We start from the raw sequence: 68,484 nt of genomic DNA on the forward strand, positions 1-68,484 counted from the left end.
AGCTTTTGAAAAGCAATGAGCGACGAGATGAAAATAGAAGTGCAAAAATCACACTGATTTTTTTTTTCTTCTTTCTAAAAGGGGGACAATTAGTGGTAAGTTACAGTTATATACCCCTTCTGGGTCTAGAGAGACTGGGGAAAATTTCATCATGCCCCTGACCACATTCAAACAAACTCACCAGCTCCGAGCATCGAACTGAAGACCTTCCACATTTATTTTATTTTATTGAAGAGCCCAGTCCGCTCCCCTACTCTGGCAGTTACAACTATTTATTTTGCAATTTTTCTGAGCGAATTGACCACAATTTTGTATGTCATTTTTCTTTTAACAATTGAAAAGCGTTTAGAATGCAATCACATGAAATTAATAGCCGAAAGGAAACTGTACAAAAGAGTCAAGACAATGAGTGATGCCTGCCACTGCCGAGTGTAGTAGCAAGAGGTTTTCTCAAACTAAAGTTCGAAAGTTTAGTGTGCTCTCAAAAGCACAGGTACCGACCTGAATTTATGTATTTGGCTAACAAAGAATATGGTCGGGCAGTTGGCCCTGCATGCTTTGAGTACTAAATTAAGTTAATTAATCATTCTAAATACACATGCTGCTCCGTCAGATAAACACATATAATCTCCTTTTCCTATCATATACCACACATATAAGACCAACTTGACTTATGCTTGGTTATAAATTGATGCTTTGACAAAAACGAAATTATAAATTGATGCACCTTTAGGTTAATATATAGTATAAGAGATTTTGCTAGACTGTTATATGTTTTTACACATTTTATAATCAAAAGATAAATAAAAAATGGATACAAATTATGTAGAAAAACAAAACATGCGAGTGCACATAGTAGTATTTTTTTTCTGTAACCAAATTTCTTATTTACAAAAAGAAAAAAACAAGTCTAATTCTAGCTCGTAATATTTTTCAATTGAAAATAATAATCCTCACTTTAATATGCATAATATTTAGAAGATATTAATCTTCTTCATATTAATAATTTAATATGCTACAAGGCGTGTATATGTATATGTGTATATATATGTATGACTATATGTATGTATATTAGTTCTTCATTAATATGGTATGGTATGGTATGGTACGCCATGTCATGCGCAGTAGGGGCCAGGTAAGCCTTATGCAGGCAGTTCATTCACTCATCACTGCCCATTTCTCGTGAAAGCCTACGTGACAAAGAATTTCATCCCTCTCTCTCCCTTCCTTCCCTATTCCTCTACTCCCTTCAGTTCAGAGTCTCAGACACACAAACCCTTCTCTCTCTCTCTCTCTCTCTCTCTCTCTACTCTACTCTTTACTCTTTCTCCCATTTTCTTGTTTGGTTGTGCAATCATGGCTTCTCTTTCTGCAAGTAAAATGATATGATATGGGCATTTTCCATGTAGAAAATCACAACCCATGTTCCATATATAATTCAATCATCTTCTTACCTCTTTTGTTTGCTTCCTCTGTTTTTCTCTCTGCACTCTACTGTAGCAGTAGCTCTTCCTTTCATTTGGGTATTCAATCAGTTCCAACCCTGAAAAAAAAACCCCCTTGATTGGTGTGCTTTTCTTTTTACTTGTTCCTCTTGAACTTGAGGGATACCCCTACAAATTAAGGGATTGGGTTTGCTCTCTGATGCAATGCTGAAATGGGTTTTCTCAAAAAAGTTGACAGCTGATTTGGGGTCATGGTTTTTCATGCGAGTACCTTCAATGGTGGGTTTGATTCTCTGAGCAAGAAGAAAAACTGACATTTGGTTGCAAGTTCAGAAGCTGAATACTAAATCATTGAAGAAAAAAAAAGTTGGGTTTTGGAGAAGAAAGTTGAGTTCTTTTCCACAGGGAAGTGTTCCAGACAACCCAAATATGGTGGTTTTGTGCTTGTTCTGTGTTCTTCTTGTTGGGTTTCTATCCGAGTCCCACCTTGTGGCTGCTCAGCTTTATGATCAAGCTACATTGCTCGCCATTACCGAAGAGCTCGGAGTACTCGGATGGGGTGGCAACAGCTCAGATTACTGCTCTTGGCCCGGCGTTGGATGCGGGTTGAACCACTCTATGGTCGAAAAGCTTGATCTTTCGCACCACAGCCTCCGAGGTAATGTGACTCTTGTTTCTGAGCTCAAAGCTCTGAAGAGGCTTGACCTCTCTTACAATGATTTCCATGGATCAATTCCTTCAGCTTTTGGAAATTTGTCACAGCTTGAATTTCTTGATTTGTCTTTGAATAAGTTCGGAGGTTCAATTCCGCCGGAGCTGGGTAAACTCAGAAACCTTAGATCATTGAACCTCTCCAATAACTTTCTTGTAGGAAAAATACCTGATGAAATTCAGGGCCTAGAAAAGTTGGAGAATTTTCAAATTTCAAGTAATAAGTTGAGTGGTGTTATCCCTATGTGGGTGGGGAATTTCACCAACTTGAGAGTTTTTACTGCCTATGAGAATGCATTGGAGGGTAAAATCCCAGATAATCTAGGGTTGCTGTCTGGGCTCGAATCATTGAATCTGCATTCTAACCAGCTAGAAGGCCCAATTCCCAAAAGCATTTTTGCTTTAGGGAAGCTGGAGTTTTTGGTTCTGACCCAAAACAGACTAGGTGGAGATATTCCTGAAGAAATTGGAAACTGCAGTAGCCTTTCGAGTATTCGAATTGGTAACAATGATCTTGTAGGTAGCATTCCTCATGCAATTGGGAATGTTAGTAGCCTTACATACTTTGAGGCTGACAATAACAATCTTTCTGGTGAGATTGCTCCAGAGTTTTCTAAGTGTTCTAATCTCACCCTCTTAAATTTAGCCTCAAATGGATTTACCGGGAGAATTCCTCCGGAGCTTGGCCAGCTCATGAATCTGCAGGAATTAATTCTCTCCGACAACAGTCTGTTTGGAGATATTCCAAAATCAATTCTCGATTGCAAGAATCTTAACAAGCTTGATCTGACCAATAATAGAATCAATGGTACCATACCAAGTGATATCTGCAACATGTCGAGATTGCAATACTTGCTGTTGGGTCAGAATTCGATACGGGGTGAAATACCTCATGAGATTGGAAACTGTGTTAAACTGCTTGAGTTGCAGATGGGAAGAAACTATTTCACTGGCAGTATCCCTCCGGAAATTGGTCATATCAAAAACTTGCAGATTACCTTAAACTTAAGCTTCAATCATCTCCATGGACCTATTCCTGCAGATTTAGGGAAACTTGATAAGCTGGTTTCTCTTGATGTCTCCAACAATCAGCTGTCTGATGTCATTCCAACTGCACTCAAGGGCATGTTAAGCTTGATAGAGGTTAATTTCTCAAACAATCTGTTCACTGGCCCGATACCAACATTCGTGCCATTCCAGAAGAGTCCGAATGCTAGTTTTCTTGGGAATAAAGGGCTTTGTGGAGAACCACTGAGCTCCTTATGTGCAAATTCTAATGGTAGTGACCGTGCAAGTTACCATCACAGGGTTTCTTACAGGATTGTACTGGCAGTTATCGGTTCTGGTTTGGCAGTTTTTATATCGGTAACCATTGTTGTCCTGCTGTTTATGATCAGAGAGAGACAGGAGAAGGCAGAAAAAGCTGCAGGGACTGAAGACGAGGCAGCCAACAACCTACCGGTGATAGCAGCTGGCAATGTCTTTGTTGAGAATCTCAAACAAGCAATAGATCTTGATTGTGCTGTTAAAGCAACCATGAAGGATTCAAACAAGATCAGTACCGGGACTTTTAGCACAGTTTACAAGGCTGTTATGCCGTCGGGGCTGATTATATCAGTGAAGAGACTGAAATCTATGGACAGGACAATCATTCATCACCAGAACAAGATGATTCGAGAGCTCGAAAGGTTGAGCAAACTCTGTCATGACAACCTAGTGCGTCCTATCGGATTTGTTATTTACGAGGATGTTGCTCTTTTGCTGCATCATTACTTGCCCTATGGGACATTATCTCAGCTTCTTCATGAATCCACCAAGCTGCCCGAATATGAACCTGACTGGCCCAAAAGACTCTCTATTGCCATTGGAGTAGCAGAAGGATTGGCTTTCCTTCATCATGTGGCGATTATCCACCTCGATATTTCTACTGGTAATGTTCTTTTGGATGCTAACTTCAAGCCTTTGGTTGGAGAGATTGAGATCTCGAAGCTCTTGGATCCAACCAGAGGCACAGCCAGTATCAGTGCAGTTGCAGGCTCCTTTGGCTACATTCCTCCGGGTATATTTTTTGATACAGTTCATTCTTCATCCCTTTCACTTGGTAGTTTTATTAGTGTTCTAATCTAGTTTAGTGTTTTTCCTCTCTTCTGTCATCAGAATATGCATATACAATGCAAGTTACAGCGCCCGGGAACGTCTATAGCTACGGTGTTGTTTTGCTTGAGATCCTTACAACCAAATTACCAGTAGATGAAGCCTTTGATGAGGGGGTAGATTTGGTGAAGTGGGTGCATAATGCTCCGGCAAGAGGCGAAACCCCAGAGCAGATTCTCGATGCAAGGCTGAGCACAGTGTCCTTCGGTTGGAGGAAAGAAATGCTTGCAGCACTGAAGATTGCATTGCTCTGCACTGACAGCATACCCGCCAAACGTCCGAAAATGAAGAAGGTTGTGGAAATGCTGCAAGAAATAAAGAAACACTGATGGATAGTGAGTCATTGAGTCTTCTATGCCCTGAACCCATCAAACAGATCATCCATATTCTTGCTCGGGTGTCCGAGAAATGAATCGAAAAGGTGGTAGTAATCGATTTGAGTTGAAACAGGAAGAGGGGGTGGATGAATGCAGGGAAAGTCCTCCCATTGGAAAGGATTGGTCTAAGTTTCTGTTACATATTAGATCCAAATCATAACGCTGTAGTTATTGGTTTTTGAGATTTAAATGTGAAGGTGCATGTCTATGGCTTCCTTAATCAAGTTCACACCTTTTTGCAAGGAAAATTGAGGGTGTAGTCAATTTGAATTTCAGAGGATTTTAAAAGGTTTTTTTTTTTAAGCAGTAGATTTCAAATGATTTTAATAGATTTTACAATTCACCAAAAAGCATGACATATTGAGGTTTTTTTTCACATCACAGCAACCCCAAATTAGCATGACATATTGAGGTTTTTCAGATGTTTTCCGATGACCATCCAACAAAAAGGAACCCTGGGTTCGAACTTTGAACCTTCAATTGAAATAAGGAAACGTTTTCCAAAAACTCATTTTCACTTTTTGCACACCCGTATTACTTCATGTTCTTTAATTTGGTCAATCTAAAGGCTATAAATGAGGAGAGATGCACAGGTGAAGAAAAGGGGGTGTGCAAATCATTTCCTTTCAAATATATAACTCGATACATAATCGACGGACATGTTACTAACGTTTAGGGTTCCGGTATCTCAATGCCGCTAAGGGCTGCGTTTATTACACACCTTGCCCGATTGGGCTATTTCGAGTTAGGACAGTACAAGTTGTATAAAGCATGGCGCTATTTAACAAGCGCCATCTATCATTCACGTCATCTGCAGCCATGCTGAGAGCCCCGCCTGGGTTCTTCAGCGCGCCTCGTACTGAACAACTGCAGAAACAACCATTAGTCATTATCAATCTTTGAACGTCGTCATAGAGAGAGATAGATGATTTACCTAACCAGCAAAGACAAAAATACACGCACACAAGACCAGCAGAAGGAACTTTGGACTGACAAGTCATACACCATCGTAAGGCTAGCAAGAACACATTCAACAATGCTACATGCTTCCAATTCCAATCCAAAAAGTTTTGGAAATACATACTTACATGTATGTAATAAAGTTATGCACGTTTCAGAATTATAGGATTCAGAATATTAAATACGTTCCAATTCCTATCGAATTTTTTCATATTTTTATGGATTTCGGTTTCGGAATTGAAAAAAGTCAAATAACTGGTTGCAACTGTTTACCAAAATTTGGTCTGGCATTCTCACTGATTAAGTTCAGTGATTGAGTCAAAAAGTAGTATTGGTGCATCTTGGTGTAGGCTAATCACAATCTGTTAAGTGCACATAAAACTAAATCCTTAGAGCCATAACCCAAAAAACTAATCGAAAGCTTATTTCACTCCGGTCAACATCACCATTTGGCATCAATATAACTATTTCCTACAGTGCCGGTGCCGCCTATCCCTCTACTTACAAGTAATTTCTGTTGCTATGTTGTAATAAGTCTTTTGGTTAGTACTACAAAGATAACAGCTACTAATTAGTAAAGATGAAGAACGCATTTCTACATCCTATACTAAAAGCTTGGCAACCGAACGAACAAAGAGTGGACCCCAATTTTAAGTTCTAATAAGAACCTAGTGAAATCCTATGAACTGAGAAAATAACAAAAGGATAGGACATACAGACCCCAGTGACACCTGATCAAACCTAAATTGGGACTATTGGATCAGAGTAGTAGTCAAGAAAATAATTGGGTGGAAATGCAATGATTAACCCTTCTTAAGGATGGTAAGGATTCAGTTCAGCTATAAAACTTGACTTATGGATTTGCTCAACTGCCAAACATTCCGTCACATAATCTTAATCGATACAAACTAAATAATGACAGTGCAAAAACTCAAATTCCCTACCCAAAACCAAGTCCTTCTTTTGCAGCAAACTAGTCACACTCTGAAATTCGAAAAGTGACACAAACCCTAGAAAAAAAAATCAGTAAGCTAAAAAATTCGACTCCTTCTACCGTATCCACAATTGTCAATCCAAAATCGATTACTGAGAATTGTTTATCCAGTCCCCAAATAAATTCAGAGAATCACCTTTTGGAGAAATCAATCAATATTGCAACAATTAAAGCATATACGGATATAGGGACTTACTGCGGCGAGTACGCTTCTTGTATAAGATACGGTAACCGCACTCGCGGCACTGAATCACGTCATTGGACTTCAACTGAACCTCCATCCCACAATCTACAACAACATAAAAACCCTAATTTAATCTTAAAAATTGAAATTCTTCTGTATGTAATTCCTCAAGAAGAAGAAGAACGAAGAAATAGTAAACCAATACCTCCACAGATGTAGTAGACGGCCTCTGGCGGCGGCGGATCCATGGGAGCAGCTCGAATAGGGCTGTTAATTTCGAGGGTTTTGCTGTTTCAATTTCAGGGAAATAATCGCGGGGATTCGTCCTTTTAAATATATATCCTTTTATTTGGAAGTGTAAACGGTGGGCTGAAATGGATTCGGGTTTTAAGCCCAAGGTCCATGGGTTCCCCATAGGTTTCAACAATAACCCCCATTTTCTATTCAAACCCTAGTAATACCTCCATCTGAATGGAAAATAAGATATTAAATAAATTATTAACATAACATCATTTCAGAGAACTTAGATTTGATATGCATCGTAATATGTGTCTTTTGAACTTGAGCCTTCTCTATTGAGTACTCATTGGATTTACTAAATGAAGCAGTGAATTTTAATATCTTGAACTAATCATTCTTAGTAGTAATTTGAGCAATAAGTATCACACATATCACATCTTGACACACTTCAAATTCATACGGTTGTGTTCATTTAGGTCATGAACAGATCTTGATTTCATGAGACCTTTGGAGAAGTGTAGCCACAACAATTCTCAAAAATACGACCCCACATCATTCTCATATAGATAATGGTAATTAAGAATATCCTGTTATATTTATCTTAACTAGAAGATATTAACATCAATAAGAATAATTATTCACCCTCAAATTGTTTTTCTCCAACTTGTTTGCCTATTGAACCTAGACCATAGGATCTTCAATTAGCTATGTTAGGTTTCCCTCAGGTGTTAACTCATTGAATTGGCTTCAAACCCATTCCCTTTGATGTAAATGTTACTTGATCCTCTGGTAGGCATTTAGTCCAATGATTGGCAATGTTCTCTTTTGATTTAATATAGTAAATTAATGGAAATTGTTTCATTTCTTATTAACTGTCTAATAGTTCTGTGTCATCGCCTTATATGTCTCAACTTGCTATTGTATTCAACATTTTTGGGTCGACCTTGTGCAGCCATGCTGTCACAATGTATACATACTGCAATTACAGGCTTAGGCCATATTTCATCTTCCAAAAAATGTTTAAGTCATTATGCTTCGTTTGCAATTGTATCTAAGGTTATAAAGTCAAATTGCATTGTTGAAGATGTTATACATGTTTGCTTAGATGATTTCCATGACACAGCTCCTCCACCAAGTGTAAATACATATCCACATGTGGACTTACTATCTGTGCTCACTAAATTCCAATTTGCAACACTATATCCTTCTAATCTAGTAAGATATCTTAATACTCTTATTAAAGCATTCCAATGAACTCTTACCGAATTACTTGAATACTTGTGAAAGTTCTAGGATGGTATCAATCCAACCTGGAAAAGAGAGAACAGAGAAGAGGGGGGTTGAATAAGCTCTAACTTAAAAATCCAACTCAAATTCAATTTAATCTTCACAACCACATCTCATACCAAATGTGCACAAAGGATGTAGGATTTGATGAGGCAAAACCCACCATCCTCCCAAGTCAGGACAAACATTAAGGGCTCGTTTGGTGGACTGGATGAGATTAGGCCTTAGGGATAGGATTAGTTTGGAAATGATTGGTTAGGCTTTGAGTCCGAGTCCATTGTTTGGTGAAACATTGAGCTGAATTGGAATTAAATCCAGTCTATTGCTTGGTACAAGACTGGTTTGGACTTAAAATATTTATTAGTATTTTTAAATTTCCATTTATGCAACACTGCATTTTCCAGCTTTCTCACCCTCTCTCCCATTTTTCTTCCCTTTCTTCAGTTTCTCCCCTTGATTGCCGTTTTGAGAGTCGGAGGTCTGGGTTTTCTCCTTTTATTTTTTGCTTTCTTTCGTCACCTTTTTCCCTGTTTTGCAGCCCCTCTCCCTCAAACCCAGCCCTTCCATATTTCCATCACCACCCCACACATCAGTCCTTGTCAACCATGCTCGTCCCCACCATCTTCCCTATCCCTTAACCAAAAATTAGATCTTAAAGTTTCAGAACCGATCTGGAATTTCAATTGCTGCACTTTAAGATTTGATTTTTGCTTTGGGTTTGCTTGCCATATTTGGTTTGATTTGGCTATGGGTTGCTTCTTTTTAATGGGGATTAAGGTTTTATCGGCTGTTTTTATTTTTGGACTATCTGCTTTTGATGTCTTTTTGTATCCGTTCGCTGTTGGTGCTCCTCTCAGTCCTTCCTACAGTTGTGGATTTCATGTCTGCAGTGGTGGGTCGGATAGTTTGAGAGTCATGTGTGACTCATCCTCTGATCGCTTGAAGATGACGCCTGTTGCTAGCTCCGGGTGGGTGCTACAATACCATCTTCTACAGATCACATGTCGAGGCTTCGGTCTTAAAATTCTTAAAAATCCAACTAGAGATTATAACAGTCCTAAAAATGCAACTTCAACAATTATTTACATGATGGGAAGAATGTGTAGAAAAATACAAACTTACTCTTTTATAGATACTGAACCATATATCCTCAACCTTCCATGAGTGCGAAGCAACTCACACAATATACCGAAGGTTCTTCTATACATTCAAAGCTCGTTCACACACGTCATATCACTATGATTTATAAATCAATCTATCGCTCTCAGACGAGGATCTGTCTAGAAAGAGTACGATTTTTAAGATAACTTTTCACAGTACTAGGTCGTGATAGCATATATGACAGCTAACAATATCATTGACGCACAGAAATGTCGTTTCTTTCTAACTCTATTGCAGTTAGAGTTATCACAATCTTCCACTTTCTCTTCCGATCCATGTCTAAAAGGAATATAAACAAGAACAATCAATATGTATCATGACGAACACAAGTGAAAACCGGTAGAGGGCCAGTCCATCAATATGATTATGCGAGTTTGTACATATATAGTCGTCTCTGCTATTTGTAGTTTTAAGTCTGTTTATAGTTGATGGTTTAAACAAGCATGTTACCTTTTTAACTTTCCATCCCCAACCTCACAACTCCCCCAACCGTCGAGGATGCAGCATGGTGTAGGGTGCTTCACATCTTGAGTTTACGTCTGATACCAAACTCCAGTGTTCATAGTGGAGCTACTAATAATATTCTGCAGTTTTTCAGTGACCCTATAAGGTTTCAGCTGAATACCACCGAATACATTTGTTTGGTGAGGGCCAACAAAATTGAATTCGGAAAATGATTTTCACAAGCCCATTTTCATCTTTTGTACACTGCGGTCGATTCTACTTTGAATTATTCAACCTAAAGATTAGAAAAGAAGAATGTGTAGGGGGAGAAAATGGGGGCGTAAAAAAATGAATTAGAAACCAAAATTGAGAATCTTTGAAAGAAATTGAATATTTATCAAACCATATCTCAGTTAAATGCTCCAAAGAGACGTCTCGATGTTCAAATCGTTGTCAAACGTTATATTTACCCATCAATATGTGCGCTTGTTATGCCACTAAGGCTGCGTTTGTTAAATCAGATTACACTGCCGGAGTAAAGTCTCGTTATTGAAAGAAGGGGGCCTAATTAAGCGACATCTTCGTTTCACGTCATCTGCTGCCATGCTGAGAGCTCCGCGTGCATTTCTTCAGCGCGCCTCAAGCTGAATAACTACAGAAACAACCATGATTCGTTATCAATCTCTGAATATTGCCATATAGAGAACAATAGATGATTGGGCGACCACAACCACCAATTTTGTGTTTCCATTTAATACAAACAACAGCTTATCTTTATATGCCAAGATTCAAAGGTTTCTCAACATGTCATTTGGCTTGTTCTTCCTGGTAGGGTTCGAGGAGAATGAAAAGAGAGAAGAAGGATAAGAGGGAGAAGGAGAAGAGGGAGAAGGAGAAGTCATCATAGAAAATTGAGGCAAAAAAGTTTAGCACAATAAAGGCATAATTCTTATCATTTTGTTTAGCTTAAAATATTAAAAATAAATTAAATTATTTTGCAACCACTGGATTCAAATAGAAGGTTACGATCCAAAGATTAGGTAAGATTAAGAGAGAAGGCAAGCGGCATACACACAAGCACACACAACACCAACAGTAGGAACGTTGGACTCACAAGTTACATGCTATCAAAAGGCTAGCGAGAACAGCAGATAGTTCAACAAAATTCAAATAATGTGCAACGCTTTACCGGACTTTGATTTGGTATTCTCGCTGATTAAGTTCGGTGATCAGATAGTAATATTGGTTCATCTTGGTGTGGGCTAACCACCATCGGTTAAGTGCACATAAACCCATATTAAGCCAGAACTCGAAAAACTAACTGAAAGCTTATTTCACCATGGTCAATATCACCATCTGGCATCAGTATAACTATTTCCTACAGTGCCGCCTATCGCTTAACTTACAAGTAATTTCCGTTCCTGTGGTGTAATAGGCCTTGTGATTATTACTGCAAAGATAATAGCTACTAATTACAAAAGATAAAGGACGTATGAAACGTAAAGCATTTCACCATCCTATAACGAAAGGATAGTAGCAGACGAACACAGAGTGAATTGGACCAAGTTTTTAAGTTTTAATAAAAACCTAGTGAAAATTGAGAAAATAACGATAAGACAACGACACCTGATTGAACCTAAATTGGGCGTATTGGATCAAAGTAGTCAAGCACATAACTGGAAGGATTCACCAATAAAGCTACTCGAGTTTGAGTATTTATCAATAGTGACTAAAATTGAACACCCAATTTCATAAATGTCACATTTTATAAAAACTTTCAAATATAGCAAAAAATTCATGTGAATAGACCTAAACACCCATGAAATCCAAAACACTTGAATAGAGCTACTCTAGACCGTTGTAAAAAGTGCGAGGTGGTGAGGGAAGTTGGTAAATATCGTGGAGCAGTTGCGGGTGTTGTTCAACAGTCAACTAATTGAGTACATACTTGAAAATTTGCCACTCATGGCTGAAATTCAATCGCTAACGTTGATACAATATCGTCTCAGTGGAATATGCTTTGTACAATCATCTTAGCAAACATGATATTAGTTGAGGTTTCTAACTCATTGAAATCAAATTTCAATTTAATTATGCTTACGAATTTCTCTTAAATTTGCTGGAGAAAAGAGATTTAAAACAATAACAGTTTTCACAAGAGGATCGTTCCAATTTAATTCTTGCTTCGATTACCCGCAAATCTAATTAATCTATAATTCCGATTAGCAAGTTCTGAATTATTCCAAACCTCACAAACCAATCAAAACTAAACAATAGGGTGAGCGTGCGAAAATGCTGCTCTCAACAATGGGAGTGATGGTTTTGGCACCTATATTTATTTGGTTTTCATTTTGAGGATATTTACGTCTATTTAAGTGAGTTTTTTGATATATTTGAAAGATTTTATAAAAAAATGACATTTATGAAATTAGGTGTTAAATTTTAACAATTATTGATAAATACTCCTAAGTTCTTCGTAACCACTTAACTTATAAATTCGCTCAGCTGCTAATATTAAAGCTAACGTTCGATCACAGAGTAAGTTTGACTAAATGCTGACAGTGAACAAACACGGATTCCGGACGCAAAACCATGTCCACTTTTTGCAACAAACTAGAACTAATGTCATACTACGAAGACGCAAACCCTAATAAAAATAAGTTACTGGGAAATCAAATATTATAACAATTAGTGGATGGGATTTGGTAAAATATGTAGTGAACAAGTATAGGGACTTACTACGACGAGCACGCTTCTTGTATAAGATATGGTAACCGCAGTCGCGGCACTGCATCGAGTCGTTGGGCTTCAACTGAACCTCCAACCCACATTCTGCAACAACATAGTCAATAACTCAACATCGGAAATTCTTTTGTATTTCCTCATGAAGAAGAAGAAGAAGAAGAAGAAGAAGAAGAAGAAGAAAGAAAAAGGAAAATCAATACTTCCACAAATGTAGTAGACTGGCTTTGGCTGAGGATCCATGAGAGCAATCCAATAGGCTTCTACCTCCTAGGGTTTTGCTGTTTCTGTTTAAGCGGAATAAGTCTCGGGGATACTTCATTTTTAAATATATACTAGCCTATTGCCATGCAATTTGCTCTTTGATTTTGGTTTTTTTTTTTTTTAAATTTAAAATATGTGATTAAAAAAAATTCAGAAGAAAAGGTCAGCAAAACTACTTCCATACGTGGAGAAAAAAAACGTGGGATGGGGCGTTTTTACTATTTTCTCTTCTTATTAAATTATTATTTTCAAGAGTTGAAGGGAGGGGGATTATTGGTATATGAAAGTTTCGCCATTTTAGGGTGGCGACTTTATATATCTAGTAGCCTCTTGCTACATGCAATTGGCCTATTAATATGAAAATATATATGCAGATGATCACAATGACAGAAAGCAATCATTGTGGTGCAAGTTTCATTATCACTGATTATCTAGTTATTTAACCCACTAATAATATCGTTGTACTAAATAAATAAATAAACAAAATAAATACAATACCATTCTTTCCTTACTTCACTAAGCATCAACCTTCGGCTCGTCAACGTATATCCTCTCCACAATCCGGTGTAATGTGGCTCTTAACGTGTCCATGTGTGTCGCTCTCGCTAGATAAGGAATTAACTTACAGTGCCAACAACGGGATAAAAATCTCTACAATTGTGGCCTGTGGATAAAAATCCCTACAATCATGGCTTAGTCATAGGTCATGAAATTTGACGCGATTAAGGAGTCTCCTTAATCGAGACTCTTAATAGGTGCCTTTCACGTTTTCTGAAGTCAAACGACTAAATAATTTAATGGGAGTGATAACAAGTCATAAACAAGTTAATTATAGGACGCCACAAGTGGCCTAATGGATCACCTTCAAGTTTAGACTTGCCACTATATAGATATGGCCCTCCTCAACCATGAAAAGGTAATTTGTCCTCCAAAAAAAACTAGAGCTTTCATATTCATTCTGTCCACTAGTCTAACTTAGGCACCAGAGAGCTTTTCACTCACACTTTCAACCATACAAGTTCTAACATGTATATTCATTTCTTGGTTGCAAGAATACCTCGTTAATTCTATGATTGTGTGGAATTCGTTTCTGGCAAGAACATTTTTTTATCCAAATGATCAAATTGATATTTTTGGTTTTTGAAATAAATATAAAGGTTCATCACATAGTTCTGAAAATAATTTATATTTGAATCGACGCAATTCATCTCTACTCCGAACATAGAATAGTATTATAAAATATTATCCTAGCCCCTTGGTCTTGATACACTCCAAATATAGGATATGATTAAGTCCAAGACAAGCCTATCCAGCTCAATCCCTAGAGTTAGTCCAATTCAAGCCAATCTCATACAATTTAGTAAGAAAATTGGAAATGTTCCAAATAAAACCAAATGAAACTTGCAATTCACATGAAGCTATACAGTAACAAATTAAATTTTAACTTTTATACATAAAAAAACATTGAATTAGTGTAATTGGAAAAGGAAAAGAATGAAAAAATTGGAAATGAAAAACTTAGCCGATCTTTGATGACAGCAATCCCTTCCTCAAGTTACAAAGCCCAAATGAAAAAGTTAAAAGCTAAAAGTGAAAAATAAAACAATATGGTTAAAGCTGGTAGCCCTTGAGCTTTTTAAATTCACTGGATTACCAATAATTTTCTTTCATCACTAGTATAGGATCAGCAACCTGCAGCTTTTAGGAAGTTATCATACGGACTCGACGCTGGTAGTCTGAAAGAGTGCGGATGATGCTGGTATTCGGTTACACACATCATCGGGGCATGGCCTGCGCTAGGGGATGGTTTGTATGAATTCGCAGTGTCGTCAACAAATGGATTTCCGCTCTGCATTGTCATTCAAATTCACATTTTAATTGAAGATGCCAGCCAGAGCATGTGCACGGTACGCGTAAATTACTATGTACATTGAATTAAGTATGATTAATTTAGGTTATAGCCAGCAGTACCCTATGTGAGCCGAAGCCAACATGGAAGTCGGATGTCATCCATTTGGCATCATCACTGTGATTTTGGAAAGACTGATTCATCAAATATTCCTGCTTTGGTTGGGAACTCATCAAATTTGACATCTTTTGCTGCTTTCCTAACAGGAGTGCCTCACAGTGGCCGGCCATTTCCTTGTATGGCACGTCAGGTGCATTTGAGACCGATACTCTTCCAACTTGATGTGCTGTCTCCAGGACCTGGGCGCATGAAAAAAACCTTGTAGTGGTGAACACCTATCTCTCTGAATCTTGCTAGTGAACAAACAGAAGGCTTTTTCTTTAAATGCTATAAAACTAAATGTACAACATGTAGTGACTAACGTACTGATTCAATAAGTTGACTGACACTCAAAAGATTGTGAGACTCTGCAGAAAAATCCAAGTTGTTCTTTTGGCTATCAAATGAACCTTGAAAAGAATCATCGTCCAATGAAAATATTGGAGCATCCTGCATTACAAGAATAAAATCATGAGGCCTAAGCATTAAGAGAAAACTTGATGTTGGCCACCCCTAAGTATGGTGTGATAATAAGTACCCTCGTTTCATCCCTCCCAACGCTTATGTTTTAGGTGCCACACCCTCGCAGAGACATAGGATCTAGTAACCAAAAAAACAAAAACAAAAGTGACAGCTATGAAGGGTAATTACCTCTTTCATAGATTTACTGTCTCTTGAATCAACCTGATACAACTTTTGTGGGGCATCCATACACAACTGGGCTCCCAGTGGACACACATCATCAGGTAAGAATTCACTGAGCAGCTCCTCCCTTATAGAAGACATTTCAGCCTGCATAAATAGCTCGCTATTCATTATCCATGGTATAGCACAAATGATTTCTCTTCCTTTTACTATGAATCCAAAATGCTTAAAATTAGTATAAAAGCTTACATCTAACAATCTTTCCAAGCTCTTCACAACTTCAGAAGCAAAAAATTCCTTGGTTTGCTCTTCAGTAATATTTATCTCTGATAGAGATTTTAATGCCATGTTATCATCTTCTTCAGATCCATAAAGATGTCTGGGATGGTCCGGTCCAGTCTTGACAGCCTGTAACTTGCGATCTTCAACCAAATGCAGGAACGGATCAACCTGATTAAGAATATAAAGGTGTCAAAGCTATTTTAGGTTTGACTAGAGACGTTTGATCATGGAAATCTCACATAAAAATATGCCAGTACATGGTTCACTTTCTTCGTGTCTTTCATGTCCTTAAAATTGATAAGTTTAAGCAAGAAGTGTCTTTCATGTCCTTAAAATTGATAAGTTTAAGCAAGAAGTCGCATGCATAAGTAGTTATTAAAGAGAATCTGGAGCTTATGAGACCACTGGAAATCTAAAGGAGGCAACCTATGTGAATAAACTTCACCTGAAAAAAGAAACTTACTATTTTATCCACAAGTACCGCCTTGGCTCTACGAACAAGAGAAACAATATTGTATGCTTTTGATAGAAAGAGAATCATTGAAGTTGCAAGGGTAAAAAGGGACCTGCGATGGGATGGTGGCAGCGGCCCTGAAAAGAAAGGGGGAAAGTGCTTGATATGACATCCTAACAAATAAATTATTGATTATCCAGTCTATTACTTAACCAAGATTTTACTTCGTTTATACATCTATCTCTTTAGTGTGAAGGTTTTAATTTAGATAAATTTTCTCGTGTTTTCTTCTCTATCTAATTTATATTTAATATTAGCAAATGAAATAATGTACAATTATATCACAAATGAAAACGCATGCATAGAGCATATGCTCATTAGTTTGGACAGACTGCCTGGTTCACCTCCTTCATTAAGAGAGATGTTCCGCAAGGAAAATGCCAGTTGAAAACTTCGAACAAGAACCTCAATTCTGGAATTCTACAACAAACAATAAACAATAATAAGAAAAGAGAAAATGGGACCATAAAAGCAACAAAGACAAAGGAATGAAACAATAAATAGTGCCACTATGTGGGTACACAACTGGCAAAAGTTCTCCAAGTCATCCCTTCAAAATTCTGAATTCTCCATATATTTTAGAGTCACAGTTTGCCCATGGTGACATTACCCTCAAATTACATAACACAAGGACCTAGAAGGTGGGAAGTGAACTGAGAAGCTTATAAAGCAGTTAGCAGCAGTTACAAAAGATTAATACAATGTCTTGATCTTCAAACCAGCAAGGAACTAGGATGACGATTGAGGGACATAGAAATTAAGTGATCATTTCCATTTTCAACCTAGTTAAATTACATAATAACCAAAGCTACTCCAACTGTCCCAGGTCCAACTCATACGGTTTGAAGTCATAGGGAAGATAAATCAACCTTCACTAGTGCCTAAGCAAGTTCGGGAGGAAATAATGTATTGGCAAAGTTAACGAATCCATTGGCTCTCTGAAGAAGTAAAAAAGGCTCTTAATATTCAGAAAGACTGAAATGAAGTAAATTGCTAACATGTTAATTACAGTTCTAGCTAAAAGTGGCTTCAGATAGGACATAGGATGCTTAGTCATCATCAAGTTCCCCCGCTTGAAAGAAATTAATTTCAAAAACTTCTTAAGCACTAAGAAGATATGGGGTAAACATGCTATCAATATGGGATACCATCAAAATGAAAGTCCTATCCCAAAAGAAAAGAAACTATATAAAACATCACCAGCATATATAATAGAAAAGACTAATCAAGTAACATCAACCCAACAATTACCTTGGCCTGAGAAAACAGTACTACAAGGCTAAGCGTATGAGCAATTGCTTCATAGTTTTCCGGCATGTTCCCAGGAGAGATGGATTGCGCCCAAATTGATAAAAGCAATAGAGTTATCTGGTGGCTGCTCAATCTGAGGGAATTAGCTTCCTAAGGTTTAACAAATGGAATCAGTCATTCATAACCAAATCAATGTTGTTAGACAACTACTGAACTCCATAAGTCTAAATTATTATGGAATATGCCAACAATGTAAATAAAACTAACAACCTCCGGGAGGGAGGAAAACATATGGAGGCAGAAAGAACAATATGGCTGAAGATCCATGCTACATCTTGCAAATAAAAATAGAAGTGAGGAATGAGTAGTGGAGGTTTCAAACTGAAAATCCTCTGAAAACCCAATGGGTCTACAAAGTATTTCAAAGAAAAAATTATAAACCAAATCTTAACTAGTTTTCAGAAATTCATTGTGCTGAACGTTTGGAGACCTTTCATCTAGTGAAAAAAGTCGATGCACTATGAACAAAGCCGGATTTGATACCCACGAGAAATTACACGCTGAAGCTTGGACCCTAGTCCAGCTAAAATCCAGGCATTCAACTAATCAAGTCCCATGCAGTCAAACCACAACAAATAAAAATATATTTGTGGCAAGTGATTTGGAAGCTGATCCTTACCCAACCAAAACGAAGGAATTCAACTATTGCTTAGTCAAGTACATAACTAAATAGAGACGAAAGTGAAACCACTAACATAATTAGTATATAGACAAAACTTATACCAAGTGACTGCCCTGTATTTCGATTTAAAGTATAATTTATGCCCCACCTAATATAGAGGACTCATTACCAAAACAAGCAAATGGGTAAGCGTTTATAGGTCTGTGAATGGATGCATCAATGAGGCAAGCACTAAAAAAGAAATCACCAACGATAAACTAGACAAGCATATTGGAGATGTAATGAATTTCATAATTATTCCAGAAAAAGATTAAAGAAACAATTTTAAAAACTCACAGGTTCCTTAGTCGAACTGTTGACAGAATTTTCTTTTGTTGCTGAAGGTGCAGGAGAACTTTTTATGCTATATGACCGACTATAAGAAGACCTCAATCTGCTCAGAATCCCATTATTGGTATCTCTTTGTTCCCCCTCATTACCTGTATTTTCATTGTCCTCTTCACAAATACTTTCTCGTGAAGAAATTTTCTCTCTCCTCAGCTTCTCAAAGAGGGCAGCTGAAGAAGAAAAGACAGATACAGTTCTTGAGAGTGTCCTGGGAAAATTCAATGCCTTTTTTGACTCGGTATTAGGTGAGGATCGACTAGGACAAACTGAAGATGGCACAAGAACAACAGAGAAGATGCGATGTGCTCCAACACGTGTTTCATGGTCTGGATGGACCATAGCTGGCAGTAATTGATGAAACAATGCCTCAGGGAAAGCCTATCAAAAGAGCACAAAACAAATAATTAAAAACTCTTTATAAGACAGAAAGAATCACATATTTTACAAGAACAAAGTTATACTACTTGCCTTGTTTTGATAGGACAAATTTGGTAAGGAAGCTACAATTTGAGCGGTACGATAAACAGCAGAGATTGTATTTCTGGCTATAACTGTAATAGTCGAGATATTTTCCAACATAACAGCCATAGCATCAAGGATTGGTCCTGGTTCTCCAACCTGTTCAACAATGACAGCTTAGTTGTTGTACATTTGATTAAGTCTTGGATAACAAGTGAAATCTGAACCTATAAAAACTTGTAGACTCACTAAACTATTTTCCATGATAAGAACTAACACTACAAGTAGCAATCTAACTCAAGAAAATTCGTGATAGTGGATTTGTAGGCGCAAAGTTCATTCAGTAACTGTAGTAAATGAGTAGCACCTTATAACATAACTGTACAAGGCACTTATCCACCGCTTCTCTAAAGCTTCTGTTCCATTTTGTTACATCTGTTCCCAGATTAGCATCATCAAGTGAGCAGTGAATGCTCTTCCTCAAATGCCTCATGGCATCACTTACTGCACCAATTATTGCCACAGAGGGCTCAACCTTGGCAAGTTGAGAAAGAGTGGTGGTAACCTCCGCTATTTCGAGCTGCATGTTGGGTTGTTTGAGGACATTTTTGTGATCCAAATGCTTGATTAGAATGGAAAGCAAAATATGTGTACTTTGCCCTGCAACAAGCAAAGATCAAAAGGCTGGATAAGTCATCAGTAGAAGAGCCTTTGTGGTTGAAACATCTGACAGGACCAAAGATGATGTAAACCGAAGGTAAAGTTAAATACCACAATCATCCATTAAAACTTGTATATCCTTTAGGACTGGGATAGCAAGACCATATTTGGGAGACCATAAGTTCCCTGTGTCGAAGTAACGGAACAGAGATTCCAAGACACGTCTGATTGTTGTAGCCTCCTTGGCTAGCTTGGCCATGTTGTGCAGGCAGACCCTAGACCAAAAGCAGGGGTTCTTGGCATCTTCCCTATATCATAAGAAAACAAACATTACTAATTGACATGAACTGACATGTTGACAAACATGTAAAGCCATCAACAAAATCTTGTGCCAACAGAGACATACACTGTCACATTTAGTTCGCCTTTGTCATCCACAAGGGTGCTCCAAGATGTAAGCCTGATGGCGACATCTGGGGAAGAAGAACAATGACCCTCGTTACTTTGCACTTCCTGTACCCACCGATTCTTTGAGCCTTCAAGGTTCTCTGTAGTTTTATTTGAGCTTCCATAATTTTCTAAGACAACTGCAACAATCTGTATATTAATAGGGAAAAAGAACAATGTCAAGAGGATTTAAGGTAGCATTCGTTCTAGCTGCTTCATAAGAATGACTTCGAGGAGTAAATGAGTGAAGAGTAACACAATCTTAAAACCGAAAAACCAATGCAGCACTTACACATAATTGTAGCTTTCAATAAAGTTAATTAAAAGAAAGAAGGAAAAGTTAGTCACTTTCCACTAAAGATGGAGGAATATTAAAATAACCACACTAGTTTAAAATCTATACTCTCCGAGATCAATTTTTTGTCCTATTTTAATTGGATTTGCTCTGTCTCCGTAGTTTATTTGCATACTCTATGCTAATTGTAACCAGAGGAACACAGTTCAGCAAATAATCATTTTTCTGATGTGATCTTAATTAATAATCTAAAGCATTTTCAGATTGGATATGGAAAATTTAGACAACAGTAAAAAGGTTAGAAGACTGAGTCACATCAAACAACTGTAGAGAACAACCACATACAAGAGTTTTAATCCAGCTATCTTTCTTTGATCTAGAAGGATTCCAAGATTTTTAGGTTACTTGGTAGGGTTACTCGTTACTGCATCAGCAAGACTTTTCAGATCTACATGAATTATTAGACTGAATGCAATATTAGCATTTTAATATCATTCGTTATAATGAATGTTCGAAATATGTATTTAATTTATTTTTGCTTGCAAGTACATGTTTTTTTTTTCACATTGCTATCATATATTCAATCACTTGGAGCTAACGGAAGACTTGGCGCAAAACCAAGTGCAGTGGCTTTCTAGGATTCATACAGCCGAGCCCACTTAGTGAGATAAGGCTTTGTTGTTGTTGTTGTTATTGTTGTTGTATTGTATATTCATTCAATTCAACCTTTAACATTAACTGAAATGGGTAGTGAAAGTTGACAATCCCTCATATTTGAAATTGGCAATCAAAATGGAGCCCTAGGCTAGTCATGGCTCAAAAGTTCATAATTATAAAATGATACTCTAGCAGGTAAAAGATTTTAACCGTCTGAAAGACTGAAAAGAAAATGGGAACAACTTAAGGCCCGTCCGGTAACCATTTCATTTTTAGTTTTAATTTTCTCTTTGTGTGCATGAGATATAGGAAAAGTATATGGGGATAAGGTGGGATGCAGAAGTGGAGGAAGGATGGTGGGAGAGATGTATAAGGGAAGGTACACAAAGTGAAACCTAAAAACCAAAACCAAAAACTATTTTAAGTTGTTCTCCGTACAAGATTTTGTTTTCATTCATTGTACTTTATTTCTTACCCACCCTTCTCCATCCCTCCTTTCTCCCCACAACTTTCCTCATATCTCAAGCACAAAAGATGAAAGCTAACAACTAAAAATGAAATGATTATCGAAAGGTTCGGCAGGTGTTAATAGTTGATAGTTAATGCAAAATTTTTAAGCATAGATTTTAATTTATCATTGAGGGTGATCCAAAAAATTATCTTCACATTAATCAACTAGAACTATACAAAGATTACTTGAAAGTTTGGAACAAGATTTAAGAAACTTTGAATGTACTTACGTTATCGAACTCAACTGATATATGAGAGTTCTCACCCATAAACCAAACCTACAAAATAAAATTTAGAAAACTCAGTTTGCATTAGAGATATAGGTTCTGAGCATTGAGCAAACATGTTGTGAATGGCATAAATTTCCAACAGAGATATCATATTATTTCATTTTTAAGAGCTTCATCAGGCACAGAATATAGAAAAGTATATCAGTCATGGTAAAGGGGACAGAAAAAAAAAAAAAAAAAAAAAAAGAAAAAAAGAAAGAAAGATCCAACCAAATTGTAATAAGCATCTCCCATAGCATGTTTCATTTTAAATTTTGAATTTCACATATTGCTAAGGTGTAGAGTTAAATTTATAACAGAAACAATATGAAAAGGGTACCATTGAAGAAAGGGCTTGGAGTGCAGCTGAACGTAGATTACTTGCCCCTTCATCTTCCCCCGGCTCTTGAGCTATCTGACAGAGTTTTGGAATAAAGCCTTCTAAGTTGAACGTGTAAGTTCCATCTGTCTGCAAAATACAGAGAGACTGATTAGATTTGAAATTTTCCCTAGCCAACCTGGCTTGTGACAAATTAAAAGTGAAGAAGTCTATAAACCACAAATTCACAAACCTGATTATTTACAAAGTTGAAAAGAGTCTGACATCCTATAATTTGCATTTCATCATGCCGTGTTTGATCCAGAAGTGTATGCATAATGCTGAGCAAGCTACTTGCAAAAAGAGGCCTAGGAAAATGTCACTGAACATAAATTAACCATGTAATCGCACACACAAATATATGCATTTACATATTTTACACATATAGACCCACAAGCACAAATAAACAGAGAGCTTAAGCGTGTGTGAGAGAGAGAGAGAGAGAGAGAGAGAGAGGTTATTGTTGGTAGATTTCTGCAATGTTATACGTTGCCAGAATGTGGATCACTACCTCGTATTCAAACATATCATTCCAACTGAATAGTCTGAATTCACAGAATCAGATACTAGGGTCTGAAGTGTTGCTTAAAGTTTGGACCTTAAAGCTCAACTCTAAGCCCTAAATGAGACCATCTTAAAAGCAAATTTTCACTCTGTTTGAATGGTCAATACTGCAATTTGAAAAGTGTGGGGTCTCATTCAAGAATCACACTCTGTGTGTGTGTGTGTGTGTGTGTGAGTGAGAGAGAGAGAGAGAGAGAGAGATAATGGAACAAAAAAATTAGAGAAGGAAGAACTCACATTTGCTCCTTACAAGAAATCAGCAATTTGTTGTAAATGCACATTACAATTTTTGCGGATCGAAAGTTCTCGTTCCTCAATTCTTTGTAGCACCTTTGCTCAAGATAAGTTGTAATCTGCTCCCAAAATATTCAAATTTGGTTGGAAAAGAGGGAATATTTAACATTATCTGTATTTCACAAAAATCTTTAAGACGCAACTCCTGAAAAATACTGTAATACGAAAGATGTTTCACTTCGTAGAAAAAGGAAGCAAGGAAGGCTGAATATTTATTGACAAATAATCACATAGTGAAGCATGTCACATATTCGTGGTGCAAGGAAAAGGTTTGATTCCATTGGTAACTCCCATCAGAAAAATTAGGAAAACTATAAGAAGATTGAATCATTGAACCATTGCTGAAATTCAATATCAGAAATTGATTTGAGAAACCTATTAGAAGGGTCAGAAATTCACATCATCATTTCACACATTGTATGACTTACTAATAACTACATCCATTCTTTTCTCTCAACTCTTTTGGTCAACTTATTTCCCAATGTTTTCTTCCCTCTCCTTTAAACAATTATCAATTAATTTATGATATAATTGTTTTTTGTTTTTATTATGAATTATGTCAAATATGATGAGAATATATGGAGGAAGCTTCTTGAGGGATCCTTAAACTTATTTGGGGGACACACTTGTAGGGCCTGCTCCCCTTGTATTTTGATGATCCGACCCTCTAGTTTTAGGTCTGCACTCAAAGATTGTACTTGCATAAATCACTCAAATTTGAAACCACTAACCACTCAATTAGTGTCTTCTTGGAATACCATGTTGGTCTATTTTCTTTGAGACAAAAAGATGTCTTTAGTGGTAGCTGTTTTGTATAATTTTTTTGCAAGGATGACCTTTGAATGAAGAACTAAAAGATAGGGTTCAAATCATCAATTAAAAATCCATAGTGTGCTGCACAAGGTATCCCTCAGATAAGGTTATGTTGGGATCCCTCAAAAAAGGTTATAAAATTATATATATATATATATATTGGTGAACCATGTGATTGTAAAAATGGACCTAGCTTAAGACACATTATAATTGATACCTTTGGGATTCGCAAAGGATTTTTGGCAACATATTCGCACAACTTCCCAATCTTCCGATCATTAGGTCCCTCTTCCTGTCAAAATGTAAAGATTATGTCCTGAATCTTGATATCACATACACACAATTTAGGGGGAAGGGAATGAAAGGAAAACGAGCACATCACTCACTAGGAAAGTGATTGCATTGATGTTAAAAACCACATTTTAATATTTTACATGAATATTGAGGAATAGCATGCTTAACTAATGAAACAATATTTCATTGTCAGAAAATTAGGCATAGTTCGGAATGCAAGGAAAATTAATTTGATAGTTTCTAACCATGATTTTTCAATCAGAGAGACATGTGTTCTGACCAGGGAAAAAACCCAAAAAGAAGTAACACAAACATACATTTTTGCATACTGTTCTGACAGGATGCTTCCTTGGGTGAGTAGAATAAAAACTATACTAATGAGAAAGAAAAGGTTTGATCAACTAGTATTTATCAACCAAAGAAAGAAGAAATTCTTCTTAACTGAGTCTGAAAGGCATGAAGTAAGGGAAAGGCTTTAAGTTGTTAGAAAATAAAACATAAGAATTCATCTACAAGGCATTGGTTGCATCAGCAAATGCTGGCTACAAATTTTTTCTTGTATACTCCAACTGAACCTCATTGTATGAGAATTAAACTATCAAGAAATAAATAAAAACAGGACACCACCGACACATCATGCATAAGGCCTTCAGCTAATAATGACATGGCACACAACAATCACAATGCTCTGTTTTCAAGTAGAGCCGTAAACAACTTCCTACACTGATATACATAATCGTGTTATGAAGTAAAGAATCTATTAAATAAGTAGTTCTTTTCAGGCCACATTTCAGCCTCGAATGGCAGGCAACAATACTAGAAACCAGGTTTGAAATCAGTTATGGGAGTCATAATCGGTTTTAACATTTGTTTACATGTATGTTCTGAAGTCATGAAATACTCATTTTACTAGACAAAGATGCATATGGCATAATTCTAAGTTCAGTCTCACATGGCACACAACAGTAGCAGATACCTAGTTTTCAATTACCTGTCAGAGCCATAACGAACTTCAATATCTGTCTACATCTGAAGTTACATAATAAAAGTTTTACTTGGCAAAAGGTCCATTTTTCCAGGCACATCAATCAATCAAGGACCTAAGATCACTAAACCCTGTTTTTCCATGTAGTATTAAATAGAAATGTAGTTGTATAAACAAAATGAATTGGCTGAGTATCTTTCAATTAATTCAAGTACCACTTATATGTTTTAGTCTAGGGAAGGGATAGTATTTGAGAAGGTTCAAGAACTTAGATTGTCAAAACCCAAAAAATTCAGACGGTTCTTAAATACTCAATCTACTCAATTAGACTAAGTGATGATTGGTAGCAAGTTACGGAATGCTCCTCTAAATTTGAGCTCACTTGGGAAAAATCATTACTTTGATAGTCATGTCAAATGGTTGCATTTTCACAGCAGAAGTCCATCATCCAGCAATGGACTACATATCTACTATAACATCCACACTTTTCCAAACCCACAAAAAGGCACATAGAGATGGCTATATTATCATCCAGAGTCCCAGACAAGTCTCTTCACTAAAGGTAAAATTATCTTAGGAAACAAGTAACGAATCAAATGCAAGCAACAACCCATCTAGATAAAATACGAGAGCAGAACGAACCTGGTTCCGAGGGAAAATATCAGCAATGAGCTTCTTGTACCTCTTAACCGGCTGTCTAGACCTGGCTCGCAATGCCGGGCAGAAGAAGCAAAGGCTGCCACAGGCAGGCAAAACTTGGCGCGAAATCACCCCCGAAACAGCGCTCATTTTCGAGTACAAGATGCATACAATTTGACACAAAGGAAAAATGGGAACCTCAGAAATTGGCCTTTCTTTCCCTTCCAAATATATGACAAAAAGCTCACAATTTGGATGCAGAGAAGGGAAAGAAAGGCTCAAAACTGAGATGGGTAGCTCTCAACCAAACCAGCCTGTGACCAATTAGCAAAATCTAAAATGTCCAACCAAAGCCTCAAAATTCAAGAACAATTCAGCGTCCAATACAAGTTCCCAATGTGGGTTTTCGAAATCAATCAAGAGGGTATTCCAAAATCCCAAAAACGCATCAAAATTCGACGATTTTTGTATCAAAATCGTGGCGACAAAATTTACCCCCGATGAACGCCTGCAACGAGCAAGGGGAGACCTGAGGCTGGAAAATCCACCTTATACTGCCACGCTGAAAATGTACCGGAATTCCAGCATATTCCACCTCGATTTCTTATGTGTTCTTCCCTTTTCTTTTCTTTTCTTTTCTCTTTTTATTTTTTATTTTTTATTTTTCGAATTTATACTCTAAATTGTATCCGTCCAGCCTGCAGTGCTGTGCCAATACTCAGAAAACGTCTACACGTTTTAAACGGTTCAATCTGTGGGTCCCAGGGGTTTGGTAGATTTTTGGGGTCCATGCTGACGTGGATGCATTATATTAAGGCTCTGTGATCATAGACGTGCTCTCTGCTCTCTCGACAGTTAATGTTTTCCGTTTTTGGTCAACCGAAATTTTAACAGTTAATTTACCTAATTTCTTCATCATCTTTTTTTTGGTAAAAATCTTACCTTCATAGAAGAAGGAAAAAAACAAAAGGTTGGGGTCGTATGGTTTTTCCATTTCTTGGTATTATGTGACTAACTGTTATATATTCTCAAATTTAGCGTAAATAAGTTGAGTAAAATATTACTCGAATAAAAAAATTTCAATAATTCATATATTTTTCATGTTTGTGTCATAGATTTAGCTTTAGGTTATTTCTAATGGACCAGAAAATCGAGAGTCAAAAGACATAATTGACTCTAAATTTGGTTTTATATGACTTTGGAGTCAAGTGTTAAGTCATGTTTAATTAAGGTTTAACTCTAAAATTAAAAGGGATTTTTCATATGTTTATTATCAAAAAATTCTTGCTTAAAAGGGGGTTCCTTATTCAATGGTATATACCATAAAAATTCTTGCTTAAACGACTATTATTTCAAATAGTTGCTGCCATTTTTTCCTTCAAACATTTGCATCGAGCATGTATTAAATTGTCATAATCTATATCTTGTTGAAAATTAGTAACGACTATTTCTAAAATCTCCTATAAATGCATACATATTTCTTTTTATTCAAAGTACATTCACCCCATTCAGCTTCATCATAATATAAAAATCACTCGTACTCGAGCTAAGAAATACAAAATGTTGATTTGTAACGAGAACCGATAACGATGAGGGAACTTATCGCTCGCCATGGGATGCTTGAGATGCAGTGAATGTTACAATATGCTTAAAAATGATCCTATTGAGCACCTGTGGAATCAACAAGGAGAACAAGAAGTAAACGGATTATGGGTTTTTATGTTATGAAATAAAATGTGTGTGTTATGACAGTGTATGATTCGAAATAAAAATAAAACAAAAATTTAGATTGAGTTTAACCATTTCCAATGCACAAGAGTTAAAAGTTAATTGCTAAAAGCCAAAACGTGCATGAGAAGTCATGTAACTTTCAAAGTCAAACTTGTAGTCAAATATGACTTTATAACTTTTAATTTTAAGCTGGAACAATGAAGATAACGTTAGTAGTTTATGGACTATAGTTGCTGAGGTTGGATGAGGAATATTGTTAGAGAAGATAAAGGACAATTATGAGGTTGATAATTGTTTTCTATTCCTTAAAGCAAGGTAGAGAAATGATCCAATCTGAGACATGAAGCATAAAACAAAATAATCAAGGGATGGATTAAATTAAGTTGTTCATAAGGGGATCGATTAAATTAACTTGTTGGATTATTATCCACCTTCTTTCCAAATGGAAGCACTCAAGCGCCCGTTCCCTTTCATAATTAAACCGCCCGGCACGCACTAAAATGTAATCAGGGGTCATGGTGCTTGACTTGGCTTGAAGATAAAAGGCAACTCATCAACCGATCTAGTGGTATTTATATTTAGTTAAAAGTAAATGGTCTAAAATTTAACTTATTTTAATAATGAGTTTGTAGTCATATTATTAAATTTGGTCCATCGTAGTGACTTAAAAAAAACGAGGGGGAAAAGATTGACGTTCTAAAGCATGGTTCAAATTTGACATAGAAAACTCTTCAACCAATCTAATGGTATTCATGTTCAATAAAGTGAAGGGTCTAAAATTTGACTTTTATAAATAACGAGTTTGTAACCATATTACTAAAGTTGGTCTATCGTACTAGCTTAGAAATTCATTTTAAGTACGGCTCAAATCATGAAACTATATTGCAGAAGGAAATAAGTCCTACAAAAATCTCAAGTTAATGTTCTCGTTAATTAGCCTTTGGTCTGACAGTAAATGTCTTTTATTTGCTTAGAGAATGTCTCAAGTTTGACACGGATGAATACAATGATATTTTGTTATATTGACGCCTCGTAGTGGCTAACCCATTCTGGTAGCGTAACTTTGATAAGAATGAGCAATGCCGTTATAAAAGTAGCTTACTAAGTATTCTATCATTTGTCAAAACGAAATATGAGAAATTATTTTGGCACGCTCAATTTTTCCTTCTACTAACCCAAACCCAAGTTTACTTACGTCATTTCATTCCCTTCTGATTTCTTCAATACAAAAGCCAAACCCTATTTCATACAATATCATTGTAGAAAATGGGCATGGATGTATATAAGCAAATTTAGAAACATTGGTTCTGTTCCTAAATAGTCTGCTTCTAGAGAATAGGTATAACACATTCTCATTGGACTGTTAATAGGTACTCGGTGTTCTCAAACAATTTTGCCTTCAATTTTACAGCTTAAAACACGAACAGTTCGTCTGAATGCTTAAAAACTATATGCATTTGCAATTTGTCAATGTGAACCATGAAATTTATATCCAAAAGAAAATACAAATACTTTCACCAAAAATGATACCTATGCTCTTGAAGTACCACCGTGATCTCTCTCAACGTGCTCTACAAGTGCTACTGGATCACGAAATCCTTTGCTACATTTTGGGCAGGCATCAATTGTTACTTTCTTCACCCCAGCAGCTCGGTTGCCACCTTTCTCATGGACCTTTTTTACATGGTCTACTAGTGTGGTGACTGAGGGAAACTTAGCACCGCACTGAGGACACACCTCAACCTGCCCGCTTCTACTCCCACTGCTGCTGCTGCTTGGCCCCGTTCCATCCTTTGCCATCTGCCACTTTTGGCTAAGTTCGCTACTCAGTTTTGCGACACTTGCTTCAGCTGAGGCTCGAAAAGATGAAGCTGCAGTAAGAAAGCTACCCCACTTCGGGGATGATGCGGCAGGAGCATGACTTGGTTTTGACACTTCTTTCCTACTCCTACTTAAGTAGCCCATAAAGGGAAATCCTGCTTCTGGTTTCTTGGGTCCAGGACACTTGTGATCAGGTCCAAATCGGTGCTTCAAACAGTGGTCTACTGTGCAATCCCTGCACTTGATTGTGTTGGAGAATGTTAAGACCTCCTTGCAGCCAGGGACAGGACATTTTTTCTTCTTTGTGGCTTTCTCGTAATTAGAAGGGTCGCAATCAGTGTTAACATGTCTCTCCCAAGTAATGTTTGGATCTTCATCGGGAATCAGGTGAACTCCTTTGGCACAGAGGGGACAGATGACAACAGTAACATTGTTTCTGTCACCGTTCGGACAATTATGCTTAATGTAGCTTCTATGCTCCAAACAAAATACCTACATAATGTCAGCCTTGTGTTAGTATGAAGAATCTAATATTCAAGAAGCAGAACTATTGCAGGTAAACTATAATCCACAATTCGGGAAGATGGAAGATGGTAAAAAGATGGAAGACTAAGCTATTGTATAAACCTGAGTAATTAAGGCTTTTTTTGGCCCCCAAAAAATTGAAATAAAGACTTTAGGAAAACATTCCAACCCCTAACTACCTTTGGTTGCCATACATCAATTGCATTTTGAAATTGGTGAAAAACCGCAATGTATATGTGACGCATCACACCGCCATTCCGGAAGGTGCAAAATATTTCACTACATTTGACCATCAGTTTCTTATGTTCAAACATTTCCACCATTTATTCTCCAATACATACCACTCCTTTGAGCCAAATCTATATACATGAGCTACAACATCAATTTATTCCCACTAAACAAACATTAGCACCTTGATATTTAACATCACATTAGTAAACATTCAGTAACTTATTTGCAATTCAATTAATTCCAAAGATCATGCACCGCAATTTAACACAAGTTCAAAACAAACATTTATATCAAAAGAAAATACAGTGCAGGAATGAAATACCACCCTATAAAGTTAAAAAGTTTCAACACAAGCAAACGCCAAGATCGGAAATTTATTGCCAGTTTCCGGACAATGTAGACAGAAATTGTCAACCTCTCTAGTTTTAATAAGATAAATTTATTCCGGCATTTCACCCTTTTCTTTTTCCAAGAGATACAAATTCATAATCCAATCTAATGTGCATCCACACCCATTTTGCATTTTCTCCAAGCTTTGCCTCCCAAGAATCATCAAAATTTGAAATTTTCCCTTTTTTTCTACTTTTCTCAGCAACCAAACAGAGTGCAATCATCTCCCCCAAAGAATCAACAAAATTTGAAATTTTCCTTCTTTTTTTTATCTGGGTAATTCTACTTCTCATCAACCAACCAAACAGAGCATAATCCCGATTCCAATAACCAAAATCTAAATTTCCAAAACACAATACACATTCGATATTCATATAAGCTGAGGAGGTAAGAAATTTACAGATAATATATATATACATATATATAGAGAGAGAGAGAGAGAGAGAGAGAGAGAGAGAGAGAGAGAGAGGACCTGATGGCAGCTATCGCAGGTGAAGGGCAAGAAATCTATCTGCTGGCACTCCGCGACGTAGCAATGCCTACCCAGATCTGGGAATTCCGGAGTTCCCATCCGAATTTTGCACGCAGGACAGTAGAAGCTCGCCGCCAATCAACGAAATGAGTTGAAATGTAAAGAATTGACCGGATTATTTAGTCCCGAGATTTATTGGGAGAATCGGAATCGGATTGTCCGAGGTTTGGATCGTATTTTGGCTTCCGCGGATACAGAGACGGACACCGAATCCGCGGAATCCCAAGTCCACGGCTGCCCTAGTTTTCTTTTCTCCTCGAGAGAAAAGAAAAGACGGTCGCTGCAAGCCGCCCCCGAGAAATTTCTTGAGAAACCAAAAAGACAAAGAAAAAAAAAATGTAGTTTTTTGGAGGTTGATGTTTATGATTAAATTATTATTTAAATATTATGTTAACGTATTATATTTTACGAATTTATTATTAGCATTTTAAAATTTTCATTTTACATTTTTAATTTTTTATATTTAGAAAGAAAAATACACTTGTGAGAAGTGTAGAATAAGATTTTTGAAGTGTCAATAATATTTCTCATATTTTATTGGCAATATATTATTTGGTTTGATAATTTAGTTTAAAATTTTGATATCTTTTCCATCATCTTCTATAAAAACCAAAATATGTGGAATGGAGTTTTTGCGGAACTGAGAAAAAAAAGTGTTTGAATGTGTCTTAAAAGAACTGAAAGCGTTTTTGATAGAAATGTTTTTGAAATCAATCATTAATAAAAATACACTTAAATCCTAGAAAAACACTTACACTTTATTTGTAGGAGAAAATTTAAGATTAATAAAGAATTTTAAAATCACAAATTTTATTATCTAGAAATTATGAATTTTCTTATTTGATTAACATAAAAGAACAATAGGATTTGTACGGAATTTGCTATTTTAAAACTCTCACCCCATAGAAATTGGGAAATGACACATATTTATAATTTAAACTTGAGAGTTGGAAGTCTCAAATTCTAAGTTTTTTTCCTGTAGAAATTCTAAATTTCTATGTTTATAAATTCGAACAAAGGAATTAGTGCATGTCAATTTATAAATTCTAATTTTTGTCAAAATTTCAAATTTATTTCTGTCATCCAAATATGGTGTTAGTTATTTCTGCTTATTTCTGCAAAAAAAAAAAATACATTATTGATACTTCTTCCCAAATATATGTGAAACGGTTGATGACTTATTTATAGGGACTTATATTAAGAGTAATGCTATCCAAACATTATTTTTTAAGTAAATTGTAGCAATGATCTCTTAACTTTAACTTAATTGGAGCAATGGTCCTTCAACTAAAAATACATTACCATTGATCCCTCAACTCATCAAAACGTGCAGCTATGGTCCATTAACTAAAAATTCATTACCATTGGTCCCTCAACTTTAATCCAACAGGAGAAATGATCCCTTAACCTTAACCCAATTGTAGCAATGGTCATTCCAACATAACTCATTTTGACAAAATTCTGACGAAGTTGACGAAAATGACCATAATTACACGTTTTGATAAGTTGAAGGACCTCAATTGTAGCAATGGTCCTTCCAACATAACTTATTTTGATAAAATTTTGACAAAATTAACAAAAAGGACCATAGCTACACATTTTGATGAGTTGAGGGACCAATGATAATGGATTTTTAGTTGAGGACCATTGCTCCAATTTGATTAAAGTTGAGGGACCATTACTACAGTTTACTCATATTTTTTTTTTATCTATCATAGACTCTATGTTAATTTTTGTCTTTTCATGTTTTCAATTCATGTGATCCAACAACTGAAAATTGAAAAGAGTGAAAGGTTAAAAGAGATCTGTGAATAATGCCATTTTATATTAACAACACTACTTTTTTGTGGCATCCCACATCGTCCAGGGAAGTGATCCTTAAATGTATATTCCCATCCCTACCTAGCACGAGGCTTTTTGGGAGCTCACTGGCTTCGGGTTCCATGGGAACTCCGAAGTTAAGCGAGTAGCGCGCGAGAGCATTCCCAGGATGGGTAACCCATCGGGAAGTTCTCGTGTGAGTTCCCAGAAACAAAACCGTGAGGGTGTGGTCGGGGCCCAAAGCGGACAATATCGTGCTACAATGGTGGAGCAGGCCCGGGAAGTGATCCGCCCGGGCCGGGATGTGACATTTGGTATCAGAGCGTAACCTTAGTCGCGTGTGTGCCGACGAGGACGTCGGGCCCCTAAGGTGTGTGGATTGTGACATCCCACATCGCCCAGGGGAGTGATCCTTAAATGTATATTCCCATCCCTACCTAGCACGAGACCTTTTGGGAGCTCACTGGCTTCGGGTTCCATGAGAACTCCGAAGTTAAGCGAGTAGTGCGCGAGAGCATTCCCAGGATAGGTGACTCATCGTGAAGTTCTCGTGTGAGTTCCCAGAAACAAAACTGTAAGGGCGTGGTCGGGGCCCAAAGCGGACAATATCGTGTTACGATGGTGGAGCGGGCCCGGGAAGTGATCCGCCCCAGGCCGGGATGTGACATTTTTACTACGCTTATTTGTTTGAGTTCTGACGTGGGATGGAATAGTTCAAACTTGAGTGCATGAAAGACAATACTTGTGTCATCTTCTTACCCACTTATTTGTGACTCATGGGACATTATTTGTAATTCCTTCTCTTAAACATTTTGTGGTCAATTATTTTAACTTAACCTGAATTCCTTAATACAAGTAAATCTTTCATGACAGAGGCAATCATAAATGGAATCACTTATAACCAGAATGATTAAGGTTGGTGCTACATACACTAGATTTAGACACCAAATGAAGTGGCTTTTACACTATATAATGTTTTAATCAAATTTCAACTTGTATTAAGGCACAAATTTAATTAGTACCACATCATTTAGTGCACAAATTTGGTACATAAATTTAGTGTGTCTTGTATTATTCTTGTGTTAATGACTTAATTATCTGTTAATATAAACACTTCCTTTCAAATTTAATGAAAAAAAAAACAAAAGTAACCACCTACCACAATGGTAGAGAAGAGTATTACCTTTGTACTATGATGTAAATTCGAGTCTCGTCGACTACTTAATCTAACAAATCTATTGTTTAACAAAATTAATGAAAAAAAAAAACACGACTTACCTTCCTAGTATGGATTGTCCGTTGGCAGTCAACATCATCGCAGACGTAAGAAAATAGGGCTGTAGTGACAACTTAACCCTTGAAACGGTTGGATATTGGAAAATTTGCAGTTAAAAAGATGTTTTGGAACTTTAGCATGCATGCTAATATCAGCTTTTGAGAAGCAACGGTCAAATGGTGTGAAATTAAATCCCGCACTATCATTTTCTGTAAAATAGTTGAAGAATTCTTCATTTTTAAACCGTTTAAGGACGTTGTAAAAGCATTTGGTTACTGAAAAGGTGTTAAAGAGATCCATGCCTGTGGCTAAAGGAACCAACCATGATCAGGTAGTGCTGAAAGCTATGATATCTTATCATAAAAGTAACCTATTCGTCAAAAATGGTTTAGGCTTTAAGGGCGGAGAGGGCGAAAATCACATTACAACGGAAGCTCACTTTATGGGGCGGGGAGGACGAAAATCACATTACAATTGAAGTTCACATAAAAATGACATACGTATTAAAATATTCTCTAATAAAAGTGGATTTTACAATGGTATATGAAGGTCACTTGTATTGAAGAGTGTCAGTCTTATAAATCTCAAATAGTTTTACGCTAAAAATTAGATTAATAAAAGAAGACAAAAAATTGAACAACAATGGTATGGAACTAGAGGAATGAAAGTAAATGTTCAATTGAAAAGCAAAGTAATATCATTACACTTTTTTTTTAATTTATTATTATGAAGGAGGGGAAAATGGTTTGAAACTATTACAATAATTTAGTAGGCAAGGAAGTTTCAACCTTGTAACGCATGGGTAGAAACTCAACACCCTCTCTACTAAATTTGTAGTACAGCTCCTACTCTTACGTACAATAAAACTATGTTACCCTCATCAAGCACATATAATGAATGGTAATAAGCCCATATATATTCCCTATGATTAACGATTAACAAATGAGCATGGGATTACACCTCACCTTTAAATTTAGTTTCTTGTAGTAGTACTGCTGCCTCTTATAATTATATAAATATATATAAATTATGGTGTGATCCATATAATTTCACTTCTTTGCTTCTTCCGTTGTTGCAGCTGACTTGGATTGTGGTGCTGCAGGGGAAGGTTCCGGTGGAACTCCACCATCAATACAACTCCTGCACTTGCTCTCAACCCATCCTTCAATATCATGCTCAGCACCAAGATGCCTCCCACCACATAACCGAGCTACAATCCCTGCAATCACACCTACTATTGTGATCACTGCTAAAACCACCACCAGTGTCTCGATTGATGTATGCGTGTAGCGGCTGCTACTGCTTGCATCCACCACTATTGCCGGCGGTGCCCAAATTTGTGGTTGTGGAAGCTGATTGTCTAGCAGCCTTGCCTTTGGAATCCCCATGAACATCAACATGAACATGAACAATGGGACCATGAAATTAACAGGTGCTAAAGGCTTAGACAGAGAAAATGGGACTATAAACGAAGGTATGAAAATGGGAGAAATGAAAAAAACCAAGGGATGCAATGGAGTAATGAGAGAGAGAGAGAGAGAGAGAGAGAGAGAGAGAGGTAGCACTCTTTCTTTTGGTACTTTTTTCTGGTGAACTCTTTCTTTTGGTACTTTGGATCTTCGTTCTGTTATTATTTCACTTCTCATCGTTTGCATACTTTTCTTAGCTTTTGATTTTCTTTTAGGGGGTGTGATATCCACACATTCCTTTTTACTTTTCATACATTTTTTTAATTTTCGATCATTGGATCGGATGAAGTGAAAAAGATCAATGGACAGAAATACTTGTATTCTTCTTTAGCGGGATGAGCTCATTCTTCCACTTGCAAATAATATATTTTCACAATAAAAAATTCATAATCGGAACATTCAATCTCTTAATCTTCATTTGAAGATCATTCTTACAAAAATTATTTGAGTCCTATATTGTTTGGTCATCCAAATGTAATAAATAAATTGATGGTGTACATAGATACTAAATAGCATATTCATGGTGAACCGTTGATTTAATTTATAAATTTAGATGATTAAACAATATTCAATTCAAATGATTTTTTGTAATCTTCTATTTTTATAAATTTAAATTACTAAACGATATTCAATTCAAACGATTTTTTGTAGAAATAATCTTCAAATACATATTAGAAGATTGAACCCTTCCAATTATGAAAGTTTTTTTATTTTTTTATTTTTTTATGAAGATACATTATAAGTAAGTAGGGAAAGAATTTCATCCCTAAAAGAAGAATGCAAGAATTATCCTTGTCGTTTTATCCCTTTAACACAACATAAATCATTGAAAGATTTTTTATTTTTTTATAAAACATGGATGAGGGCTGAACTGTCTTGAAACTTGACATATGTAAACATTGAGGATTTTCACATGTCAGTGGTGCGTTTTGTTTGCTCTGTGATCCTGAAGCTGAAAAGAGAGATAATATGAGTTCTCTTCCCAATTTGTCCTTAGTGGTATCACATGTTAATGTCCCATATGCGACCCCGATAACCAAGAACCAATAAACCATTTTTCTTTGTTGCCAAAGCATATTTCTCTTATATATGTGAGGACTATATCTCTCTCTCTCTCACACACACACTCTCTCTCTCTCTCTCTCTCTCTCTCTCTCAAATAGAATAACTAGTTGGGTTCTAATGTGGTGTCACCTAAGAAAGTTTGACAAGCATATAATAATTAGATATTGTTTAGTTCTTTACATATGAGAATTTCTCTTTACAAGACGATCTAACATCATTTAATTGTACAAATATCATAATTGAAATTGTTCATTCTCTTTGTATATTATCTTTAAAAAACTTTGTTCGATTTAGAGATTATTTAATAATCTATATGAATAAAACCAGGAATGGAGCCAACAATTTTTTCTCGGGTGGACTATAATTCAAAGCTACATAACTTGTTATAAGAGCCTCCTAGTATTGTTTCTCACATCCTCGCTAAAATACATATACATATAAAAACATACTGGGCATAAGTGAAATCATGGTGAACAAAACTCGATGTAAATTTTGAAATAAGTAACAAATATACACCTATTAAGGGGGAAATAATGAACCTTGTCCATCAAAATACATACAAAACATACAACAAAAGCAAGAAACAAACATGCAATGCAAATATATACAACATAAACCACTTAAGTTCAATCTTAATATAATGAAAATACCTCAAACACACAAACAATTAGCAACAAAAGCTCAACATATATAAACAACCTATACTAAATCACAAATCCCAATTTAAGTGAAACACGTGAGGCATAAAATTTCTCAACAATTACTCGGATGGGCTGAGTTAGACTAACTATTACAACTCTCTTACTTTTGTTTCCTTTATTTGATATTTAGTCGTTAGTATATTACTTGTTACTATAATTTTTTATAAGTTCTACACCTATGGTGGACGGTCTCAAATTAAATGGAAACTTTTAGAAATGATTTAAATGATGATAGAGTATGAATGATTTGTACTATGATGTTTGTACAATAAAATGATGTTACGCAAGAAAAAAACTTAATGAGTTAATGGAAGTGAGAAAAACATACACATAACAAATCATGTATGTATTCGTATTGAATGGATAAAAAGTTGTATGTGACCGTTGCATTAGGCCACTGTTAGCAGATGTGGTGACCCAGTCCACTTTTATAATCATTCCATCTGTAAATATTTTGCCAGCATGAAATCCATTTCATTCAAAATATGAAAACATTTTATTCTGACCGTTTCATAAAGCAAGTCATGACCAGCATAATGCCATGCCTGCCGTATACAATCCTCGAAACAAACAGCATGCTCTAAATTATAATTGCCACAATATTTTTATTTGTTTATACTCTTGCAGAACAGGGAAGCTCTTGCTGCAATTGAATTTTATAGAGCTTTAGTTGTTTTCCTTCCTTCTTATTCAAGGTTAATATCCGCAACACAATTCCCAAAATATTTTTATTTGTTTATCCTCTTGCAGAACAGGGAAGCTCTAGCTGCAATCGAATTTTATAGAGCTTTAGTTGTTTTTCTTCCTTCTTATTCAAGGTTAATATCCGCAACACAATTCCCAGACAAGGGAAGCTCTTGCTGCAGTCGAATTGTATAGCAACATCTAAGGGTTTGTTTGGTATCCTATTTGAAATTTTTTATCATTTCTCAAAACATTTCTTAAGAACATTTCTTGAAAACAATTTTCTTTAAGACTCAAAAACTTGATTAGTTTGTGCTTTAAAATTTTTAAATCTTACGACTTAAACTAGATAAAGAGATCTAAAAAAAGTGGGTTGCAGGAGAGAGAGAGAGAAAGAGGAGAGAGGAGGAAAGAAAGTAAAATATGATTGAAGGAAAGAGAAAGAAGGGAGAGGATTGGATGAGATAGAGAGGAAGAGGGGTGAGAGAATGAAGCAGATTGGAGGAGAAACGAAAAAAGTAAAAAAAAAAGGAGGAAAGAGAAAGAAGAAAGAAGAAAAGAGAGAGATAGATTTGGAGTGAGAGGGGAGGAGGAAGAGAAAAGAAATGAGTGAGTTTTAAATATAAAAACTCACTTTTTATGTTTTTAAAGAATATACTATATTTTTGAGTTAGTCTTGAGTTCAGTTTTTTAAAATAATCCCCTACCAAAAAGTTTTTAAGGCCTAAAACTTGAAAATTGTTTTTGAATTTAAAAAGTTGGATTCAAGTAGAGTACCAAACAGGCCCTAAAAAACTTGTGCTACTCAATTAAGAAAAACTTGGGCCACTGATGTTCTTGTACACCACATTTTTCACTTGAACTGCTCATCTCTTTGCACGGTTTCTCTCTGTCAGATCAATATTGGTCTATATTTATAACTATGGGGTTGTATCATTATGCATTTCCATGTTCTCAAATCTGATGTTGCTTGCACTTCCTGACCCTCCATATATCACCTTGCTGGTTTTTGTATGTACGTTGTACTCAAAGCTCAATATTATACATTTAATTAATTGAAGTGTTTTCGAAACTCTACCTGCCATGTTTTGATCCGGACTGCATTTGTAGTTGCATAAAGTTTTGCTCCTTTCTTAAACCAAAGAGTACTGTAGACTAACCCTACTGTTATTGTTATCTTCTTGTTACAACTATATATAATCATTTGTATGTAATTTATTACCTTTCTGTCATCAGTTTCTCCATCACCCTCAGCTCCAAAGTCATTAACACTGACGGCCTCAGACGAAGATGAAGTGTTGCTATCCATTTTATTGAAGCTGATTGAGCTTAGGACATCTGCACTTTCCTTGATCAAAGTTATAGAAGAATTATAGTGGTTCGCTGGAGACTTACGATTTGGTGTGCTACTATCATGGCCCACATGTTCTTGTTCACGTGTAAGGCTTAAATGACGCCACAAGTAAACCATGTATTGAGCCTAACGGTTCATGTACTCTCACATATATGTTAGTGATATCATCACGTATATCTTATAATCTTACGTCCAAAGTAGTGATATCAGGAGAGTGATGAATTGATTTTGAAACCTCGAGTACAAAGAATGCTTAACCAAGCTACAACCGCATCGTCTCTAATAAAACATAAAGAAGGATGCACGATACAGAGTAGAAAAGATAGGCACTTTTATTATAGAGAAACCATAACATTATTGTGGAGCAAAAAATAATCAAGAAAATTATGGAGGTGATACGTGGATTTTTGAATTAAAAAAAAAAATTACCCTCGAGGCATACCGGGATTTCCATGTGCATGCAACGGACAATAACCGCTCAATCAAGGAAGAGACAAAGGTGATCAAAATGATATTTATTCAAATTTCTCTCATCACTCCTCATCAAATCTTTATTCAAAAGGTAACTCCCAAATTTCCTATTTGAATTAGGATTAATTGCCATGTTAAATGCAAGATATTATTTCACATAATATCTTGCAATTATTCATCCAATTACACCATATATGGCCAGCCACTATTCTCCAAATAGGGCTAGCCACTCCCCTATAAATAACCATATTATCCCACTAAAAAGTTAAGCCATTTGCTACCCACAAACTCCTAAGCACATTTTTTTCATAATTCTAACTTTGGCATTGAAGATTCTTTGGCCAAAGCCAAACCCCATTAATCGTGGGTGCGTGAGGTTTTGGCCTTAATCTTAGGTGTTATTATTTTGCAGGTGCATTTTCATCAAAGGAGAAGACGGTAGAAATTTGCATCCACAAATTGGTGCTTTTATTAAGAGCTTGATTCACACGCTGGAAGAAGACTTTCCCATTCAAATTTTCTCATTTCTCGTTCATTTGTAGATTTTTTGTACGTTCTTATTCTTAGAATTTTTTTCAGAAACCACAATGAACGAAACTTCCTACGTTTAAGGATTTGGACCAAGTGATGGAGATCGAGGTGTACCTCCACCATGATGATCCACGAGGCTTAACACAAGAGGACCAGCATTACCTTCACGGGGCACCACCACAGCAGCCCATGATGAGCCCACTGCCCATGGTGAACAGGCCAACTTGCAGCAGCAGACTCAGGCCTATGCTACAAGGCAGCTATCCCAGCGCGAAGTAAACCACACCCAGCAGGCCCATGACACTACAATGGCAACTGAAGGCCAGCCAGCTGTAGTAAGTAGAGCCTAAGACCAACTTAAGCCCAGCAGGCTCCAAAGCCGAGCCCAAGACCTACAAGCTTAAGGCGCAACACAAGCCTGAGGCGCACCAAGAGAAGCCTAACGCCCAATCGTTCTAGCGGCCCAACCCTCACCCACGATCCGACCTGTGTAGGCTATCCAACCCTCTCTTGCGGTCCAACCCATGGTCCAACTTGTTTCCGTGGCCCATTTAATGATCCCGACAGGTACAAGACCTGTTCAACCGTCCGGGCTTTAGATTTCTGGACCAAGGATTGAACTGGGGGTATTTTCACCCCATTTCTCCACAAATTTGACATATCTCAACTTAAATCTTGCGCCCGAAGTCCATTACACTTCCACTACTCAAGAAGACGTATATCGTCCAAGTTCTTCCAACCCAAATGGTGAACAACTTGTCTCGACAAGTCATAGAGTTGACAAGCGCCCTCGCGCAGTAGACGACGTTGGTGAATCAGCTCTTTCAATGTACCGAGATGCAGCGAGGCTCAAACGAGGTGTTCTAAAGTAGGATAAGGGCAGACGATGAGCCTCTCTAATAGTGTCTTGGCAAGTAGCCACTTAACTAGCCACGAACTAAGCATATTGGCAGTGTACACTCCCGACTAGGCCCCCGAGATAACATATACTCTCGTCTTAGCGAATGAAAAAGTGTGCACTCTCAATTAGGCTCACGGGGCGATTATACATTCATGGTTGGGGCCACACTTCGATAATGAACATGAGCAACCTTTCAGACGAAGTGTTCATTTACAGTTAGGCCCTTAAGGAACATCTTCCACCTCACATAGGAATAGCAAGCACTACGGACGAAGATAAGCAGTCACTCAATCTTGCTTAAGTTCAACTAGTAACCTACAAGTAATTCGCTTGCCTGCTAGGAACGAACCACATGCATCGCAGCCATGACATAAACGAGCTGAGCATATGAAATAGCAGCCTAGACTAACAGGTCAGGATCGGAGGCAGCCAAAAGCTCCACTACCCCTGACAAAGGCAAATTTAAGAATAAGTAGAAAGCTTTATGACCGAACAATTGCGCGACTTCCAGTGCAACGACGTCATTGACGAAGCACTCCAAAAAGACATAACCAGCATAAACAGGTTATCTTTCATGGACGAGATTGAGCAGGCAGAGCCTCCACGCAAGTCAACATGCCACATTTCATATTCTTAAAAGGATATGAAGACCCGAATAGGCACCTAAAGCACTACCGCAATCCAATGATCCTTTATCGGAAAAATGATGCCCTTATGTGCAAGATATTCACCATCACTCTACAAGGCAAGAAACAAGATTGGTCCCACACCCTACTGTCATAATCTATCCAGAGTTTTGATATGCTTTCTTTGGTTTTCATCGAAGAATATTCATCTTATTGCTCGATCAAGAAAAAGTTTGATCACTTCTTCAATGTTAAGAAGAACCCAAAAGAGTCGCTCCGTGACTATGTGAAGAGGTTCAAAGCAAATAATACGAAGATAGTCGGTTGCAATGACTTGATAGCTAGTGCAACTTTCCAAAATGACTCTCAACAGACCACCCGTTATTTAGAGAATTGATTATGAAAGAAGATCTAACTTTGGCAGACTTATTCACTGTGGCAGAGAAGCATGCACTTTGGGACGAGGCTCAGCGAGCAGACAAGGCACCGGGGCAGCCTCGAAAAGAATCTGCAGTTGCTCAAAAGAAGGAGGATGAGAAGCAATATAACAACAAAATCAGGCAGGAGGCCAAGCGTAGGGACCGATCCCCAACTAAATGAGGTCCAGTGCCCAAGAACTACTCTAAGTTCTTGATCTCGATCCACCAAATCCTCCACGACATTGATAAGATTTAAAAGCACACCACAAAGTAGCACACAAATGTCCTATTAATTTTCCTTATTAACAATAAGATTTGTCAATTGTAGCATATGAAAATAAGGGTCTTTCCCGCAGAAGATTGTTTTATCTAACTACTTAAAATGTCACAAAAAACTGGGCTGCTATCCCTACTGACCAGCCACCGAAAAATAATTATTAGACCGAATTACACTTATCTAAAGTCTACGAAAATTTATATGCAGATACTAGACACACAGAGCTACACTCATACAAATTTTTGGGATTTTTGGAGTTGATTTGCTATTTAAATTAAATCGAACAAAAATAAGACAAAAACAGATTTTTAAGTAGTTCACAAATTTGGAAAAACGAGTTAGGGGAATTGCTATCCACCACCAAATAATCATGCAAACATGTTATGTTTCATTCAAATTCCTTTCATTTTCGGATGAAGATGCTCAAGTTGGCTCAATGTTAGAACTCAACCTATTACTCTTTCTTATGTAGTATGTTAAGAGAATGGCGTTTTCAACTTAACTTAGTCCCTAACATGCAATCTAGAATGGCGTGTTCATAGATTTAACAAGTAGAAATCATTAAGAACGAAAAGAGTTTGAGTCATCACAAGGCATCGTAAGTACTGGCATTGTCTTACTTATCCTAGAAATTGGTTCATAATTGAGGTTTTCCTTCTTCGTGCTAGAATATGTTTAGTATAATGGCACAAGTAAGGGTGTCGAATCCACAGGGACTAATTGGACCTATATAATCACTTGTTTTGCAAGAACTTTTTACTAGAGAAATAAAACTAATCAATGTAGGCAGATTTGTTGTTGTAACTTGAAAGCATAAGGAAATGAAGTAAACACAAATAAATGAATCAACAACTAATAAAATGAGATAGTACCAATGGAGATGAAGCTAGGGATTCGATTTTACCATTGCTAACCCAAGGCCATGTTTGTTAAATCAGTTTATACTCAGTCATCTACCTATTTCTTGAGTTTGTTTCACTTAGATATGATCAACCATATGATGTGTGGATTTGATCAAATGTCTCTAATCATGAGCCTAATTGTGATGTGCAACTTTGGTTCCTAATCAAGAATATGTAGTGCACAAGAAACTTTCACAAAACCAAAGGGAACACTCAGCAGGATGTTTGCAAAACATTCCCTTCATTCATTCACATATCCACCAAGACTATGCATGATGTGTGCTTTAATCTTGGCTAAACAACCTGTGGTTAATTCAAATGATGATCAAGCATTAAAATCAACACACTAAGTCACAATTAAATCGGAGAATGAAACAAGAAATAGATAAATTAAATGAGAATTCTGAATTAACTACATGGCAATCTTGCAAGGCTACATCGAATCCCTAGAGAGAGATTAGTTACACTTCATGTTTACAAAAGGTTTGACATAAAAATATATAACATGAGTGAACATAGGATTAAGAAGAAAGAACCCTTGAAGCAAAACTGATGTTGAAATCCCTTAAGAGTTGCCTTCGGTGTTGGTGCTCCAAGTGTGTTGTAAATGAAGGTGGAGCGGCTAAGGTTGAATGGTTTCTGCAAATGGGAGAGTGTATGGAATGGAATGAAACCGAGAAGAGATTGTGTAGAAATGGAATGGGAGCTTGCGGCAAAGGGGAAGATTGGATGTGTTTGTGGTGTCTTGTGTATGAAAATGAGATGTGATTTTTGTGTATGAATGCATGGGTTTTTATAGGGGGAATGGGAGAATATGTGGGTGATTGTTTAAGAGTGAATGTGGTTGTTATGATTGAGAGTGCATGTGGATGAAATAATGATGGAAAAAGAGCTAGGTTGTTGGTGTGTGAATGCATGTGTTGAATTTGTGATGTAATGATGAAAGAGTAAGTGCATGTGTGTGTGAATGGTGGTGCAATGATGAAAGAGTAAGTGCATGTGTGTGTGAATGGTGGTGCAATGATGAAATGATGAAGTAGGAAGGTGGAAATGCATGTGTTGAATTGGTGGTGCAATGATGAAAGAGTAAGTGCATGTGTGTGTGAATGGTGGTGCAATGATGAAATGATGAAGTAGGAAGGTGGAAATGCATGTGGCTAAGGGTTGTTGATTGGGCTAGAGGTTTTGCATGGCTCAAAGGATTGTTTGATTGGGCTAGGCCCTTTGTTTTATGTCCAAAGTGCATACAAGGCTTTCAAATTCGTCCAACACTTTGGCTCCAAGCATATGCTATCCATTCCAAGCCCAATTTTGCTCCAAAATGCTCCAAAATGCATCTTTTTGCTTCCTTAGCCATATGAACCTAAAAACACACGAAAATGGCTTAAACTACTAAAACAACTATGAATTAACAACATAGATGCACGAAAACAAGCTAAGTAAGTCGCCTAAATATGCTCCTATCAGTTCACATGTTAATCGCAATTAACAAGTACTACTCTAGAACATATGTAGGTCCTCATTCGACAAGGGCAGGCACACACATATTCATAGCATTAGAATCCTAGATATGCTTACTAAGTATGCATCCGTAGAAAACACATAAAGAATTCATCAATGAGACAAGTAGTGAACCAATTTTCATCCATTCATAAAAGTAATTCAAACGAAATGTCATAACAAACTTGCAATCATATTTGGGGCTTCAAAACAGCCCCTAACTACTAAAAATTTGGTTACACAATCCTTAAGTTAAAACAAAAAATAGACATGAGTTTGAGAAAATAGAACCCAAAGAAATCGACTGAGGCTCTCGTTTTTCCTTCCTTCCCCAATGCTACTTTTAAACCAATTCTTGCTGCATCATTTTCTTCTCCTTAACTCACCCACTAATAGCCATTTGGTGATGACAATAAGTGAGAGGAAATGTAAAACAATTGTAACTCATTGGGTAGCCTTTATGCCAATTACTCCCTCTTAATCCTTATCTTTAATTCCATTTTCTCTGATATTTGAATAGGGGTCAGCTGGTTTGTTCTTGATTGCATCAGTTTTGGCTGCTAGATTTATTGGATTTATTGCTTTCAATGCTTTCTTGTCAATTACAAACTGCTCAGCCTCTTGGGAACCTTTCAGTATTAAAATGGCCATAACTTCTTCTAGTAAAATGATATTAACAATCCGCAAAATGCTCCAGAAAATAGACATCCGTAGCTTTCCAAGCATATAAGGCTCATTCTCTAATTCATTCTGAGCTGCCCGCAACTTTCTTCCAAAGTCAGCTGACCTGCACAGGCAGTTTTGACGAATTTGTTACTTAAAATTCCACTTGTGTTAGTTTTCTTTTCTTTGCTTGACAAATCCTACAAAACACAAAAACAAAGTAAATAGCTCAAAAATATAAGGAACTAACTAAGAAAAGACAAGTGAATTTGATATAAAAAATATATAAATATGAGCTTGTCAAGAGTGAACCATGGTTCAAGCTACCAAAACAATCAAAAGAAGATACCTCCAAGTTAGACCACACTAAGTACTGTGCATTCTATCGAGGTCCCAGCCATACAACCGATGACTGCTACACTTGGAGGAACTACTTATAGAAGCTGGTGAAAGAAGGCAAGGTCGACAGATACTTAGACAAACTAGTTATGTCGCCAAAAAGGAATACAGAGGCCAACAAAAAGCTGTCAACCAAGACAATTCGAATCAATGGCATTTTTGCTGAATCCGAGCACTTGGGGGCCGCCAACAACTTTAAGAAGTGAAAGATCAAGCATGCTTTATTAGCCTCTCAAGTCCAGGCTTTCAACTCCCAACCTGGACCCATCGTTGGCTTCACTGAGCAGGATGCCGAAAGAGTCGACTTCTCATACGACAACGCACTAGTGATATCTGTCCAACTAGCCCACGCTATAGTCAACAAAATGAAGATTAACAAAGGAAGTGTGGTCAACTTACTTCAACTCTCAATAATTCAAAAGATAGGCTTGGAAAGCATAATCATATGCCTAGCGAACGTACTCACTGGATTCAATGAATACACCTCGACTGTTATCGGCAACATTACACTTAACGTGATAACACTGCCACTTGTCTTAAAGCAGATGTTCATGATGGTAAACGACCCGTCTTCCTACAATAGGATTCTAGGGCAACTTTGTTGATAAACCTGGATGCCGTAATCTCCGTCAAGTATCAAAATATATGATTCCGTATCCTGGGAGGAGGAGTCAAAGAAATCAAGTCTGACCAAGCCACATCTCGACGATGCATTGTGCAAGTACTAAATGAGCCAAAAAAGAAGACATTTACCCTCGTAGAGGCTACCGAGGTCCAAAGGGACGATGAAGCTACCAAATAGCAATTACAGCAAACGTATCAAGAATATGGTGTCTAAATCAACGTGCCAGCAGAAGAGACAAGACGAAAAACTGAAGAGGACACCGAACACATCATTCTTGATCCCCAGCAACTGCTAAAATCAACTCATGTTTGAGCCCGAAGGAAACAGAAGAGCTCACGGCTTTCCTTAGGGAAAATTATGACATTTGTGCATGGTCACATTCCGACATGCTCGGCATCGACCCTAAGATAGCTTGCCATAAGCTGCACATCGACCTCGCTGCCAAACCAATGATCCAAAAGAGAAGACATTTCACACCCGAAAGAACAATCATTGAAGCGAAAATCGACAAGCTACTGGAGGTCGGGTTCATAGAAGAGGTAGTACACTTAGCATGGCTTGCCAATGTCATGCTAGTAATGAAGAAAGAGAAGGGCAAATTGAGGGTTTGCGTAGACTAAACCGACTTCAACAAAGCATGCCCGAATGATCCTTATCCAGTTTCCCGAATCGATCTGCTAGTAGATCCAACTTTCAGGAACCAGCTGCTCAGTTTCTTGAACATATACTCCGACTACAACCAAATGGCCATGCATGAGCCCGATAATGAGAAAACCATGTTCGTGATCAAACGAGGCACTTACTGCTACAAAGTTATACTTTTTGGCCTCAAGAACGTAGGAGCCACTTACCAACGACTAGTAAACATGATGTTCAAGAAACAAATTGGAGTAACCATGGAGGTTTACGTCGACGACATCATAGTGAAGGGCAAGCAGCGATCAGACCACATCGTTAACTTGGCGAAAACTTTCGATATCCTTAGAAAGTACAAGATGAAGCTCAATCCTGCCAAATGCACATTCGGAGTATCTCCAAGCAGATTCTTAAGGTACCTAGTAACCCAACGAGAAATCGAAGCATATCCCAAGCAAATCCGGGCAACCTTAGAGATAGAGTCTCAAACTACCTTGAAGATCTAAAGCTTGATTGGACGAGCAGCAAGGTAGTTGGAGACTCTATCTCTAAGGTTAGAGATAAAAGCTAACACAGCTTAGTTTACCGACCCCGCACAACGATAAAGGCCCAAGCCTTGGTGGACTTTATAGCAGAATTTAGGCCTAGCCTAGGCCACACAACAGAGTGGCCCAACAACTCCCCAAATGTGACCGAGCAAGCCCTAGCCATGCTTACCTCACTTAATGGAGACTTCTGGCATTTGAACGTCGACAACATATCTAACTACAAGGGTTCGAGGGCATGTGTGGTTCTTGTCACCCCAAACGGTTCGATGCTCGAGTAAGCGATCACTCTAGACTTCAAAGCATCCAATAATGATATAGAGTACAAAGCCCTACTAGGAGGCCTCCGAATGGCAAAAGACTTGGCGGTTAAAAAGTTTGCAATTCATTTTGATTCCCAGCTAATCGCCAGCCAAACTACTAAGGAGTACACGACAAAGCATTTGACGATGGCGTAATACCTAAAGAAGGTATTTAAATAGCTTGAGGCGTTTTAAACTTACACCCTTACTCAATTTCTGTAAACAGACAACACTCATATAGACATGCTAGCCGTCTTAGTCTCCGCCTTCAACAATCAACTCAAACGCTATATTCCAATGGAGTATCTAGACAAACCAAGCATAGAGGTAGACCCACCAGCCAAGGCGTGATAGGTTAGTACAACTCTAAACTAACAAGATTCCATTATAGACTACCTAGTCAATGATACATTCCCTACAGAAAGATTGGAGTCTAGAAAACTCCAAACGAAGGCAGCACACTAGTACATGTGAAACGACATTCTCGTCCGAAGATCCTACGCTGGGCCATATCTTTGCTGCCTAGCGCCTCTCAATGACCTAAAGGTTATGAGTTTAATCCACGAAGGCATTTATGGAAATCACTCCAAAGGTCGATCCTTAGCGCATAAGGCTCTTAACGCATGCTACTACTAGCCTACTATGCATCAAGACACCAAAATTTTAGTATAAAAGTGCGACCTCTGCCAGACGAGTCATTGGCCATTCATGCAGTGGGCAATTGACTTGGTAAGGCTAATGTCGTCTGCTACTGGGGGTAGAGACATGATGATCGTGGCAATTAACTACTTCACCAAGTGGGTAGAAGCAAAGCCCATGACAACCACAACTCAGACGAACATATAACATTTCATATGGAGAAACATCATATGCCGATTTGGGAAAGTTTGTACAAGATCATCAAAGTAGATAGCTAGGGTAATTACACCTTTGCCACCATGAACGATAAAGAGATCAAAAAGCAGTGGAATGCCTACAATATGAGGAAGTACCATACGTAACCTCTCACTAATCAAAGCCCGAAGACTCAAGTAGTTTTATTGGCACCACTTGCAAGCCAAGGACTATCCATTTGTTATATAGTTTTTACCTTCCAACTAAGTTTTCGTTCGTTTCACTCCTTTTTCCAATGAGAAATTCAGAAGTTATTCACAATTTGGCTCGGCTGCATGCTTATAACAACTAATCACTTATACACTTCAAATGAAGATCGCGCCCTTTCTGGGACTTATTACAGTAATTGCACCCCTTGGGGACCAACCATGCTCTCTAGTGCAAGTGGGCAAACCAATTCCCCGACACCCACATGGGTCTACTTTCCAATACGAGAGGATAAACTATACAATCCGAATATCCAGACGTGGATGAGTCAGGCTGCATCGGTATAACTAGATGCACGATGGCTTACGCCAAGATTTCTAGAATTAACCATAATGATCTTTTTCAAGGCTTATCTAATCGAAGGAATTTTGGTCTTTGGCCTAATCCACGGGAAACTAGGCCTCAGAGACGGATGAGGCACATTACGCAGTAAGCCCTATGGATGACTGCCTTATAACTCTAAAGTTGCTACCAAGTGCACTGAGGTACCTACAGTTTTTAGAAGACGGTCTACGACTTGCCTTTCGAGCAGTAAGTCGCGTTAAACTTATACAACCACATATTGTTGTGAAAGGTTCAACAGTTAACGTGCATATATAAAGCTTTATCCATTGCCGACATGCTATGCAGTTGATAAGTTTCATCTTTGCCAAGTACGGAATGATTGTTTAGATCTACACTAATTCCTAAAGTGTTGTGATACTTGCTACGTAACCCACAAAATTGGTTACATAAAGTGCAAGGAATTTTCTCGGACCTTTGCCTACGAAATTCCATACAACTGCGTACTTTTGATATGAAAGGTTAAATGAATTTCATGCCCCAAAAATCTTTAGTATGTTGTGATGCAGGCCACACAACTCAAAGGATTGAAGAAAGCCAAAGTTAGCAGCCAAGTGGTCACGCGAACTAGTTTGCTTCTGTAAGTAAGGGTCCAATAGCTGACTATATGGCTAACAACTTTGCAAAAGTTCTACACCAAAATCTACGGCTACATGGGCATATCTGCTTATAAAAAAGTAGCATGTCTACCGATGGTCTAAGAGTCAAAGGTTAGGCGTAAACAAAAGAAATGAAGATGAAGAAAAGCGAAAAGAACAAGTTTATTAAATATTTTAACAAAATTGATAAACAAATAGTAAAGGCCAATAGAGTTCAAGCAAAGTAAAAAAGCAACAAGGAAAACAAAGAAAATCCTAAAGGCTACCTAGAAGACTACTATTTAGTAACGTAGACACCCCAAGACTACTTGGTCGCCACACCTTCGGCGGCTGCCACACTTTCAGCAGCGGCATCATCCAGCGTTTCACCCTGGGCTGCCCCAGCCTGGGCACTAACTTCTCTGATTACTACACCAATAGAAACCTCAAAAGTAAAGGCAAGCAAGTTTTCCAAAGAAATAGAGAAGGTCTCGAAGTCTTTCCCAGCAAACTCAAAGTCAGACGGCCTACCAAAGAGATGATCTACATAACCCAACTTGTAGAAATCTGCGTGACTCTGAACAAACGAAGCCTCGAGTCCAACCTTTTTACCTTTCAACTACTTGTTTTCTTCGAGCAGACCAACATAGATGCGCTATAGCTCATCCACTTCAATTTTCAGATTTTCGTTGATCTTCAACACACCTTAGAGTTCCAAAACTTGGGGTTTAACCATATCAAAGATTTTCTTAAAGTGGATCACTTGATTATAAGTAGTAATTAACTCTTCATCCTTTGCGTAAGTAACCGAACGAAGCTCAGAAGCGGCACACTCAAGATCTTGAATCTGAGGTATATAACAATTAAGCTTCTTTTCTTAACTTTTATACTTAACTTGGATCTCGTCAAGCCTAGTCTTCAAGTCAATGATCCCTTGGCGAGTGGCCTCAAGCTGCAAAAAAGTGGGGGTAAAAATATCAGACCCAATTAAAACGACGAGTTCAGCCTCCAACTTTTTTATTTTCCTGGCAGAAGAATAAGCCTCAGCTACCATAGTCATTGTCGTATCCTTGGCAACCTTGATATCCTCTTAGTCAAAGAGCCAAGACTTGGCTGTCAAAATCATCGTTTTCTGCACCATGGCAAGCAAAGCAATCCTCCTATATTGGGTTGTATTCTTCGCAAAGGAACTTGGGCAAACAACACCTTTAACACCATCAACTAGCTTGGCACACGCGTCCATGTCTTCAAGCAAATTTGGCTTCAAAAGCATGCAAATCTTAGCAGACCCTCTAGAAACAAGCTTGGTGAATTTCTCACAACTTCCCACGTAAGCAGTCTCCTCTTTTTTAGCAGGTAAACCAGTCTCAGTAGCAAGAGGAATAAGCTTTAGTGCCACTTTAGCAGTAAAGTCCACCTTATCGCTCTTCATAGTAGCAAGCCTTTCCAAATATGAACCAGACTTAGCTTCCAACAGATGTCTTGGTACAGACTTCGGCATTGGGGGCACGACGGAACCTTTATGCTGGGAAATCCTATCAACGATCATACTAGCCATCTTTAGCATATCAGGCGTAACAGGCTCAAGTATAGCAGCCTCATCTTTCTTCCCCTTATAAAAAGTCAAGTCAATCACAAGCCTCTCAGTGGCAAGCAGACCCTCACGAGCAGCAAATGAAGTCTTCAATTTTTTTCTCAATTGACATATCTTGAATAGGCGGGGAAGATCTCTTATTTCCACCTTCATTCACAGTAATCGGACGAGCCAATACCTTTTCCTTAATCCGCTCATTTCTCAGGGGTAGCCCATCTTTCTCTCAACAAATAGAACTAAGCAGCTAACTCCATTCACGGTACTTAACAAAGATACCTAAAGCAATGTGCAACTTCTTCATATTTGGAAAAGTCTTAGGAGTTGAGCCAAATTCTGAATCTACATAGACAGATGAGGCAATCAACAAATTAGATAGCAGCCCAGTAAGCATAGAGCAGTCTAAAGATTAACCTCGACTACCCACAAGCCAGGCCCTGCGACTTATCTTTCTCTGCTCAACTAGACAACAATGAAGCTCAACCTGTGCTGGCTTTTCCTCTCTTTCACATCAGCTGGCAGGAGGCTTGCATGCTTAGCATTCTAGAAGCCTAAGAGGCCCACAACCTCCTTATTTCTCTCAATCGTCGCCCTGGCCCGCGTTAGGTCCAAAAACCCATAACGCTTGAGCCATGCGACTTACCCAGGACTATGTCCAGAGCCTCAAGCTACAGCCCCAATAGTACAACTGCCCTTGGCTTTAGCCAAGCCAAGTAGCCGAAGCCATGGTCCCTGCCACACCACCTCTTCAGCCCATGCCGAGCCGACTTCTGGCCTCTGCCAGCCAACGTGCTGCGCCACCCCAACAACTGCTCGCAGCAGCACCATCCAAGAAGAAGACAAGGAAGATTAAATTTTTCTTACCTCGGTATAGCGCGAAGAAGACAAAGAAATCAACGAAAGCTGGTTCTTTGTACGGGCAAGCAAAGAAGAATGCTAGAGGAGGGGGAACAAATACCCTATAGCATTCTCTTTTTCTTCCAGGGATAAATAATTGCCCTCCGAAGTTGATTTAATCTCTTGCTTAAGGTAGGCTTAAATAGGCTTTGGTGGCGATTTACTTTCCTTTCCTAGAAGAATCTAATTCCAAGTCAAAGTGGGAATTTACATCAAAATAGGAAACAATCTATGTTTCCTAAAGTAAAAGAAGATCTCTACACCTGTTGCCCTTTCATGCGAGCAACCCAACAGGCGTGGGGGCATTTGTAGAGTTAAAAATAATCAAGAAAATTATGGAGGTGACACGTCGACTTTTTGCTAAAAAGGACAAAATTACACTCGAGGCACACCAGGATTCCCACGCGTATGCAACGGACAATAACGGCTCAATCAAAGAAGTGTCAAAGGTGATCAAAATGATATTTATTCAAATCCCTCTTATCACTCCTCATCAAATCCTTATTCAAAAGGTAACTCCTCAATTTCCTATTTAAATTAGGATTAATTGCCAGGTTAATTGCAAGATATTATTTCACATAATATCTTGCAATTATTCACCCAATTACACCATATATGGCTAACCACTCCCCTATAAATAGCCCTATTATCCCACTAAAAAGCTAAGCCATTTACTACCCACAAACTCCTAAACATATTCTTTTCAAAATTCTAATTTTGGCATCTGAGATTCTTCGGCCAAAGCCCCCCCATTCATCGTGGGCGCATGAGGGTTTTGGCCTTAATCTTAGATGTTATTATTTTGCAAGTGCATTTTCGTCAAAGGAGAAGACGACGGAAATTGACATCCACAACTACAACATTGGCCACTCTTTCTTAGCAACATAACTTATGAAATTGGAACTCGACAACATTATTGGCTACACTTTATATGCAAGACAGCGTCCTAATAGCTAAACTCTTCGTATCATATCAGACCACTTACATTTGGATCTCTACTGACCATTTGTACATCTTTTTTTCTGGCACCAGGATGGTAATCATCATTAATCCAGATGCAGAGTCGTATTCGAAACCTAAAAGTCCCGAGCAAGAAAAACAGAGATAAAATATTGAATGCAGTGCAACAAAGAGTTTTCATGTGTTTCTAATTCTATGCTCGAATTGAAGTATGAGGTATTCATAATTTCATATAAGAGAGGCACAAACAGAGAAAGAGCTGGACAATTATCATACTTGTGTGAAGCTTCCAAGTTCAGAGAGTTCGGGCATTGGAAATAGGGGTAAGCGGTCATTTGACCCCTTGAACTATTACTCAAATTGAAATGGATCCCTGAACTATTTTTTTTTTTTTTGGCAAAATAACCCTTTGAAACTATTTGAAATCAACCAATTGACCCCCTTGTCAATAGATTTCATCCACTATTTCGTCAAATTCAAAGGAAAACTAGTCTTTCCTTCATCAATTCTTACTTGTCAACTATAAACACTGTTTAGATTTTGACTATGAAAACAAAATAGTGTAATGACATTGTAAGATGCTCCGTTATGCAAACGTTTGGTTTGTTTTATATTTTCTCATTATGATGTATGTTTCTGAATTATTTTGTGTCCATGTATCAAAATTTTATTCGTAGTTATAGCTGACAAGTAATAATTGATGATGAAATTACTAATTTGCCCTTGAATTTGATGGAATTAAACCACAATCTAATGGCAAGAGATTAATTGACTGATTTTAAATATTTCAGGGGGTTAATTTACCAAAAATATTGTTTAGGTGTTAATTTCAACTGGGACAAAAAGTTCAAAGGATCAAATCGCAATTTACATGGTGAGAGAATGTTAAAGCGGGTCATATAAATGGTTTAGGTTTTATACATATTTGTTTGAGCTTCGGGCTTATACACCCGTCATGACCTATTATCTTTGTTTTTTCCGTTTCCAAGCTAAAAGTCGGGTAAGTGTCTATATATACCCACACACTGTGTCATGACCCGTTATCCTTGTTGCCTTTTGGGTTTCCAAGCTAAAAGTCGAGTAAGAGTGTCTATATATGTACACACTATCATATACCCCACACACACTGTCACGACCCGTTATCTTTGTAGCATATGCCCACACACAAAGTGCATGTGAATATTTTTTTACTTTTTATGTTTTAATTAGAGATATATTAGAATTACATGTAGGTGATGTTTAAAAAAAAAAACCAAAACAAAATTTTGTTTGTGTGAAATTACATTAATGTCCATATTTTTATTTATGTTCAGTTTTGATCAGAGGATTACAATGGTAATTTTATGAGGTTTTGGTTGACAATGAGGGTTCTACTAATATGTAGTTAAAATATTTAAGGTGATATTATTACCCCTTTTAGTTTCGGCATCAGATCATACGAATTGAAGAAGATCAAATAATAGAAATTAACAAGGACTGTGTGAGAGGTAGAAATGAGTGTGCATATAGCATCACCCTACATATAAAGCCAAAAGACAAAATTGGTGAATCATTTATAATCTAAAAAATACCCATCCTTAATCAAGACTCTAAAATAAAACAATTTTTTTTTTTTAAAATCCAAACAAACACAATAAAACATTGAAACTACCCACATACTGGTGGGCATTTTTTCCTTTAACTTTTTTAAAATAAAAATATAAAAAGTATTTAAAACAAAAGCAAAAAGAATAAAATTATAAGTAAAGAATAATATGTAAATTGCCACATTCGGAAGTGTGTGGCAAAACACTATTGTCTAATAATGACTCTCATTCACCTTTGAGTAAAAAATTGACTTTTTTTTAATGTACTCTCGAGCTTTAAACTTAATGTCACTCTTGTCTATAATAAAATATTATCACTTTGCCCCTTAAAATTCAATTTTTGCTCAACATTATCGAGATTCCGTCTATTCCGTCAAAATGTAAAGAAACACGCTGATGTGGCATGTATTAAAGCTTAAGAAAGAAGGTTATTTTTGTAAATTTATCATGTCTTCTTTCTTCTCTTTGATTACTTCCATGGCCAGTCGAAATCAACAAAAATTGAGCCCTAAATCTATGGATGCTCATGCTTGCGACTTCACACTAGAGTTCAAAACTTAGTTTTAAATTTTATTCTAGCTGTTAATTTTATAAAATCCAACGCTCAAATATAATTTAGCAATTTTAATGGGAAAAAAAAACTCCAACGGTCCAAATTTAAATCTGAATGTCAAAATAATATTATTAATTAATCAAAATCAGATCCAACACTAAAACACTATAAATACCCATCGATTTGTTCATTAATCCATAAAAAATTCAATTTTCTCAAAATGTTCGTAATTTGATTTTTTTTTATCAAAATGTACGAAAAACTAAAACAAGATAGATTATACAAAAATTAATTCCAAAAATCTTAGAAAAAAAAATAAAAAATCATCGAAATACAAAATGTTTAAAAAATTATAAAGTTGGGGGTGAGAATTATAGGTCCACTACCATTGGAGGAAAAAATTATCTAACCTCATATGTATAGATGAACAGTTGAAAATGCAGGGCTAAAATTTGGGATTTTTGACCCTTAAGTTGGAGATAGCCTAAGCGAAAAGGGAAATCTTTCTACATTTTTGTTATTATCATAACCGTTGGATTAAATAAATCAAAAGACATGCAAATGGTAGAGTGCAGAAGGAAAAAAAGTAATGACACACCTCGACCGGAGTCAAGGCATGTTGGCCATCATCCAAAGGTGACGTAACCAAAAGTATAAGTGATCTAAAAATGTGGATAAATTAAAACTGAAACTAGAACTTATTTAAACTAATAAAGTGAGTGCGCAGTTGTGGGGTAGAACCCATAAAATACAAATGTTCAGAGCATAAATAACATAAAGTTAATGCAGTCGAAACTAGAAAAGTACTTATTATACAACCAGGAAAAGTTCCTACATTAATTAGAGATATGTCAGAATCATCGAGTAATCCTCGTATGCCACATAGTAGGTCAGCTAACTAGGACCTGGAGGGGCGAAAAGCAGAAGGGTGAGTGGGCAAAAACAAAAGTTCATTAAATCCATTTATTTTTTGAACATACTAACCCCTCACTGTAAAACATGTATAGTTTCTAGAAAATCACACTACGTATAGGTATGAAATGAAATGCATGTCAACAGTAAATCCAGAAGTATGCCACAGCATAATATCTCAATAGTAATCTAAGTAAAATCAGGTGCTCAACAACCTATGCTAGCACACAAGTCGGAGTCGCCTAATGCGACCTGTACGACTGAACTGATGCTTATCAATCTATGTTAGCACACATGTCGAAGTCGCCTAATGCGACCTGTACGATAGAATTGGGTGTAATCATAATATATGCTCTAATGCTACAATCACGTGAAGACTGGCACTATTCGCGATCACCTACGAGTCGGAGTTGCCTAATGCAACCTGTACGACAAGACTGGCACCTACTTGGATCCAAGGCGAGCATGCAGTATGGAGGTGAATATACACGTGAAAGACTGGTCCTAACCCTGGGCGAGTACTAACACCGGGGTGCAGCAATGATGAGCAGACTACATAAATATAAGCATGCCATAACAATTCAATAATTCTAGTCAACATAATAAACTTACCTGCGCATCCCATAGAATTATTTTGGCATCTCACAATAGTGCAACAATTCTTATAACATTATTTAATCATGGCATGATATGCATAAATCAATTCAAAAACATTTGTGGAAACTACACACACACACACACACACACGAAAACAAATGCCCACTCACTGATACGTCGATGGATTGTAGCCCTTAGCCTTGCTTGTCCGTGTACGTTATCGGGATAACTTTCTCCTATGTGTGAAATAACTAAAATAATTAGTTAATTAATATGTACACTAAAAGCTAGAAACCCCCCTTCCCCAATAGTTTGCTCAAACGGAAGGTTTGAATATACTAAAATGTTCAACATGAAGTCACGGACTCGTACATGTCAACCACTCGCCAGCCGGAGGCCGGACATGCCCTCACGTGCCGCCTAGCCCACGACCACATGCACAGCCATGCGCAGGCACGCACCTAGCAAAGATTGACAGAAGACAGGAATATTTCGTCAAACTTAAAGGAATTTTCCGTTAAACAGTTAATAGAACTTAACGGCATTACCTGACGCCGTTAGAATATTCTTTCAACTTTGACGGAATATTCTTCATCTTCTCCGATAGAACACCGTCGTCTGGTTTCGTTGGAAACTGGAAAACTTCGCCGGTTTCTGGGGAAAAATTCAAATTTTCATATCTTCTTCATTTCTCAACCATTTTTTATGAACTTTATATGGAAATGAAGCTTAGGAAGAGTAGAAAAGGATTTTACCTTTCAAAAGTCCAACAAGTGGATGGAAGTGGCCTGAAAAAAAAGCCTCGATAGGTTCGGCTTATTTTTTAACTCCTCCAAAACATGTGTTCTTGCATCAACTCCACTCCAAACTTAGTCTAGGGACTCTATGGAGTTGACTAGGTGCTTCCACAACCTTCAAAAACTTGTAACTCGACCGGGATCACGTCAAAGCAAACTCGTCTGAGTCGGAGCTTCCGAGTTAGTGAGTCAAAACTCGTCCATTTGAGAATCGATTGGTACAACTGGGTTCATAGGTTCGAGATGAGTGTGACGATGGTGTTTTTAAGCTCGATTTGCAAGCTTTGATGTGTGTCCTTGGTGGTTGAAGAGAAGAGAGAGTTACAGTGAGGAAAAGAGAAGAAGAAGATGAGAGAAAAGGAGAAAACTTTTTGATTGGCTGAGAAGGAGAAAAATCTGATTAGGTGAAATAGAGTGGGAAAAGAAATGATTGGTGGTGAAGGATTTGAGGGCACATGTCCAATTTTTAAAGAAGATAAAAGATAAGGTTTGTACAAGTGAAATCCGATGAAATATAATGTACCCATATCAAAAACAGTAATTTCCTACACTGATAAATTAGCACACATGCGTGTACAATTTCACCCGTTGTTAACGCACTTTAACTAGATGTAACTTTTTCGTTACAAGTTCGATTCGAGTCTAACTTGAGCTCACGCAATCGTAACAACGAGTACTATTTAATTATGACAACGAGAAAAATAATTAAAAGTTGAATAACCACGTCCACCTGACTTTGCCAACAAGGGCATAAATGTCAATTTACAAACTTCGGGAGAAAATTACATTAAAAATTAAGGACGGGTCCCCACAATCTGCCCCACTTAAGAAAATTTCATCCCTGAAATTTTAACACTTCTAAAGATCATAATTAAAGAATAGATGTGGATAAAGATCCCTCATACACTCCTCTGTCTCCCAGGTAGCTTCCTCAATAGAGTGGTTCCTCCATAAAACTTTCAATATACAAACAGTCTTGTTCCTGAGAACTTTGTCTTTCCAGTCAAGGATCGCCACTAGAACCTCATCATAAGTCAAATCTGGGTTAATCTCTAACGGTTGAGGAAGAATCACATGTGACGGATCGAAGACATATCTCCGGAGCATCGATATATAGAACACATTATGCACCCTCAACAACTCTGAAGGTAGATCAAGTTGGTAAGCAACTTCACCAACTCGCTCAATGATTTGGTATGGTCCAATGTAACGAGGGCTTAACTTCCCTTTCTTCTCGAATCATACAACGCCTTTCCACGGCGACAGCTTTAAGAATACCCAATCTCCAACCTTGTATACTCTGTCGGTCGAATGTCTATCTGCTATACTCTTTTTTCGATCATGGGCTGCTTTCAGGTTAGCTTTTATCACCTGGATATTTTGTGTCATCTTATCCATGATTTCAGGACCAACCAAAACTCTTTCGCTTACCTTGGACCAACACAACGGTGTACGACATGGTTTTCCATAAAACGCCTCAAATGGTGGTATACCAATGCTGGAGTGAAAATTGTTGTTGTAGGTGAATTCTATCAAAGGTAAGCGCTTGTTCCATGCACTTTTGATTTGCAGAACTGAAGATCTCAACATATCTTCCAACGTCTGAATAGTTCTCCCTGACTGCCCATTGGTTTGAGGATGATAGGTGGTGCTATAAAGTAACTTCGATCCTAGAGCTTCTTGAAAAGCGACCCAAAATTTCAAAGTAAATCTAGGGTCCCAATCAGAAATAATACTTGACAATTTTAGAGACGAAAAGTTCTGCCAAACGACTCAACGAGTAGTTCTCACGAACAGGTAGGAAGTGCGCTGACTTGGTAAGCCGATCTAAATCACCTAGATACTATCATAGCCATTTCGCGTACGAGGTAACTTCTACACAAAATCCATTGTGATATCTTCCTATTTCCATTGAGGTATAAGAAGTGGCTGTAGCAACCCGAATGGTTTCTTTCTTTCTGCCTTGACCTGCTGATAGATTGAACAACAACTTACATACTCCGCAATTTCTCTCTTCATTCCTGGTCAGTAATAGAAAGGTCGGATAGTATGGTACATTTTAGTACTTCTGGGATGCATTGCATAAGCTAAAATATACACTCTATCGAGAATTTTTTTATTTAGTTCTTCTACATTCGGCACATACATCACATCGCCTTGCATCAGCATACCATCAGGCCTTCAAATCCTGAGATCTCCCATATTATCGTTTAACTGTGCCTGTTTTAACTCCTGGATTCTGAGTCGTTCATCTGGGCCTCGAGAACACGATCCAATAAAACTGGTATGACTTGGACGTTGGCAAGTAAAGCTCCCTAGTGATCCACAATATGCATAAAAAGCATTAAGTTGGCCGTGAGATTTCCTGCTGAGAGCATCTGCTATAGTTTTTGCATGACCAGGGTCATACTCGATAGTGCAGTCATAATCGATGATCAATTTCATCCATCTACACTGCCGGAGATTAAGTTCTTTCTGAGTAAAAATATACTTTAGGCTTTTATGGTCAGTGAAAATTCAACACGTTTCCCCATAAAGATAATGCCGCCAAATTTTCAAAGCGAAAACAATAGCTACTAATTCAAGATTATGAGTATGATAGTTCATCTCATGGGGCTTTAATTTTCATGAGGCATACGCGATCACCTTTCCATGCTACATCAGCATGCAGCCCAGACTCTTCAAAGAGGCGTCATTATAGATCTCGAAATTCCCACTATCATCGGGAAGTGCCAAAACAGGCGCATGAGTGAAACAGTACTTCAACTGTTGGAAACTCCATTTGCAATCATTACTCTATTCAAAATTAACTCATTTCCTAGTCAACCTCGTCAGAGGCAGAGCTATGGCTGAGAAATCTTTCACAAAGCGTCGATAGTAGCCCGCAAAACCAAGAAATCTCCATACTTCAATGACAGTCTGAGGTTGCTCATAATTTTCCACTGCTGCTACTTTCTAGGGATCCATGAGAACACCTTGAGCTAATATCACATGTCCCAAGAAAGACACCTGATCCAGCTAGAACTGGCACTTATTGAATTTAGCGTACAATTGATTATCTCTTAGCTTCTTCAAAACCAGACATAAATGTTTAGCATGGTCAGCCTCGCTCTTAGAATACACCAGGATGTCATTGATGAAGACGATTACGAACCTGTCAAGGTACGGATGAAATACCCAATTCATTAGGCCCATAAAAGTTGCCGAAACATTAGTTAACCTGAATGGCATCACCAGAAACTCATAACCTTATCGAGTTCGGAATGCTATTTTCGGAACATCATCACTTCTGATCTTTAGCAGGTAATAACCGAACCTTAGATCGATTTTCGAGAAAACATAAGCACCATGAAGCTGATCGAAAAGATCATCGATACGAGGTAACGGATAACAGTTTTTAATTGTCACCCGATTTAACTGTCTGTAATCGATACATAGCCTTAATGTTTCGTCTTTCTTCCTAACAAACAAGATTGGAGCTCCCCAAGAGGATGCTTGGCTGAATAAACCCCTTATCAAAAAATTCTTGCAACTAGGTTTTAAATTTCCCTAACTCCGTAAGAGTCATACGATAAGGAATTAGAATTAGGTGGATAGTGAATTGCAATTTACGACCCGGTGGTAGGCTAGGTAAATTGTCGGGAAAAACATCAGGAAACTGTCTGACTACCCGAACGTCTTTTCCAGTCACCACTGCATGAGCCAAGCAACCTTGACAACCCTTTCTCAACAACTGCTTCGCCCTCATGGCAGAGATAACTCCATGTTTCAGTCACCATAGGCATGTCTGGTAGATGAAAAGTAACAATCTTTTTGTGGTAATTCAACATAGCACAATTGTAATCTAACCAATCCATGCCCCAGATAACATCGAAATCAACGATGTCCAAGGGAACAAGATTAGCTAGCATTATAACATCCTAGATGAGAACAGGACATCCTTGATACTCCCAACTAACATATCAAACTTCACCCCTAGGCATCAAGAACTACAACTCATAACCGAGGGGAGTGGGGTGAGGTTGAGTCTTTTGAGCAAACATATGGGAAATAATTGAATAAGTAGAACTCAAGTCAATTAATATTCTAGCAAAATGGCCAAGAACGTTTAACGTACCCATAATCAAGTCGGGGTTACCCTGAGTATCCTATAAGGTGATGTAATTGACACAACTCTGTGCCTGCTGTCAGCTTCCACGACCCATGTTTTCCTAGTTACCGAGTTTCTGATAGCCTCGACCCTGATTGGTCTGATTAGTCTGCCTAGTCGAATCGCCACTGCGAGAGGCTACATCAAGATTCTGGACTGTCCTTCAGTGTACCACTGCGTTCCATGGCCCTGATACGGAGTATAACCCCTGGTACTATAGATAGTCGCCATGATACTAAGGAACCTTAGTCAATATGTCACCCTGATAATGAAAAACACCCTTATAACCTATCAGTGTGTAGGTACCAGGTCTTTGAATCTGCTGGAGAGGAATTGCAGGTGGTAGTGTAGAAGGCAAATTTTGCTGACTCTACGAACACTGATTAGCTCTGTGCCCCATCTGACCGCAAGTATAGCACCCATTACTTCCTTTTTTACACTCACCGAAATGATGGTTATTGCATCTGCTACAAAGCGGACCACTAAAATTACTAGGGTTCCTCTTATTCTGAAAGCGAAAACTTCATGTAGACTTACCACCCCTTCGTGGCGTATTGGAACTTGAACCACCACTCAATGATCCAGAATTATTACCACTCCGCATTAAATTATGAGTCTTTCGAGGGCCAAAAGATGACTGCCCCTGTTATTATTCCTCTGAGCATTATTTTTATTATCCTTCTCATTATCGTCATCATTAGGAGCATTCTTGGAATCTTCAACATGAAACAGAACCTCAAAGAATTCTTGGTAGGTAGAGCATGGAGTAAAAGTCACTTACGAGTCCCCTTCTTAAAATAATGGAGCATCTCTCTAGGATTCTCAGAGATCTTGGGACAATAATGGGATAAGTCAGTGAACTTTCGGCGGTACTATATGACTAACATTTTTCCTTGCTTCAGCTCTATGAATTTCTTTCTCTTTCGATCCTTGTACTCCGAAAGTGTGAATCTAGCCTCAAATAGGCGACTGAACACATCCCAATTCCAATTCATGGCATCTTGAGCCCACCATGATCCAGCTCCTAGACTGAAGAACCAATTCGTTGTCTCGACCCATCTCTCCTCTAGAAGATTCCCTTATCGCTACATAGCTCAGAAAGTCTTCTCAACATGGTTAATCTAAACCTTGGATTTCTCAGGTCCCTCATTGCCAAAGAAATTATTGATCTGAAGATGAGATATTGTCTCTAAGGTAGTCCTTTAGGGAAGACAAAGTGTGGACTAAATAGCGTTGGCGATAGCCTCACCAAGTTGCCCAAAATCAGGAAAATTAGTATCATAATGGACAGGTGGCGCTCTACGGGGTGGCATGATTCTGATATAAGAGATTAAAAATTATTAAGACCTATAGCACATACAAAGAATGCAGGGCTACCAAAACCTATCCTCTGATACCAAACTAACACACCCCGATTAGAGTCGAGGCATGTTGGTCGTCACCCGAATGTGACGTTACCAAAAGTGTAAGTGATGTGAAAATGTGGATAAATTAAAACCCAAACTAGAACTTATTTAAACTAATAAAGTGAGTGTGCAGTAGTGGGTAAAACTCATAAAATACAAATGTTCAGAGCATAGATAACATAAAGGTAATGCAGTCAAAACTAGAAAAATACTTATTACACAACCAGGAAAAGTTCCTACGTTAATTAAAGATATGTCAGAATCACCGGGTAATCCTCGTATGGCACAAAGTAGGTCAGTTAACTAGGACCTGGAAGGGGGAAAAACAAAAGGATGAGTGGGCGAAAACAAAAGTTTATAAAATCCATTTATTTTCTGAACATACTAACCCCTCATTGTAAAACATGTAAAGTTTCTAGAAAATCATGCTATGTATAGGTATGAAATCAAATGCATGTCAACAGTAAATCCAGAAGTATGCCACAACACAATATCTCAACAGTAATATAAGTAAAATCAGGTGCTCAACAACCCATGCTAGCACACAAGTCGGAGTTGCCTAATGCGACCTGTAAAACTGAACTGATGCTCATCAATCTATGCTAACACACTAGTTGGAGTCGCCTAATGCAACATGTACGACAGGACTAGGTGTAATCATAATATACGCTCTAGTGCTATAATCATGTGAAGACTGGCGTTATTCACGGTCACCTACGATCGGAGTTGCCTAATACAACTTGTACGACAGGACTGGAACCTACTTAGATCCAAGGCGAGGGTGCGAAATGGAGATGAACATACACGTGAAAGACTGGCCCTAGCCCTGGGCGAGCACTAACACCGGGGTGTAGTAATGATGAGCAGACTACAATATAAGCATGCCATAACAATTCAATAATTCTAGTCAACATAATAAACTTACCTATGCATCCCATAGGATTATTTTGGCATCTCACAACAGTGCAACAATTCTTATAACATTATTTAATCATGGCATGATATGCATAAATCAATTCAAAAGCATTTGTGGAAACTATAAAATTTACACACACACACACACACACACACACGAAAGCAAATGCCCACTCACTAATACGTTGATGGATCGTAGCCCCCTAGCCTTGCTTGTCCTCGTACGTCCTCGGGATAATTTTCTTCTATATGTGAAATAACTAAAATAATTAGTTAATTAACACATACACTAAAAGCTAGGAACCCCCCCCTAATAGTTTGCTCAAACGGAAGGTTTGAATATACGAAAACGTTTTGCACAAAGTCACAGACCTATACGTGTCAATGACTTGCCGGCCAGAGGCCGGATGCGCCCCCTCACGTGCCGCCTAGCCAACGGCCACACTCGCCTGGCAAAGACTGATAGAAGACAGGAATATTTCGTCAAACTTGACCTAATATTCCGTTAAACAGTTAACATAACTTAACGGCATTACCTGACGCCGTTATAATATTCCTTCAACTTTGACGGAATATTCTTCATCTTCTCCAGTAAAACACTGCTGTCTGGTTTCGCCGGAAACTGGAAAACTTCACCGGTTTCTGGGGGAAAATTCAAATCTTCATATCTTCTTCATTTCTCAATCATTTTTTATGAACTTTATATGGAAATGAAGCTTAGGAAGAGTAGAACAGGATTGTACCTTTCAAAAGTCCAAAAAGTGGATAGAAGTGGCCAAAAAAAAAGCCTCAAAAAGTTCAGCCTATTTTTCGACTCCTCGAAATCGTGTGTTTTCGCGTCAACTCCACTCCAAACTTAGTCTAGGGACTCCAGGGAGTTGCCTAGGTGCTTCCACAACCTTCAAAAACTTGTAACTTAGCTGGGATCACGTCGTAGCAAACTCGTCTGAGTTGGAGCTTCTGAGTTGGCAAGTCAAAACTCGTCCATTTGAGAATCGGTTGGTACGACTGGGTTCGTGGGTTCGAGATGAGTGTGATGGTGGTGTTTTAAAGCTCGATCTGCAAGCTTTGATGCATGTTCTTGGTGGTTGCAGAGAAGAGAAAGTTACGGTAAGGAAGAGAGAATGAGCAGATGAGAGAGAGGGAGAAAGCTTTCTATTTGGCTGAGAAGGAGAAAAATCTAATTAGGTCAAATAGTGTGGGAACAGAAATGATTGATGGTGAGGGATTTGAGGGCACAGGTCCAATTTTTAAAGAAGATAAAAGATAAGGTTTGTATAAGTGAAATCCGACGAAATCTAATGTACCCATATCAAAAATAGTAATTTCCAACACTGATAAATTAGCACACACGCATGTACAATTTCACATGTTGTTAACGCACTTTAACTAGACGTAACTTTTTCGTTACAAGTCCGATTTGAGTCTAACTCATGCTCACTCGATCGTAACAACGAGTACTATTTAATTACGACAACGAGAAAAATAATTAAAAGCCGAATAAACACGTCCTCTTTACTTTGCCAACAAGGGTATAAATGTCAATTTACACACTCGGGGAGAAAACTACATAGAAAATTAGAGATGGGTCGTCACAAGTAATGCAAAATCATTTTCCAAAAGTAAAATAAATGACTATATGCTAGTATGAATGAACCTTTGTTTTTATTGTCAGTTTTTCTTTAGTCGAGTATATTGTCAAGCCAGACACTCATAGTAGGAAAATTCTTCAGCTAGATGACTAGACTATATGACTAACATAAGTCACATAGGTGGACGAGGCCAAAATACTAGTAGGAAGTTGCTCAGTCGGAATGAACTAATCTCAAATGCGATGCAGTGAGTAACTCAGTCAGTAGCCAGAAAAATAACTCCTCCAACTGATTTTTGTCAAGCTTTTGAGTAAAAACTGCTTTAGCCATGTCAACTCATGTTCTTGTCAATGCATTTGTAGAACGGATCTCAAAGTAATCATTCAGGTTATGTACAGTCTCATTTGCACATGTTTATGAAATGCACTAAAAATAATTACCAAATAAGTATTCAGTTTTCAAACTGGAAAAAACAAACAATAAAAAACTAAAAACTAAAACTGAAATGGTTATCAAACGGTCCTAAGTAAACATTTCATTGCATAAATGTTGTACCTCATAGGAGAAGTATGTTATAGGCTAGCTATGAAAATAAAGGATTAGAATCCGAAGACACACTATTTTAACACATATTTTGTGAGGTTCGCTTCGTAATGTATTTCAACGATCCAACATTCTATCTTTTATGTTTTACCTTGATAGGATTAAAAGCACACCACAAAGTACTACAAATATCCTATTTATTTTTCTAATTAACACTAGGATTTGTCAATTGTAGCATGTGAAAAAAAATGGTCTTTCCTGCAGACACTGTTCTAAAAATCCCCACCTAGCGCCGCCTAGGCGCTAGGCGGCTGGTCACCGCCCCGATTAATGCCTAGGCGTTTGAAAATTAAGAAATGACCCATAGACCTACTGAGGCGCCCGCCTGGACTGCCTAGGCAATCGCCCAGACCCGCCTAGGCATCAACTCGTTTAGGCAGAAAATAGATAACTTTCATTTTGCATTTTATTTTTTTCAATAAATTGTAAGATACTTGTCGAATACTTAAATGAACACACATTATATGCTTGTTCCCCATGTTTTCATTATATTTCAATACTTCATAATATATGTGTCATTCTATTTTGTAATTTATGATGAAATTATATATATTTTAAGTACAAACATACACTTATTTACATGAAATATAATAGATTTAGTTAAATCCGCCTAGTCCGCCTAGGCGCCAGCCTAGAACCCGCCTAGCCGCCTAGGCGCTAGGCCCCAGCTCGTCGCCCAACTAACGTCTAGCGTCCTTTAGAACCTTGCCTGCAGAAGATTGTCATGCCTAACTACTTAAAATATCACAAAAAATGGGTTGTTGTTCCTACTAACTAGCCACAGAAAAATAATTATTAGACTGACTTACACTTATATAAATTCAATGAAATTTTGTATACAAATACTAGACACACAGAGGTACACTCCCACAAAGTTTTGGAATTTTTGGGGCTGATTTGCTATTTTAATTCAATCGAACAAAAAAAGGACAGACACGGACTTTAAATAATAAAAACAAATTGTAGTTCACAAATTAAGAAAACAAGTTAGGGGAATTGCTATCCCCACCAAATAATCATGCAAACATGTTATGTTTCATTCAAATTTCTTTTATTTCCGGATGAAGATGCTCATGTCAGTTCAATGTTAGAATATAACCTATTACTCTTTTTTACGTAATAGAGTAGCATTTGTTCTATAGTAGCATATGTTCTAGAGTAGCATTTTAAACTTAACTTAGTCTCTGGCATGGAATCTAGAATGAAAAGAGTTTGAGTCATCACAAGGCATCATAAGTACTGACGTTGTCTTACTTATTCTAGAAATTGATTCACATGTTAATCGTAATTAACAAGTACTACTCTAGAACATATGTAGGTCCTCATTCAACAAAGGCAGGCACACACATATTCATAGCATTAAAATCCTAGATATGCTTACTAAGTATGCATCTATAGAAAACACATAAAGAATTCATCACTGACATAAGTAGTGAACCAATTTTCTTCTTTCATAAAAGAAATCCAAATAAAATGTCATAACAAACTTGCAATCATATTTGAGGCTTCA

General features: G+C 37.5%; 5 protein-coding genes and 1 long non-coding RNA gene across 6 annotated transcripts; 1 reads left to right on the forward strand and 5 right to left on the reverse strand.

Annotated features, from left to right (window-relative positions):
• Positions 1–1,118: 1,118 nt before the first annotated feature.
• LOC137713730 (leucine-rich repeat receptor-like tyrosine-protein kinase PXC3) lies at positions 1,119–4,935 on the forward strand. Its single transcript, XM_068453072.2, has 2 exons — positions 1,119–4,215; positions 4,314–4,935. Exons 1-2 carry the CDS (start codon positions 1,875–1,877, stop codon positions 4,637–4,639), a joined length of 2,667 nt encoding a protein of 888 aa, XP_068309173.2. The 5' UTR covers positions 1,119–1,874; the 3' UTR covers positions 4,640–4,935.
• Positions 4,936–5,295: 360 nt separating this feature from the next.
• Positions 5,296–7,189, reverse strand: LOC137713121 (DNA-directed RNA polymerases II, IV and V subunit 12). The gene is made up of 3 exons (XM_068452380.2): positions 7,031–7,189; positions 6,838–6,930; positions 5,296–5,554 (listed from the first exon to the last, which is right to left on the reverse strand). Exons 1-3 carry the CDS (start codon positions 7,071–7,073, stop codon positions 5,532–5,534), a joined length of 159 nt encoding a protein of 52 aa, XP_068308481.1. The 5' UTR covers positions 7,074–7,189; the 3' UTR covers positions 5,296–5,531.
• Positions 7,190–10,350: 3,161 nt separating this feature from the next.
• On the reverse strand, positions 10,351–12,987 carry LOC148691363 (uncharacterized). Its single transcript, XR_015955455.1, has 3 exons — positions 12,903–12,987; positions 12,697–12,789; positions 10,351–10,609 (listed from the first exon to the last, which is right to left on the reverse strand). It is a non-coding gene; the product is annotated as an uncharacterized LOC148691363 (long non-coding RNA).
• A 1,352-nt stretch (positions 12,988–14,339) lies between these two features.
• Positions 14,340–26,654, reverse strand: LOC137712936 (protein SEMI-ROLLED LEAF 2). Its single transcript, XM_068452143.2, has 19 exons — positions 26,001–26,654; positions 24,297–24,371; positions 23,210–23,325; positions 22,602–22,716; positions 22,370–22,498; positions 21,991–22,038; positions 20,258–20,448; positions 19,963–20,159; positions 19,559–19,851; positions 19,201–19,350; positions 18,682–19,110; positions 17,664–17,813; positions 16,757–16,832; positions 16,362–16,489; positions 15,866–16,066; positions 15,623–15,763; positions 15,299–15,421; positions 14,935–15,171; positions 14,340–14,812 (listed from the first exon to the last, which is right to left on the reverse strand). The coding sequence occupies exons 1-19, from the start codon at positions 26,145–26,147 to the stop codon at positions 14,648–14,650; spliced, it is 3,111 nt and encodes a 1,036-aa protein (XP_068308244.2). The 5' UTR covers positions 26,148–26,654; the 3' UTR covers positions 14,340–14,647.
• Positions 26,655–29,108: 2,454 nt separating this feature from the next.
• On the reverse strand, positions 29,109–31,585 carry LOC137712141 (zinc finger AN1 and C2H2 domain-containing stress-associated protein 13-like). The gene is made up of 2 exons (XM_088684132.1): positions 31,168–31,585; positions 29,109–30,041 (listed from the first exon to the last, which is right to left on the reverse strand). Exons 1-2 carry the CDS (start codon positions 31,264–31,266, stop codon positions 29,259–29,261), a joined length of 882 nt encoding a protein of 293 aa, XP_088540258.1. The 5' UTR covers positions 31,267–31,585; the 3' UTR covers positions 29,109–29,258.
• A 3,544-nt stretch (positions 31,586–35,129) lies between these two features.
• Positions 35,130–35,868, reverse strand: LOC148691364 (uncharacterized). The gene has a single exon (XM_088684732.1). It carries the CDS (start codon positions 35,743–35,745, stop codon positions 35,374–35,376), a length of 372 nt encoding a protein of 123 aa, XP_088540858.1. The 5' UTR covers positions 35,746–35,868; the 3' UTR covers positions 35,130–35,373.
• Between the last annotated feature and the right edge of the window lie 32,616 nt (positions 35,869–68,484).

Source organism: Pyrus communis, chromosome 14, assembly GCF_041283825.1.
Source record: "Pyrus communis isolate YQ-2024b chromosome 14, ASM4128382v1, whole genome shotgun sequence".
NCBI lineage: Eukaryota > Viridiplantae > Streptophyta > Magnoliopsida > Rosales > Rosaceae > Pyrus > Pyrus communis.

Coding starts and splice junctions, on each gene's coding strand:
- LOC137713730 (XM_068453072.2), top strand. CDS start 1,875: ATGGTGGTTTTGTGCTTGTTCTGTGTTCTTCTTGTTGGGTTTCTATCC. Junction 4,216..4,313: donor CTTTGGCTACATTCCTCCGG/GTATATTTTTTG, acceptor TTCTGTCATCAG/AATATGCATATACAATGCAA.
- LOC137713121 (XM_068452380.2), bottom strand. CDS start 7,073: ATGGATCCGCCGCCGCCAGAGGCCGTCTACTACATCTGTGGAG. Junction 6,931..7,030: donor CGTCTACTACATCTGTGGAG/GTATTGGTTTAC, acceptor ATGTTGTTGTAG/ATTGTGGGATGGAGGTTCAG. Junction 5,555..6,837: donor CAAGAAGCGTACTCGCCGCA/GTAAGTCCCTAT, acceptor TTGTTTCTGCAG/TTGTTCAGTACGAGGCGCGC.
- LOC137712936 (XM_068452143.2), bottom strand. CDS start 26,147: ATGAGCGCTGTTTCGGGGGTGATTTCGCGCCAAGTTTTGCCTGCCTGT. Junction 24,372..26,000: donor ATATTTTCCCTCGGAACCAG/GTTCGTTCTGCT, acceptor ACATTTTGACAG/GAAGAGGGACCTAATGATCG. Junction 16,833..17,663: donor TACTGTTTTCTCAGGCCAAG/GTAATTGTTGGG, acceptor TGTTTGTTGTAG/AATTCCAGAATTGAGGTTCT.
- LOC137712141 (XM_088684132.1), bottom strand. CDS start 31,266: ATGGGAACTCCGGAATTCCCAGATCTGGGTAGGCATTGCTACGTCGCG. Junction 30,042..31,167: donor CCTGCGATAGCTGCCATCAG/GTCCTCTCTCTC, acceptor GACATTATGTAG/GTATTTTGTTTGGAGCATAG.
- LOC148691364 (XM_088684732.1), bottom strand. CDS start 35,745: ATGGTCCCATTGTTCATGTTCATGTTGATGTTCATGGGGATTCCAAAG.